Consider the following 72,089-nt stretch of genomic DNA (forward strand, 5'->3'; position numbering starts at 1 on the left):
ATCAACTTAACTCATGGGTTTCTTCTTTGCAAGAAACATGCAGCAAGGAGCTGAAGTCCATGTAGCTCAGTGTGAAGCCAGACAATGAGTGAACAAACACAGGGGTTTACATACTGCTGGCAATTAGGACAAACGAGGGACAACGAGGGCAGGTGTGGCCTGTTAGTAGACAGGGGAGAGTGAGCGGGAAGCAGTGTTTTCCGTAGAGTCAAGAGTGGGCGTGGTTGATGGAGAGCTTGGTGTGGTTGTGACACCAATAGTGGCAAATGGCAACAAACTAACCAAGATAAGAAAAAATGTAATAAATGTCCAAAAAAAAGTGTCAAAAATAATAATAGACGCTATTAATGCTAGCTACTAGCCCCGGCATAGCATACGGCTGAGCACCGTCTTGCAAAGCAAACAAAAATACAAAAATGGCATTGGCAAAGAATAGCAGGCACTTACAGCAGTACAGCAGTACAGCATCACAGCACATAGCTCCTCTCGTGTCGCTCTCCCTCCACAGACTGAGGTACCACCATATAACCCTACCTGTTACCCTAAGCTTGGACCATTTAGAAACGCCCGGCCCATACCATTTAACCAAACTATCACATAATCCCAAAAAGAAAAATAAACATTCATAATAAACCAAAATAGATCTGATCCCCCTACCCGAGTAGAATGCTTGGACCGTGCTTCCGACGGCAGGTAGAAAAAACACTCCTCCCACAGCAAGCGCGCTTTTGCTATGGAGAGGCTGGAGCTGAGAAATGGGTGAGTGTTTTGAGGTTTGTGTTTGAAACTAGGCGAGGGAAATACTGGCGAAACCTGTGTGTAAATAAAACATGGTAAAGGGTACCTACACTAAATGTTGGCGATGGTGTTTTGTTGCAAAGTATGACGGGGGGGAAATGATTAGTGAATGTGTTTAGCTATCGCGGGCTCTGTGTTTGAAAACGCCAAAAGCGCACTGCTTCCCTAATGGCGTTAGCGCAACAAACATTTCCCGACTCCTCCCCCCAAAGTTCAAACACTTCCCTGTTGTCTTTCCCCACTCCCACAGTCATTCAATCACCGTCCATAATCACAACAATGTCCATAAACATTCCGGTGAGGTTCGCGCGCGCGTGTGTGTGTGTGTGTGTGTGCGTGCTTGTGAACCGAGTCTCTGTCTCTCCTCCCCGCGCAGGCAGAAAATCAAATCTGCCGCGGAAAGTATCAAACAAACGCTACTCGATAAAGAGTTCCCAGCGTAGCGCGTGAGGAGGGGGAAGTCACCTCCTCACAAGGCCTTTGGTGCCTGTTAACTTGCAAATTAGTTTAAAATAAAATAAAAGGCAGACAACTATAATGCAGATTTTATTTTATTTAAAGTATATGTTTACCTTTAATGTCATCCAAAAGTGCACTTTATATTTGATAGATGCACAACTAACCAGAAAAATAATCCCCACATCAGAATGCCTTCAACTAGATGCACTCCATCGTGTATGTCTGTTGATATAAACACACACATGCATGGACACATTAACATGAATAGATGGCCATCTATAGACATAAGATGCCACATCAGAAGGCCTTCAACTAGATGCACTCCTGTCTGTCCTTCCCTGTAAGTCACTGAGTGCATAGTAACCCTTGCCGAGGCCAAAGCAGAAGTAACAAGTCGGGCCCCATGACCCCCCAGACCACAGGCTCAGAGTGAGACTTCTTTTCTCACGGGAAACTCACTACAGCGTGTATATAAACAGCTTACTATGAACTGCAATAATAGGGTGTGCACAAGAGTTACAGGAATTGTTATAACTAGATGCACCGCAGAGTATCTGCTAGACAACAAGTACCAAAACATGATTAGTTCATAGATTTCACATGTAAAATTCATTTTATACAACGCCACCCCCATCTTGCCTGTTCATAATTCTGAGAAATTCTTGAATTGTAATTTTAATAAATTCGGGTGGACGCTGACAGGCTCCCTGCTAGCAGCCGCCTGTGGGGGGGAGAGAGAGGTGTGGACAGTGAGTCGCCTGTATTGGCAGGGGCTGCCTTGAAAGTGCAACTGAAGCAATAAAAAATTAAATAGAAGACTTGTGTAATTGTGCTGAATGTCCATGTGCTCTCATGTCCATTGATCACAGTTGAGGCTAAATCTTGCAACATACCCTCTGTAAACATTCCACTTCAGTTGCCTGTTTGGTGTAGCCTGCTTATAACACAGTCCCTAATGGGTAATCTAAATCCATATGGACACTGTACAAAATCAGTGGAAAACTACTGGTACTTCCATATGTTAACAGTTAGTGGATAAAATGCAATCAGGTGTCCCTTTTAATGTATTGCCTATTTAATATGATTCAAACTAGAGGTCATTATATAGACATGATCAGTTATCAACAGGGATGTAGTGTAGGCTAAACACAGTAAACACAGTTTATCGACCTCTGAAATTTCAGAAATAGAGTTTGCCCACCTCTTATTAGAGTTTATCAACCTCTCAAAAGAGTTTATTCATTTTTATCATTCAAAAATCACACTGTATTATCTCATAGGCTATTATCCATGTACATGTACACTCATCAACACTCTTGGAACCATTTACTAACACTGATATTGTTATAAACATTGTACAATAATCTCCACCATCATCAAACATGTTCTGACCGCCTCTTTAAAAAATCTGATACCGCATGGTGCAGTCCACCTCATCGAGATAGCAGAAATCATAGTATACCCAGCTCTTATTTCACCACTACATTTCACCACTACATTCTACCACTACATTTCACCACTACATTTCACCACTACATTCCTGGTTATCAATGATTTTTTTTATCTATTCTTCTTCTTCTATTAAAGTCGATAGATCAGCTAGGTGCCATTTCCTGTCGTAACTTTAATGTGTAACCTACTTCATAACATCACTGATTCACTCTTCTCCTTCTTATACCAAGTGTAACTCTGTACTGGTGGGTTGGCATCACTGCTGCAGGTCAGAGTCACTGAACTGCCCTCCACTATTTCACCAGAGGGACTGACCGATGCTGAAGTAAGTATTCCCTGGATGATCTTTTGCAAATAAAACAAACATCCATGTACATCCATTGTGACCTAAAATCCTGTTCTGACATAACATCCTAGAACCTATACAATATAACAGCTGGGACAGAGATTAATTTATTATTATAATATGGTAGGTGGTAGTGTAGTGGTTAAGGAGCTGGGCTAGCATGCAGTAGCCTGAAAGTTGTTGGTTCAATTCCCGGCTTCCACCGTTATGCCCTTGAGCAAGGCACTTAACCCCAAGTTGCTACGGGGACAATGTGATCCCTTGTAATATAGCTGACATATATGTAAGTCACTTTGGTTAAGAAGTGTCTGCTTAATGTAATGTAAAATGTAATGTAATAATAATAGGCTGGTAAGCCTAAAGTTAAACATGTTACATGTGGGATACATGGTATACATTCTACTACTCTGTTGATAAATCACACAGCACTTCTTATGACTTGTAGTGAAAACTAAGAGAAGTGAAGTTTACATATGATTATTTAATTAAAGGTTAAATCAAAATAAATATGATAATACAATATTGTTGTATTTTCTACTCACACTGAACATCCAGATAAACAGCTGTAGAATTACTGTGTCCAAGTTGGTTCTCTGCCTTACAGTAGTAATGCCCCTGATGTTTAGAGCTGATATTCAACAGGGAGTAGATCTGCTGTGAGCCCACCAGAGATGGCGCTATTCCACTTTTATACCAGGTGTAGTTCTCCACTGGTGGGTTGGCTTTGCCTATGCAGGTCAGTGTCACTGCACTGCCCTCAAATATCACAAAGGAGGGACGGACAGAAATTGCGGTATTTTTTGGAGGGTCTAAAATAAATATTTTCAATTTCAGAATTCACAAAGTATTAAATGATTGATTGATCTTCAACATTATTCCATATTCATTGAATTGATTCCACATACGTTGTAGTGTTAGGGTTACCTGTTTCAATAGCCACTGCTCAGTCCAGGCAATTTCGTTTTTACTCAACTGTGAAAGTATAGTCTGCACACAAGATGCTGCTCCCAAACTATTCAAATGATTGTTTATGGGTAACACTTTATTTTAATGTGTCGCTGTTCCAGTGTACCTACCTAATTAGGTACAGTGGTACAACCTGTGTAACAACATGTACTATCAGGTACTATCATTGTACTTGCATTATGTATTTGTGGGTACCTACATATAGTTGTTACATTGTAATACTGAGTGCTTTTACAAAACTTTGTCAATTTGCCTAAATTTTCATCAGAGGCAAAGAGCTGACCTGAGACCTGCTGGATGGGGTAAATCTGGTCATGATAGATATACAAACCATTCTTAGCTCCAACCTGTGCTGCTACAACCTTGTTACTCTTTGATACAGTGGAATAAAGTGTACCAGTTAATTACTTACATGTACATATGACATGTATGTTGTGTTGAGTCTTCGATATCTTGGAACAGGTCTACTACTGTAATTCACACATAGTACATATATCAATTGTGTTGGTACACATTTATTACTATTTTGATACAGTGGAATAAACCCATTAAAATAAAGTGTACCAGTTAAGTACTTACAATTACATATTATATACATCCTGTCAATGATGTCATGCATCCTGTAATTGATGTGTTGAAACGTGTCTGCTGTTACACCACACAGTACATGTGAATTAGTAGACCTGTTCCAAGACATCGAAGACATAACATACATGTCATATGTACATGTAAGGAATTAACTGGTACACTTAATAGGTTTATTCCACTGTATCAAAGAGTAACAAGGTTGTAGCAGCACAGCTGTTACATGTACACTGAAGACAATGAGGCCTTGACTGGAGCTAAGAATGATTTGTATATAAAATCTATCATGACCAGATTTACCCCATCCAGCAGGTCTCAGGTCAGCTCTTTGCCTCTGATGAAAATTTAGGCAAATTGGCAAAGTTTTGTAAAAGCACTCAGTATTACAATGTAACAACTATATGTAGGTACCCACAAATACATAATGCAAGAACAATGATAGTACCTGATAGTACATGTTGTTACACAGGTTGTACCACTGTACCTAATTAGGTAGGTACACTGTAACAGCGACACATTAAAATAAAGTGTTACCGTTTGTTTTTATATTGTTAACAAAATAGTTTGAGAGCAACATTGAGTGCTTCTGTACTTCTCAATTGGGCTCGTGTCTGTCCAGCACCTAGGATCAAGTTATGCCAGGACACCCATGGCTTTAATACGTTATATAGTTGTATACTCACACAGTACACTAAGCTTCACTTGTGGAGATGGATGATCCTCTTGGCCTCCTATTGCACAGGAATAGTTGCCCTCATCTTCAGTAGTGATATTGTTGAGCATCAGCTCATGTTTTGATCTTTGCGTAAACAACATTTTTTCCCCATCCTTTGTCCACGTGATGTTGGAGTTTTGCCCCAAAGTGCAGTGGGTCTTGCAGGTCAGCTTAATGTCTTGCCCCTCAATCACTGGCCCAGAAGCCTGGACCAACAGGTCTGCAAAGCCTAAAGAGCATCAGTAAAGAGCTTTAGTCAGCGGTGATATTAGACCATTTTTAAAAAGTCATCGAAAATTACATCTACAAGGATGATGTTTTTTTTTTTGTGCTCAATATTTACTGAGACAGAGGTTATACTAATAATAATGCTGTGTTACATTTACCTTTTACTGTGAGGTGGACCTTATCTGATTGCCATGTCTCCTCGTTTGGGTTTGTTTCAATCCTGGCATAATAAAGACCTGTATCTCTGACTTTCACATCACTCAGTGTCATTGTGCAGTTTTTCTCCAAATCGCCCATGTACTGGACTCGACCCATATACTGTGGGTTCTCAGATATATCGGATATTTGGCCTTTATGTGTGGTGTTAATGATCCAGAGGACTTTAGTGACCGTGAGATTAGGAGGATGGGTGAAAGAGCAGGGCAAGACCACTGATGATCCACTCACAGCACAGATATGGTTAAGAGGCAAAGTGACCTCCAATTTCTGACCAGAACCTCCTGAAATGTAAAGAAGACACCATACAATAATAACGATTTCTTTCTCAAAATCAAACACTGAACTGATGGGTTGGCATGGCCTTTTGATATAAAACAGTATGTAAAACATGAAGAAACAGTGTGTAAAACATGAAAAAACAAATGATCATATAAGCATACAGTAGCATAAAACTGTACATACAGTACAGCTAAACGCAGTGCAAATAAATGTTTTATCATTGTATCTGCATATATGTGTGTGTGTGTGTGTGTGTGTGTGTTTGTATGTAGCATTGTATCTGCATGTGTGCGTGTGTGTGTGTGTGTGTGTGCGTATGTTTGTGTTTGCGTGTAGCTTGATATAATTTGCCAGACTGTAAAGGGTGGTTTCCTCTGAGGTTGTATGTCCTATTTAAACTCATAGCACGCTCATGCGTACAACAGCTGTTTTTGGAGGTAGCTGAAGAGTAAGCTGGTGTGTCCCCCATTCCCAAAGTATCTCACTGTGCCCGTGTTTAAATACCTGCTACATACTAAATACATGCCACATTGTTTCATTTCTTGTTTTATTAATGCATGAAGTCCATGTCATTTCAACATGGAGTTGATGAAACCCTTGTAATGTATTTCTTTACTTTGAACTCTAAAGGGCAAATATAATTTGGTGCAATATAACAGAAGTGGAAGTAAATGTCTAAAAAGTCAGATTTGCTCCAAAATCTGTGAGTTCCTTTTTTGGACCATGCTATAACTTTCCATCAAGTTTAATAAATATTGTGCTCTGTTGAGTTATGCTACCTTGTCGAGATGAGCTACCATAGCGCAAATCAATAGCATTTTTGATGAATATGGAGCTATTCTGGAAGCTAAAATGCTTCTACCATTAACACACTTTTAGATGTTTGACTACAGAACACTTTCAAAGCGGAGAGGGGAAATAAACAAACCTGAATGTCCGTTTGTTTGTAATATGTTTTGTTTTTGGTCTTAGCTTAGCGATTTTGATTGGCAGACGTGAAATATAAAATATTGTACATTGAGGTAGCACAAAATTACAGTAAATGCACTTCTAACAGTGGATTGTTTTATTTTTTCCACTGCCCTTGTGTGGTAGCATAACTCAATAGGTAGTCCTGTTTGACAGACTGTTTGTAAGTCTGTAGATAGATAGATAGAGCAAACAGCTCACCACAGACATTATGTGCATTATGTGTCCAGGTTTGTGGATTAGAGGAACACACAGAGGGAACCCTCTACTGGATATACCATGTAATAACATTTTCCTATATATAACCTCTATGACAACATGCAGTTTCTAGCTTTCACCACTAGATGAGAGCAGACTTTGATCAAGGAGTCAGGATTTAGATGGTCAGCTTCAACTACCAATTGGCCACCACTATAGACCTCTGAAGTACGCCTACAAAAAAGAACCAAAACGGCCATCTTTGCCCATATAAGGAGATCTGTTTGTTAATTGAAGCTAACTACCTATGGCAAGTTGCATTGCAAGTTAGCTCTGGGCTAGCAATAATCTAAGTGTGCCGCCTTCACGTATACCGGAGATTACAGTATCCACTCGAAGGCAGAGGACAAAAGTGTGTTCAGGAAAACGGCATTTCAGACTTTTTTATCCCCGCGAGAGTTTAAAAGATGCGATAATTCAAAATCCCCATGTTATTTTCCCATAGGAAAAATCGCCAGATACCGGATGTCAAAGATGGCTGCTTTTTTGTAGGTGAACTTCAGAGGTCTATTGGTTTCTTATAAACCATGTCACACCCCAACATAGCAAATTGAACATCTGACCTAGAACCGTTACAAAAACAAGAGACATCAGACACAACTCAATCAGCAAACAATTGTTTTAATGTAAGTTCCAAAATAGAGGAAATTGAGGAAATTATTTTACATTTAGAAATATTTTGCATAAACAAATATTTGTAAAAATTAACTCCTGTCATTATTATGAAATGCTTTGCGGTGTAAGCACATCTAGAATTTGTATATTTTTATACTGAGCTTATATAGTATAGTAATATAGCACAATATAGATAGATAGATAGATAGATAGATAGATAGATAGATCCCCAAGGGATAATATAATATTGGCATACATGATCTCAGTAATGGCTTGAATAACTTTGAACAGTCTTCTATTCCCCCGGAAAACTAGATGGTTTAGTTGGGCTTCCGTTTCTTGCAACACTGCTGTAGATTACAGAGAGCTCCCCCTCTGGTAAATCAGGTGAACTGCAAGAAGACATCAGTACAGTGTCAAAAGAACTCTGCACAACTTAGGCATATTGAAATCACAAAAGAGTCACTTTCTTTCCTATTTTGTTATAGATTGTTTCATAGTCCTGAGATCTGGAGATTATATTGTATGTGAGGAGAACTTGCAATGGCAGAATTACCGAAGGTACCAGGGCCCTGGCGCGGAGGGGGGCCCACCACTACGCCCCCGACTTGGGCCCCCTCCCGTCAGTACTTGGGCTCATCACTCAACATCGTGATGGAATCTCGACAGCAGTTCTCGGATGTTTATTTTTCTTTTCATGTTTTTCAATGTTTATTTTGTAAGGGATTGATAGCTATTTATACCACTCTCTTGCCCTATAACTATTAGTCATGGTGACACTATTTGTTTACGTTCAGATGTTAGAAGATATGGAAGCTCATTGCTTTCAAAACAAATATCACATTATCTCATAATTACGAGCACACACAAGATAAAAGAAAGGCAAGAACTGGAGGAGACTAAATCCAAAGTTATTAAATTGGATAGTTTTCTAATGTTGCTGCTGGTGTTGGTGCTACCGATGCTGATGTTAAGTCCTACCTAAGGAGTAGGCAAGCATGGGACAAAAACCATTGAGTAGATTGGCCATACTCTCCATAGAGAACAGCAGAGCCAGGCAGTTGGATTTCAATAAGATATCATTAAGGACTTTGCTGAACTAAGGCTAGAATTTCTAATGGGTGAGTTACAGGTTGTTTGTGTTATGGAGTAGGCAATTTGTGGCACAAATGTGGGGTGCACTTTCTGTGACCTGGTTGTGGACGACTATCAGACTGCTGCTCCACGTTGTAATAGGCTACAGTGTGGTGTAACTGGCTGGGGCATCTGCACCATTCACCGGCGACCCGGGTTCGATTCCCGCCCCGTGGTCCTTTCCGGATCCCACCCCGACTCTCTCTCACACTCACTTCCTGTCACTCTCCACTATCCTGTCGCATTTAAGGCATAAAAAAAAGAGTTTATAAAATTAAGTGTGGTCATATATTGTGTAGGCCACCGCGTATTTGCAGTGTTTTGCATGATGCTTTTCTTGATGACTATTTAATTGTTTGGCGGCTATGGTATCTGCGTTTTGGGTTCGGAATTCAGAAGTGGTAGCGATGATTAGTCAGGTAGCCACTGTCCATGCCTCTGTCCGATCATACTGTATGTTGGCTAATCTCCACCACATACACACAATTTTGTGTGTGTGTGTGTGTGTTTGTGTGGTGTTGGAGGGGAGGAACTGAGAACTACAGTAATGCAAAAGTCAAAAACATTTATCTCAGGCTAAAGCCCCTTTGGGTCATAAACACTGTAGACAGATCCCCTAGTATGCAGTATATTAGCCTACCCCAAAAAATCAGATTCTATATTTTTTAACCGAGTCTCAGTTTGTGTCTCACCCCTGTGCCACCCCAGCCATTTTGAACTGGACACTGGCACACTGGACATCATCCCCCTCAGTTTCTGGAGATTCCCTGCGTTTGAACTGGACAGTGGTGTACTGGACGTCGGACTCTCGTCCAGACTCTCTGGGGGCTTGGGGCTGAAGAGTGAAGAGATGGCCATTGTCCTGTTTTGGCAGTAGTATAATTATATAATACTAAAGTACATTAAACAATGGTATAGTATATAATACTGAAGTATGCTAAACAATGGTATATATAGTATACAATACTGAAGTATACTAAACACTAAGTAGTAATGAAGAAGCAGCTAATAATATGCACTAAGGAAAAAAAGGACAGAAATCATATGCTCTGCACTGTAAGAAAGCTCATCAGTCCAACATGACTGCCTTACCCTTTTCTTGTGCCCCCCTGATCTCTTCTTGACACTGTTGGAAACATGATGAATTATAACTGCATTAATAATATAGAATTAAAAAAAAACTAAAACTGAAATGTCTCATTTGCAGCACATGTAAGATATGATGGTTTCATTCTGACCTGATCCAGTTTACCACACAGACCAGAACCAGAACCCCAGCTGCACTCACACTTACACCTATCGTCAGACAGGTCCCAAAGCTCAGCTCTGCAGGGAGGAAGGACACAAAAGCAATTGAAGCAAACTACAGAATAGTTACAGAAAGAAGTATAAGTATACTCTTTTGATCCCGTGAGGGAAATTTGGTCTCTGCATTTATCCCAATCTGTGAATTAGTGAAACACACTCAGCACACAGTAAACACACAGTGAGGTGAAGCACACACTAATCCCGGCGCAGTGAGCTGCCTGCATCAACAGCAGCGCTTGGAGAGCAGTGAGGGGTTAGGTGCCTTGCTCAAGGGCACTTCAGCCGTGCCTACTGATCGGGGTTTGAACCGGCAACCCTCCGGTTACAAGTACGAAGCCCTAACCATAACAGACAAGATATTATAGAATATAATCCTCCGGTTTCAAGTCCGAAGTGCTAACCAGTAGGCCACGCAGATGCAGTTCCACAGGAATAGAAGCCTTCATCCTTAATACTGACATTCTGGAGCTCAAGTTCATGTCTGTTTCTCTGTTTACCAGTTAAAACTTGTCCATTCTTTCTCCATATCACTTTGGGATCGCCTGTCACATTGCAGACACTCATGCAAAGCCACTTTGCATCACCGCCCTCAATCACTGGTAGAGGAACCAGCACTGTAAGATCTTGAAGCAATAAAAAAAAATAAAAAAAAATGAATGTAATATGATAGACATATTTAAAAATGAAGGAATAGCATTTATTACGGATGGTTATATTTGTTTAGAAATATTATCATGGTATTTGGCTGATATCAACTAAATGCAAAAATGATGATGTAATCGTAGGCACATGATTGAACAGGTGTTATGCTGGAACTAAACAAACATCCTCATTTACCTGTGACTGATAAATTGACCTCGATAAAATCACCTTCCCTTGTCAGATTTTTATCATCAGTTTCAATCACATATTTTAATCAAATTGTCTTAAAATCTTAACATGGCATTTGGTAGACACCTGATAAGCAGGAACCATATGAATAATCTTATTTACCTGTGACTGTGAAATTGATCTCAAACTTGCCTTCCCTTGTCTTATTGGGATTCTCAATCTCAAAAATGAGTCGATAACTTGAGCTGTCCTCTTTCTGCACATTCTGTATTTTCATTGTGCAGTCGGTGTCATTGTTCCAGAAATACTGCACACAACCTTGGTACGCAGCATTCAATTTCAGATCAGTAGGCGTTTTTCCATCCTGGGTTGTGATCCCCCAGTAGATTTTAGAGATGGTGAGGTTACAAGGATTCTTGAAAGAGCAGGATATGACCACTGATGATCCAGTCACAGCACAGATACTCATTTGGCTGGGAAATGCTACTGACATACAACAGTTTCCTGAAGGGGGGTTACTGAAGACACCTGCAAGATTTAGTTAATTTATTTTACATAACAGTGACTCCTGGGAAATGCCTGCGTAATGTCTGAATCAAAAGTTGTAGTTTTGCATCATATACAGATGTGACACAAACACAGGGTTGATGCCATGACATTGTGTAATTTTCATAGATTTAGTAAATTATAATCAATATAATTTATTGATGATGTTACACATGCTGATCCACAGTATGGTCACTAATGCGAGAACTTTGTCTTGTACCATTATCTAATCTGATGGAATATATAAAATGGTGTACCTTGGCTGATGACCAAAAGAAGAAACAAAACCAGAGGGAGGGAACATGTCAGTTTCATCTTCACTCATTCAGTTCCTGTGGCAGATAAATTTATTTTTTTAGTCAAAATGAAACTAAAACCTTGCTAAAACAACATTGTGTAACCCATATTATATCACTTTATGATTAATGAAGAGAGAGAGAGAGAGAGGGGAGTAGAGAGAGAGAGAAAGAGAGACACACACACACAGTGTATTGATGAAGAGTAAATGTTTGTAATGTCTGCATATGTTTGTTTGTTGATTTGTCATGCCAATAAAGCATATTTGAATTACATTGCATTTGAGAGAGAGAGAGAGAGAGAGAGAGAGAGAGAGATTTGGTTCCATTTAGAACCCTCTGATGCTCCACTAGAACCCTAACCTCTGGAGCACCATCACCACCCCTATTTCACCTAACATAAAATCTAACATATCAGCCCATAGAAAAGCACCATTCTAAATGAGATGACACCTGCTCTTCCCACAAAAAGACATTAGAAATAAGAAAACAAAAAAGAATAGATTGCAGTTTTAGAGCTACTGAATAACCGCAGACTTTGCAATTAATGGATACACAAAAAGTCTGAGGTCTGGACAACTCAATGTATGAGGGACAGACACACGTGGACACACACACACACATGCACGCACGCGTGCACACACACACACACACACACACACACACACACACACACACACATTTAAATATACAGACAAAGATATTTGCTCATTTATGGAACAATTTCTCCCACAACCACAGTTTCTTCATTGTCAGTCAAAGTGACGTGTTATCTCTCACAAACTATGAGCTATTAACACATGTTAAGAGGCAGTGAAACTAAACCAACAAGCATCGATCTATTCTTCCTGTTGCTGAACACAATTACATGAGAAATCTCGGGTTACTTGAAGGTATCTACATAAAAGTGACATGACACTATCATGAACGTGTCATAAACATTATAAACAAGTCATAAACGTTTATGATATAACGCTTCTGTCACTCACTAACTCTCAAGTGTCATTCGATGTATGTCTTGACAAGCTAGGGTTAGGGTTAGTGTTAGGGTTATGACATTAGTATCATATCACTATCATATCACTCTTGTGTAGAAACCTAAAGTAAAGTGTTAACAAATCTAGAATGCATTTATTACAAATGCCTTATTGCATGCTTAACAAAATGTGCATTCTAATCAGAAATCATGGTCCATACACCAGTTCATAATCACTCAAAAATCAGGAGATGTAGGACACCTATGGGACATGGTTTCTTGGCAACAATGATTAACCAATTACTAATAAATCAGTTCACATTATGTAGCATAAGAAGATGCTTTACTGAACTTACTCTCAGTCTCGGTACATTATAATTTCCCTTGTATTGTTTTAATGCTTTGGGTTGTCATTGTAAAACAATATATATTTAGGTTGTCAAACATATATCTATAGATTGTGAAATATACTGTAAGTTGGATGTGAAATCTCAAAATAGGCCTACCTGGTTGCAGAATAATCTTGAATCAGGTGATATGTGCAAACCAGAGAATCCTCAATACAATGCTGAAGTTGAACAAGGCTCTTATAGGCGCTGTGGTTTTACTGTAAAACATAACAGCCAATGAACAACAAAAAGGTTGTGGTTGATTAATTGACACTGTTCACTGGAAATGGCGAATGACATGCTGACTTCACTGTATGGAGAAAGATAGCAAACATTTTAGCTCCAACAATACAGAGGGCTCTTTTTTCTGCCACAAGGAAAAGTTATTCCTTCAGGAAACATTTTTTCTCTTTGCTTGAATGGTGTGCAGGTTTTGGAATTGGGGCAAAAGAGAAATGCAGCCATCTGCTGGACATGTGCTATGGACCCTTTCAAGAGAGTTCTATTATCAGCATCATAGTGGACCCTTTCAAGAGAGTTCTATTATCAGCATCATAGTGGACCCTTTCAAGAGAGTTCTATTATCAGCATCATAGTTGGCCCCACAAGACTTCCTTTTGAACATTCCATATGTTATCTTAATGCAGAGGAAGTAGATTGGGGCCCAAATAGAATGTTCAAGCATTGTTTGTGTTTACCTTGTTGAAAGGGTCTATAAACCATAGCTTTAACAAGGATACAAGGATACAAGGAAGTTTATTGTCACATGCATATAGGGTAAAAAGTGCAGTAGAAGAGGGGTTTAGTAGATTAAGTGGCAAGGGCTGCATAAAAAGGTGGGGAGGATTGGGATTGGGTGGGGGGCACCAACAAGGAGCACCCAAGAGCAACAGGGGCAAGGAAAAACTCCCTTACCAAGGAAGAAACCTTGGGCAGATCCACGGCTCAAGGGGCTAACCCAACTGCCAGGGGTCTTGGTGTGTGTGTTGGGGGGATGACAGGGGAGATGGGATAGTGTGCTGTGTATGTGGGGAGAGGGCAGTGTGCAATATGTGTGTTGGAGAAGCTTCCCTCATGAGACAATGTGCTGTGTATTGGGGGCAGTGTGCTGTAAGTATGTTGGGGATGTGTGTTGGAGAAGCTTCCTGATGAAATAATGTGCTGTGTATGTAGGGGGCAGGGACTTACTATTGCAAGCAGAGTACTGTATGTAATGTATGTGAGTGATGACAGTGAAGATGTGTGTGTGGGCGGGAGGGGAGTGGAGCAGTGACTGTGTGTGTGTGTGTGTGTAGTGTGTAGGTGGGTAGGTGGGGGCAGTGTGCTGTAAGTATGTAGAGGATGTGTGTTGGAGAAGATCCTGAAGACAATGTGCTGTGTATGTGGGGGGGGGGCAGTGTGCAGCAAGTATGTAGAGGAGGCTTACTGTAGCAAGCAGTGTGCTGTATGTATGTGAAGTGATGACAGTGATGATGTAAGTGTGTGTGTGGGGGGGGTCAGGGACTTACTATTGCAAGCAGAGTACTGTATGTAATGTATGTGAGTGATGACAGTGAAGATGTGTGTGTGGGGGGAGTGGAGCAGTGACTGTGTGTGTATGTGTGTAGTGTGTGTGTGTGTGGGTAGGTGGGGGCAGTGTGCTGTAAGTATGTAGAGGATGTGTGTTGGAGAAGATCCTGAAGACAATGTGCTGTGTGTATGTGGGGGGGGGGCAGTGTGCAGCAAGTATGTAGAGGAGTGCTGTATGTATGTGAAGTGATGACAGTGATGATGTAAGTGTGTGTGTTGGGGATGGGGGTGGGGTGGGTGGGGGGTGGGGGCAGAAAGGCTAGGCAATCAAGGACATGGGTAGATGGAGGAGAAATCAAAAATAATAAATAAAAAGTGTGCAAAAAGTTGGAGAAAGTCAGATATGTGTGTGTGTGTGTGTGTGTTTTGGCGTGTGATGAAATAAGAAAATAAATAAAAGGTCTGTAGCATAGGAGAGGGATGTAAAAGTGCTAAAAGTCTTGTAGGTGTGTGTGTGTGGGGGTCATGAGTGAATGAGTGCAAAGTCAGTATAGTGTGAGTTCAGAGTTGGGAAATGTTTGAGAGTGCTGAGGAGTGAATGTGTGCAAAGTCAGTATAGTGTGAGTTCAGAGTTCGGATGGCCTGGGATAAAACTTCTCCTGAGTCTCTCAGTTCTGGCTTTGTGACTACATAGGCGTCTTCTTGATTTCAGCGGTAGGAATAATCCATTGTTAGGATGAGAAGAGTCCTTCAGAATCTTTTGGGCTCTTAGGAGTACTCTTCTGGAATAGATATCTTGTAGAGCAGGGAGTTGAGTTCTTATAGTGCGTTCAGCTGAGCTACTACTCTCTGCAGAGTACTACAATCTCTAATTGTGGAGTTCCCATACCAGGTGATGATGCTACCAGTTAGAACACTCTCAACCGCTGAAGTGTAGAAGGCCTTCATGATGGATGTAGAAACTTTGAATTTCCTTAGCTGACGAAGGAAGTAGAGTCGTTGTCTGGACTTCTTCAGAACATATTGAGTGTTAACAGTCCATGTTAAGTCTTCAGTAATGTGGACACCAAGGTATTTAAAACTTGTGACTCTCTCTACAGGTTGCCCGCTGATCATTAGTGGGGTGTAACTGTAGTTCTGCTGCTACCTTCTGTAATCCACTACCATTTCCTTGGTTTTATTGATATTCAGTGTCAAGCTGTTAGATTGACACCACTGTGCCACCTCATCAACCTGATCCAAGTAGAACTGTTCATTGTTGTTACTAATCAGGCCCAAGATCACTGTGTCATCTGCAAACTTGATGATGGAGGTATGACTACTGTTGGCTTTGCAGTCATGTGTGTAGATGTTGTACAGCAGTGGACTCAAAACACAGCCTTGGGGAGCACCAGTGCTGATGGTTAATGAGTCAGATGTCAGACCCCCACTCTAACCACTTGTGAGCGGTTGGTGAGGAAGTCAAATATCCAGTGACACAGGGTGGTGTTCAGTCCTAAGGCCTTCATCTTTGTGACCAAGGTGAGAGGTACTATCGTGTTGATGCTGAACTAAAGTCAATGAACAGCATCCTCACATAATTCCCATTCCCCTCCTCCAGGTGAGTTAAGGTGGTGTGCATGAGGTTTGAAATGGCATCCTCTGTAGACCTGTTGGCTCTGTAAGCAAATTGGAGGGTCGAAGGAGGCAGGGAGGGATGAGCAGATAATGTTTTCACAAGCTTCTCAAAACACTTCATCACTGTAGGCGTCAGGGCTACTGGTAGTCATTCAGACATGATGGACTTTTGTTTTTCGGTACTGGAACAATAACAGACTGCTTGAGGCAAGTAGGAACTGTCTCTTGAGCCAATGATGTGTTAAAGATATAAGTGAACACAGGAGCTAACTGAGCAGCGCAGGATTTCAAAACCCTGTTAGAAATTCCATCCGGTCCAGTAGCTTTTCTACAATTTACCCTCCTAAAGGCATTGCTCACATCGACCTCAGAGACACAGAAAGGTGCATCTTCATTTGCTTCACATGCTGCAGCTAGTCCAATATAGTCTGTGTTTTCATGTCAAAGCGAGCATAAAAGCATTAAGTTCATCAGGGAGGGCTTTACTCACATTCATCATAGGAGGGGACTTTCTTTCAAAGCCAGTGATGGTTCGGAGTCCTTTCCACACTCGTGCTGGATCACCCTCCAAGAAATCAGCTTCAACTCCTTTACTCAACTTAACTGTAAAATATGTGTGACACGGTCAAGGTGTAGGCCTACTTCCTAAGTTTGGCCACATGGTGGGAGTAGACTGTCAGGTTGCTTGCAGGCCTACAGTATCATTGATACTCTTGCAGGCCTACAGTATCATTGATACTCTGATCTGATACAGCTGGTAACACACAAGACACCCCCTTCCCCTGATTGGTAAGTACACATTAGAGTCAGCATTGTATCAGTCATACTATGGACCCTTTCAAGAGAGTTCCATTATCAGCATCATAGTTGGCCCCACAAGGCTTCCTTTTTAACATTCCATATGTTATCTCAATGTAGAGGAAGTAGATTGGGGCCCAAATAGAACGTTCAAGCATTGTTTGTGTTTACCTTGTTGAAAGGGTCTATAGGAATCATATCAACATATATGATACATGCAGGGGATAAACAGTGTGCTCTTAGGGCTTGTGGTGGGGCAAAGCGCAACTCAAAGGTTATTCATATCTTACACCCAGTCAGTGACATATTTTGCATTTGCATTTCTGCCTTTGTTGACCATTTCCTCCAACCTCTGGTCACCTCCCTCCCATCTTACATCAAGGACACAGTGGAGTGCATCAAAATGTTTCAGAGAATTGACATGCCTGTGGAAGAAATGTATTTAGTCACTATGGACATAGAGTCACTGTACACAAATGTACCATTCAGTGGAGGCCTACAAGCCTCAGAGCACTTTTTAAACCAGCGCTCCATTTGCACACTCCACACACACACACACACACACACACACACACAATGCATTGTGGATTTAATTGAGATTGTTCTCAAATACAATTACTTTTTGTTTGGTTCGGACTTTTATCTACAGATTTCAGGTACCAGTATGGGATCCAAGATGGCCCCAAGCTTCGCCTCCTTCTACTGTGGGTTCTTTGAGCAGGAATACATCTGGGACCAACGTAACCCCCATCTTCAACATATCACCAACTGGAAACGGTACATAGATGATGTATTCTTTATCTGGCAAGGGACTGAAAATCAGATCATAATATTCCATGAGTATATAAATTCATGCAGTTCACAACTCAAATTTACCATGGAATACAGTAAGCAACAAATGAGTTTCTTGGATATTCTTGTCTATACAGTAGGAATGGGGAACATCTGGGTACCACTTTGTACCGTAAACCAACTGATAGGAACTGCATTTTACATGGGCTCTCGTATCATCCAGTTTCCCTAAAAAAAAAGCTTACCTATTTAAATGTTCAGCCGGATCAAACGACTCTGCAGTAGAGAGGAGGATTTTCAGACACAAGCCCAGGACCTGGAGGCCCGTTTCAATGACCGACAGTGCAAGCCAGAATGGATCACCGGTGCCAGGAGGCGCTTCGAGGGTATGTCACAATCTGATTGCCTATATATGCCAAAACGCACAGCCACAGAAACACGTCCAAATTGCATTGTACAGTATTCACCCCCAGTCACGAGTTCCAGTCCATCATACAGAAGCACTGGTATATACTTACCTCTGACCCATCTCTGACCTGCTTCACACTACCTCCAAGGGTTGTGTCTAAAAGACCCCCCAATCTGAGAAACCTATTGGTAAGGGCCCACCAACCTCCCCAACCAGACCATTTTTTGCGTCAGATCCCCCAGGGCAACTACAAGTGTGGTCAGAGTGCAACTTCACCACAAAAAACATAGACATTCAATCATCCTCTCACAGGGAAACCTTTCCACATCAAGGGCGTGATTACATGCAATACTAACAATGTAATTTATATGCTCAGATGTCCCTGCGGGCTGGCCTACATCGGGAAGACCACCAGGAGCCTGAAAACAAGGATTGCAGAACACAGATCCAACATCTGTAACCACAACGACAAGAGCCCGGTGGTGATACACTTCACAACGGCCAAGCACAACGTTTCCAGCCTGAGGTATACAGGTATTGAACATGTCAAGTGCCCGAGTCGAGGGGGGGATGTCAATTCCTTATTACTGAGGAGAGAAGCATACTGGATATACACTCTGGGGACATTGTCTCCCAGAGGAATGAATGAAGATTTTGACCTGAGGCCTTTCCTGTGAACTGTACTAGCTCCTGAAGACTGTCTACCTGCTCTTCTAGAGCTCTCCTGTGACTCTTGCTGTGACTCTCTTGCTTATTAGTGACTCGTGTCACTCGTTTTGCTACAAACTCTGCGGTGCCCCTACATGCCTTGCTTCATGGACTTAAAATTGCATGTAGACAACCAGTGAAGATATATTGTGACCACATGAATGGCTTACAACAATTTTTTATGCCTATTTTTTACCCATTGTTGCTGTTATCAGACTTGAATACTGGCTATTGCCAGTTTGTACATATTGGGGATGGGGTATGCACAGTATTGTCATTATTTTTGTCTCTTGTCATGTTTTCTGTTTTTTAGTTCTTTTTTTTTCTTGGTTGTCTGTTGGGGTCCCTGAGTGTACAGTGTCACTTGTATATAGGGGGTGTCACTCTCAATGTTTTTTGTACTTAAGGTCATCAGCTTTGTAACTAATGACTATGGTCTGGGTTGTGAGCCCGATTATTGAGAACAACTGTTTACACCTGCAATGAGGGTCATGTGATCACCCGGAAATTGTATATATGGGGTGTGTTTTGTATGTGTTTTCACGTCTGAAGAAGGGTGATTACCCGAAACGTCACGGAAAAATAAAAACAAATGGGAGCAGAAAACCCTGGTTGAAGCGGACTTTTTCTCTTTTTTGTCTGGTCGTTTGTTTGTCCTGCTCCCAGGTCAGACATTTGGATGTGCGGACTTTAAAACTTACTCAGTGATATATTTTGCGCCATGCACTCCACTTTTTATTAAACCTTGCGCCCAGGGGTGTGGTAATTAGCAACATTAGGTGTGGTCTGGCGCATAATCCAAAATTGCTATCCTACAGTCTCAAAAAATCATTACGCCACTGAGCAAGAAAAACCTGGTCTATAGTGAAAGGTGCATATAAAGCACAGCCGAGGATGCACTGTCACAAGATGTAAGCAGCAACTCCTCTGCAGGATAAATATCCTTGGGATTTCTATTCAGTTATTCGATCATTATTGGGTTAAGTGTTGTTTCTTTCAGGCTATGTTTTCATGGTAACCCATTGTCAGTCAATAGTGAAAGTACTAACTGTGTAGAACTGTTTCGTCGTTTGACTATCAGACCACGGTGAAGTTAGTTTCACTTTGCCTATGAGTTCAAATAATTTCAAATAATAACGTTTATGTCTATAAACGTTATGCTTCTTACCATCCATTTCTGATCTCCAAAATAGAGCCTTTAAAGTAACAGCTACATGACTGTTCAGACTACATGTCACATTGCAAAACATTGTATCAGATTTGGACCACATATTGGTCCACACAGGGCACACATATTTGGACCACACAGGGCAGCCGTGGCCCACTGGTTAGCACTCTGGACTTGTAACCGGAGGGTTGCCGGTTCGTAGCCCCGACCAGTGGGCCGCGGCTGAGGTGCCCTTGAGCAAGGCACCTAACCCCTCACTGCTCCCCGAGCGCCGCCGTTGTAGCAGGCAGCTCACTGCGCCGGGATTAGTGTGTGCTTCACCTCACTGTGTACACTGTGTGCTGTTTGTGTTTCACTAATTCACCGATTGGGTTAAATGCAGAGACCAAATTTCCCTCACGTGATCAAAAAAGTATATATACTTATACTTATACTTATTGAAGTGGCCCAAACCAAAATGGAAAAGTTAAATGCCATTTATTCACATGTTTTGGACAAAATCAGATATATCTCACATCAAATGAAAAAAGTCTGATTGGTCTGGTAACAATTGATCTTGTTGCTGGTTGTGAGGTGCCCAGCAACAATAGCATTTAGGCTCTGTGATGTTAGGAAAATCCCCCTACTGGACATGGTATGTTACTACAGAAGCTGAACCAGAAGACTTTAGTCATATTTAGGCCAGTAGGGGGAGTAGAGGAGCAGGGTATGACCCCTGATGATCACACAGGCTGTGGCCATGAGAGAGTGTTACCCAATCATCTCTAGGACAAATTCTTGCTCTACTCTTACTAGGGATATCTAAAATAAATGCATACATGATATGATCTATATCATTTAATTACTTATTATGACCACCGAAGCGGCGGTCATATAGGTTTAGTCAGATTTATTTTTTTGTTCTTTTGCGCATGCCCAAATTTCCGTCGAGGATTCCCGGGATACTGAAAGACCGGGGTACACGAAACTTGGTGGGCATGTAGCCCCACATAGATAGCATGGAACCATCGTTTTTCGTTTTGATCTGTAGCCCCCCCGCTGGACTGGACCCCCCGAAAGGAGGGTAGGGCAGACACAGTTTTCTGTGAATATCTCGAGAACCGTAGGGTTTAGGAGGACCACCTTTTTTGTATGTTGATCTTAAGGGGCCATGTCAACCCATTCCATAACCACTCATTTCATGTGTAGCGCCACCTAGTTAAAAACAAAAAAGTAAAAATGAGGTGTTGTAATCGCAGGTATCTGTGACCTAACATGGTCAAAACTGCACGAAATTGGAAGTGTAGGATCATTATGACACCCTCTGAATGCACGCCAAGTTTTGTGGAATTCCGTTCATGGGGGGCCACACAATAAATTAATTTATGTTACTGTACACCAACTGGCCTGTAGGTGGCCTGGAAACAGTTTTCTGTGAATATCTTGAGAACCGTAGGACCTAGGATAACCAATTTTTGCGTATGTTTGCCTCCAGGGGTCATGTTAACCCATTCCATATGCACACATGTACATAAACAGATACACATGCACACACATACATTCACAGTAATCATACGTATGACACATACTCACACAGTAGACATATGTACGCATGCATGCACGTGCACACACACAAGCACATGCACGCACACACATACACACACACACACACACACACATACACACATAATTATGTGAATATATCAGAATTATGAACAGGCTAGATGGGGGTGGAGTTGTATAAAATGTATTTTAGATGGGAAATCTGAACTAATCATGTTTTGCTACTTGTTGTCTAGCAGATATCAGTGAGAATTGAGTGTGCATAATGCAATACAGTGAGACAGTTAGAATCATATATGCCTTTCAGCGTGACTTATTTTTGTGGAAAAATGTGCTGGACTGGGCGGCGGTCATATTTTGTACCGCTCTTCGGTACATCTAGTATTGACAAGTAGTGATGTGCCGACACGTGGGCTCTCAGTGTACGACTAAATTACACATTTCTCTGTATTACCATTCTGGTGGGGGGAAAACAACTACCTACAAAATAGTGAAGTGAATTAAAAAAAGTGAAGTAATAAAGTTTGTATGAGTAAACTTATAAGACCTGTTTAATTACAACACATATTTTCTAGCTGTCTTACAGTGAATTAACAACAGTGAACTGCTCAGGGGGATCGAATCCTGGGATCATGCTCACTTAGTTAAATAGCCTATAAAAGGCCTAGAAAGAGATCTGCATGTTCACAAAAGCATAATTCAAATGCATAAGGAAATGTCAGAAATGAATGAAAATGTCAGAAATGAAAAAAAAAAGTCTTCTCATCGGATACGTTGTTGTTCCCCCACAATAGCTGGTTCGTCTGGGGACCTTTAAGACTCTTGCTCCCACACTGCTGCAGATCACCGAGAGCTCCCCCTCTGGTTCGTCAAGAGAACTGCAGGACAATACATCAGAACAGTGACAAAGTACTCATCATGACAAAACTTGTATACATTTTATAAAAAAATAAAAATGTAAATCTTCTCATCATGTTTTTTAAACTATTTTGATTACTCATGATTGCATACATTTCATTTTATAATGTTAATATCTGGATTTGATATGAACAGTGGAGATAGTTTTTAGATCATTTTCCAGACTCCAGATCTTCCAGATCAGTCTAGTTTTCACAACTTTCATCCAAAATGTTAGAGTGGACATTATGCTATCCACCTGCAGCCTGCCTGTTGTGTTTGCTTTGGACACAAGCATACTGGACATCGTCCTCCACTCCTGCAGCCTGCCTGCCCTGTTTGCGCTGGACACTGGCGTGCAGGACGTCGTCTTTCTCTTCTGCAGCCTGCCTGCTGTGTTTGAACTGGACACTGGCGTACTGGATGTCGTCCTCCACTCCTGCAGCCTGCCTGCTGTGTTTGGGCAGGACACTGGCATACTGGACATCCTCCTCTGCTCCTCCTGCAGCCTCAGCCCTGGCTGGACAAGTACCCTGACCCTGCTGAGATGATTACAGAAATTACATTATTCTATAGCCCATGTAATGATATCTAGGGGAAACATAACACTTCATGAATTGCATATTTGTACCCTAGGATAAAGGATAAAGACAGGAACGGGACACCTCACCTTTATACTGATGTGTCTTTTATTCATTCTGCAGTGCCTATGAAAATAAAGAGGAATCAAATGTAAATAAATACAGTATATGCACAGTGCATGCAGTACATATGAACTCTATAAGTACTGACCTGATCCAGACCAGCACACAGATCAGAACTGCAGCTCCACAGACTGAGACTCCCACTGACAGGTACAGTACCGGCCTACGGTCTCCTGTGAGGGACAAACAGATTAGCGAATTACTGAGTAGTCTATAAACAGTAAATTCAAGTGGAAACTAAAGATTGATAACACTATGCATGGAGTGAAATAAAAGGAAACTCTCAAAAAGAAGAGACAAGGAGAGATGAGAAAAATACCCAGATCTGTAACTGTGATGGACACAGCAGTAGAGTTCTCAGCTCCATATTTGTTTCTGGCCTCACAGTAGTACTGTCCTCCATCCTCAGAGCTGATGTTAGTGATGCTGTACTGCTGTCCTGATCCTACTGGAGTGGACTCATCCACCTTAAACCAGGTGTAGCTCTCCACAGGTGGGTTGGCAACACTGCTGCAGGTCAGAGTCAGACCAGGACCAGCAACAGCTGATGTGTTCTTTGGAGGAACTGGTGAGAAAGGGGGGAAACCTGCTGAGTATTAGTATTTGTTACTTGTGCTTGTTAATTGTAGGCACTCGTACGTATACTTGTACTGTAAAGTTGTACTAGAGTCAATGTGCTTGCTGACAATGACCTTGTCATACTCACACATTACATTGAGCTTCACTGGTGTAGATGCAGTTTGTTTCTTGTTGCCTTTTAAAGCACAGGAATAGTAGCCTTCATCTTCAATACTGACACCGAGAAGCTCAAGTTCATTTCCGTATTTCTGTTTCCTAGGTGATTGTTGTTCATTTCCGTATTTCTGTTTCCTAGGTGATTGTTGTTCATTCTTTCTCCATATCACTGTGGAGCCCATCACATTGCAGGTACTTCTGCAACTCAACTTCACGTCATGACCCTCTATCCCTGGTTGTGGAATCATCATTGTAAGGTCTTGAGCCATTAAAATAGAATAAATGCAATTATATAAAACAAACTATAAAGAATATAGAAGAGATTGTAATACAGATTAATCAAATGTGCCTCAAAATCTTAACATGTTATTTTACTGACAACAAAATGCAAAAATAGTGATGTGATTGTACGCACATGATAAGCAGGTGTCCATAATCATATATGAATAACCTTATTTACCTGTGACTGACAAATTGACCTCAAAAGGACTTTCCCTTGTCTGATGTTTATCATCAGTCTCAATAATGAGTTGATAACTTGAGCTGTCCTTCTTCTTCAGGTTTTGTATTTTCATTGTGCAGTCGGTGTCATTTTTCCAAAAATACTGCACACGACCTCGGTACGCAGCATTCAAACTGAGATCAATAGGTGTCTTTCCTTTCCGAGTTGTGATCCTCCAGTAAACTTTAGCGACAGTGAAGTTACAAAGATTCTTGAACGAGCAAGGTATGACCACTGATGATCCTCTCACAGCACATATATCGCTGTGAAGCGCTACTGACCAACACTTTTCTACATTATTACTCAAGACACCTGCAAAATATATGTAATTTATTTTACATAACAGTGAGTAATTTAATTTATTTTACATAACAGTGAGAAATCAAAAAGGTTCATGGACACACTTATGGATTAACAAAATGATTGATGAATGACTCGATTTGATATCATCATTACTCTCGGATGTGACAAACATGCAGAACTGCTGTATGAACTGACCAGAACTCTCTTGTCTGACACTCTAATCTGATGGAATATAAAATGGCGTAGCCTACCTTGGCTGGTGAGCAATACAAGAAACAAAGCCAGAGGAAGTGCAAGGGTCAGTTTCATCTTCACTCATGCTCTTTCTCTATCAAACAGCTACATGTTAAACAATACTCAATCACTAGAGCTAATCATTATAAAACACTAAATCGTCACAAAAACAATTTGTTATTGAAGAAGTTAATACTTTACATAACTGTAAGAGAGAGAGACTCATTCAAGTAAAGTGAAGTTGCTCTTTGTCTCTCTCTCTCTTTCCCCCTCTCTCTCTCTCTCTCTCTCTCTCTCTGTCTCTTGTTATTCATGAAGGCGTTCTGAAACAACTAGCTACTGCATACTTGCCCAGGTCCAAGCACTATGCTAACATCACACACATACACATACACTCTATTGATACACACACACACACCTTGTTAAACGAGTTAAATGAATAAATGGCATAACCTCAAAACAACTTTGGCATTGCCTATTCAAAATAGGCTACAGCCTACGTTCTTAGGTTAAAGGGATACACAACCATTAGGGGAAATACGATCATTTTCCACCTCTCGGAATGATCAAGGAACATTGTGAACGTACCATGGGCGCAGCAGCACTGTGATATCACACAGCACCTGAAAATAGTCCCCATAGGCTATAACTCATAATGTTAATTGATTATTACACTGGAATGAGAGTATACTTCCATGTCAAATCAGCCAAGAAAATCGCCACGTTCCATTTTCTTTGAGAAGAGACAAGTTTTAAATAGGAAATTACCAGAAATCTTAGTCACTTTTAATCATGATGCTAACTGGCGAATATGATGCTAATGGTCTAATCAGATTCAATGATATATGCTAGGCTAGAGCTAAAAGTGGTATCGCCAGACTCAGAGAATGGCTGGATAAACTGGAGAAAAGTAAAAGTCAGTGGTGTAGTCTATTTAGCTGTATTGGGTACACTGTGATGTAGTCTAGTTAGCTGTAGTGGGTATACTGTGATGTCATCTAGTTAGCTGTAGTGGGTATACTGTGATCAACCCCACATTTTAATACCTTTCCTTGCCCATTTTAAGTGGGCATACTGAGATGGTGATGCTTTTGAAGTGGGTATACTGCATAGCCTTGCGTATCACGTAGACTACACGACTGCTAAAACTCAATTGTTAAACAGGTTATTGGATGAATAATCTATATGTCATGAATCATACCATATCAATAATTTATTGTCCTACCTTATAAAGTTGCAGATGAATCATATCATATCAATAATTTGTTGTCCTACTGTACCTTATAAAGTTGCAGATGAATCTTAATCCTGTCAGATGTGTGCAACACGTTATTCTCATGGCAATGCTGAAGCGGAACTCTGCTTTTATAGACGCTGTGTTTTTTTCTTTGAAACATCCAATGAGCGCAGACAGCAAGAGTACAGTAGTTGAGTACTTCACATTGTTCAGTGAGTATCTCTCTGATGGGCTTAATGACCTCAAAATAGCAGATTCTGGATGTAAATCAGAATTGTATTAATGTGTCTTAACTGTTTGAATTGTGTTTTTTACTGTAATCATTCTGAAATGATGTAGCTTACCTGGACTGTGAGATGGTATGGTTGGGAGAATACAATAACTGCAAGATTTACCAATCATACAACTTTATAAGGTAGGGCAACAAAATATTTATTTGATATGATTCATAACAGATTATTAATCAAACAGCCCAAATTACAATTTAATTATATTTTGCATTAATTGTGTTTTCCCCAACCAAACTATTTCCCAGTTCAAGTAGGAATGATAACCAAACACATTCAAACAGTTAAGCCACAATAATCCAATTAAATACTGTATATATTTTTGTCACCGCAAAAAGTTATTCCCTCAGCAACAGAGTTTGTGTTTTTGTTTGTATGTTTGTGTGTGAATCAACCAGTGGTACTCTTTGCCCAACTGTGAGCACACAAGGTTCCATTATGGTCAGCGTGACCTAAATCTCACGCGTGTGGTGTGCTAACCTCTGTGGCAAACATGCCTGCACTCAGAAACTCCCTTGCCACAGCAGTACATGTAATGCTACTGTAGCTGCTAGTTGGTTTATTTTTGTACTTCCTGTCTCTGTGTGAAAGCTGTTACAAATGGACGGTTACAAATGGCGGGCCCTGTAAGACAGTGATATTGGCCTAAGAGTAAACTGAGTGAAGTCACATTCAAAATAACATTTTGTTGAACTCATAGAGAGACAGTACGTTATGTCAAACCATTCAAACAGCATGAAGGAAAGAATAATACAATAAGTGACTGAAGAGACATGTGGAAGGAGAGATAGTGGGGGGCAATAATGTGGTATTTGTCCTCCTGAGGTGCCCAACAACAATAGGCTGTGAAAAATGACAAAGATGCTGACACACAGGGCAACATATCAGTGAAACACAGCCACTCAGCACCACATGGGTTCTTAGTGAATAATTAAATTGAACATCGCTCTGTATTACCATTCTGGTCTGTATTACCATAGAAATTGATGTTCAAACCATATCAGTACATTTAACAGAGGTACTCTCATAGGTCTTTCTCAGGTTGTTACCGTCTTGTGTGCGTGCGCGTGCGTGTGTGTGTGTGTGTGTGTGTGTGTGTGTGTGTGTGTGCTTTCTTTCAATCCAAATAGCCAATTTGGCTTCTAAACCCACAAAGCCCTGACCCCTCATATGAAGGTGTGGTGTGTATCTGCACAACATGACTGACTACACTTCATTCTTAACTTTAACAATTTATTTCAATAAAATTACATTTTACTTTATTCATATGCAACACAACCGAAATAGCACTACATGCAACAGTGATACATAATTTGATGCAGATTTAGTGGAGGCATAGGGGGAAATAATAGTCAATGTATGTTTTGTAATGGCTGTAGAATAGCCCCTTAAGATAGGAAGAAGAGAAAAGAAGAGATGAGAAGAGAAGAAAAGAGAAGAGAATTCAAACCCAGAAAAGGAAGCAGTGTAGAGTGTTTTAGGCCCCATTACAGTTAGTGGTGCCCCCTACTGGACATGTATACAGCTCAGTCATTGTTGCATTGATTCAGCATCTTGTTGCATCTATTCAGCAAAAGCAAATTTCAGATGCATGAGAAGGTCTTCTCATCTCAGGCTTTGCTGTCCCCCACACTAGCTGGGACACCTTTAGACTCTTGCTTCCACACTGCTGTAGATCAGAGCTCCCCCTCAGGTTGGTCAGGAGAACTGCAGGACAATATCAGGACAGTGACAGAGTACTTACATTAGCATGGCAGAAACATGTTTATAGTTAAAATGTAGTTCTCCCTCTATGTTTTGAACAATGTATTTTCTATTTTTTGGTGTATTGTTTACTGACTGCTTGATAGTGTATATCATTTTGGTCACTTTGTTTATGATTTGAGAGCAGTGGTTTTGAGCACAGGTAAAACTGTTTTGACGTAAAAGTTGTACATAGAGCTTGAAGATGAGGTTTTGTGTTTATAATGTTTTAAGAAAATGGACCAAGGTTTCAGAAATTGTGTTTTAGCAATTGAGAAAAACTGTCATTTACAGGACAAAATGGAAGGAAAAATGGGAAACAAAATAGGTTTTAGACCAGAGTTTAAGACCAATCAAGTTGTCTCCCAAAATGGCACCCATTTTAATGGAGGATTTTAATGTAATTTGGAACAGTAGACAAAAAGTTACTTATATACTAAAAGAATGACATCTGATGACATTTGTTTTTTTTTATGTTTCTGGCATTTGTAGGTCAAAAACTCACCACTGTGTTGTTCCGGCTTTTTTAAACTGCACACTGGCATACTGGACATTATCTTCTCCTCCTTCTGCAGTCTGCCTGTTGCGTTTGAACTGGACACTGGCATACTGGATGTCGTCCTCCACTCCTGCAGTCTGCCTGTTGTGTTTGGGCAGGACACGGGCATACTGGACGTTGTCCTCCACTCCTCCTGCAGCCTCAGCACTGGAGGGACAAGTACCCTGATCCTGCTGAGATGATTACAGAAATTCTACATTATTCTACAGCCTATGTAATGACATATGTAGGGGAAACAGCAATTCATGAAATGCATATTTTTACGCTATGGAGAAAGACATGGACAGTAGACACCTCACCTTTATCTTCATGTGTCTTTTATTCATCCTGTGGTGCCTATGAAAATGAAGAGAAATTAATCAAATGTAAATAAATAAATACCTACAGTACATACATATAAACACTATCAGTACTGACCTAATCCAGACCAGCACACAGATCAGACCTGCAGCTCCACAGACTGAGACTCCTGCTATCACATACAGTACATGACTTTTTGCAGGAACTGGTGAGAAAGAGGGGAAACCTGTTGAGTATTATTTATGCATTTTAATTTCAAGCACTCTACTTGTACTGTATACTTGTGCTCACTGATGACCTCTATGGGATGGTGGTGGTGGTGGTGGGGAGGGGGCATTGGGTTTCATGAACTATCAAAGCTAATGGTGGGGTTAAAGATGGGGCCGTAAATACAGTATGTCCGGGTGCAGGTCTGGCTTACAAGCACACATTAAAGAAAGCTATTCTAAAGCCATTAGAAAACATCAAATAAGCCATGGAGACAGTATTTTTCGTTGATCAACCACTACAGAGCTTGGCCTGGAATATAGCCTCAAATCGCAAACAGTGGAGTAGCTATGGGCAGTAATACTGTTCAAAAAAGCACCAAACCTCGTCAGTAGCTTGCTTAGGGTCTCTACACATAAAACGAAACACCTAGTTAGAAGACTGTTAAGAACACTTACCAACTGTCTATATTTTTGAAGAATACAATGTGGTGCCACATATTTTGAAATGTTATTTGAAATAATCAAATATGTCTTAAAGTTGAGTTCATAAAGTAACTTTCTTTGCTTTCATTTGATTCCCAATCAAGATACTGTACACTGGTACAAATGGCTTTACATTGTTAATATGCAATGTTTAGAAATGTAAAATCATAGAATTTTAATCATGTGATAAAATATGTGATTATTCACAACTAACTATAGAAATTCAGCGATTAATAGTTTGACAGCCCTAATATATATATATATATATATATATATATTATAAAACGTAAAAATGAAAATAACATGACAACAGCCTAAACATACATAAAGAGTGAATGAAGGAAATGAGATGTTGAGTTGAGAATGTTTACTAGTCTTTTAATGGTTCACCTTTTGGTAATATTTGGTATTGCAATATTTTAGTGTTACAAGACGTGATAATTTTTACATGATTTTGTTAAAAAGGGACCACTATGCTCATTTAGGCTAACTACCCTGTAGGCAGAATTGCTTTGTGGAATACCTCACTAACTTGATGAATATAAATTCAGGTACATTATAACATTTAGGCCTCAATAATAATGCAAATGTTGCAATAAAATAAAAGGTCTAGGCTAACTTTTATAAGTGTGTATGTGTTTTTAAATAGCCTGTCAACAGACCTTAGTCTATTTAGGCCTGAATCATTCACGAATATTGAATTGCTGTCTTGCATTAGCTTTGGTGCTAAATGACTGGGTGTGCAAAATTCATCACCTTAAAAAAGATTTTGTCATATTGTGACCCCCCTCCCAAATGCTGACCTGAAGTTGGTGCCAGTGCTTGTGCCATATACAGTACTTGTAATATAGGAACACAGTTCATACTCACACATTACATTGAGCTTCACTGGTGTAGTTGCAGTTTCCTTGTAGCCTTTTAAAGCACATGAATAGAGGCCTTCATTCTCAATACTGACATTCTGTATCTGGATTCTGTATTTCTGTTTGCCAGGTAAATCTTGTCCATTCTTTCTCCATATCACTTTATGCTTGTCCATCTCACTGCAGGAACTCATGCAACTCAAATTCACCGCATGACCCTCTATCACTGGTTGAGGAGGTGTCACTGTAAGGTCTTGAATCATTAGAAAAATAGGATAAAATCACAATGAAGATATTTCAATACAGATTGTGGTGGAGTGTTGTCACAGTTGAGTATGAACTACCAACCAGCCTGGCTCTTTGATGTTGTGGTCAAGCTGCAGGTTTAGTACCCCAAGACCGAGGTGTGAGGTTGGGTGGGGTCACTGCTCTCTCCCTTAGCTATAAAGGGTGTCATAAGCGGAATGGTTTGCAGTAAGGCCATCGGTGGCGTGCCCAATGTGTGAGTTGTATGAGGGACACCACGGATAGGTTGATCCCCGTGTATGGGACGAGATGTGTGAAGTACTAGAGTGTGGGGCACCCTGGGATGGGAGAAGTACAGCTGGTGGCTGCATGAGGGACGTCAGTGTATGTGAAGTGGGGAGGGCAGTGTGACGGAGTCCCTACAGTTGAATATGCACTCTGACAGTCATAACAACAAGCAATACAATCCAGCGCCATCAACTCATCAATAATCTACAGCACCTGAATGTCACCCCACCCCTCATCCACTGGATAAACAACTTTCTCAGCAACAGGCCACAGACAGTGAAAATAGGGACAATAACATCATGGACCATCATCACCAACACCAACCCCCCAAGGTTGCATACTCAGTCCCTTCCACTACATGCTTACCACCAGGCCCATCACAGATTTTGCACAGTGCTGCTCTGATAACTACCTCCAACTCAACATTGACAAGACAAAAAAACTGGTCATTTTTGCATCAAAATCACCACCTGGACTCACTCACATCACCATCCATGGCCAACCAGTTGAACAGGTCAGCATTTTCAAATATCTGCTTATCTCTCACCATTGACAATAAGCTTAACTTCAATGAACATGTCACCATTACACAGAAACGTGCACAACAGAGACTGTATGCAATAAGCAAACTAAGATCACTGTATGTTGTCCCCCATCTCCTTCTGTTACTCTACAAAAGCATCATCCAACCCCTTCTACTCTACTGCTCACCCTGTTTCTTCACCATACTAAATGTCAGCAGCAAGAACAAACTCATTAAAATCTCACACTTAGCATCCAAAATAATACAGCTTCCCACCCCCAGCCTCACTGATGCAAATGACAGCCACCACACGCCTTGCACACACCATTGTAAGCAGCCCTGACCATCCCCTGAACCGGTTCTTCACCCTACTCCCATTTGGCCGCAGATACAGAGCCCTGGACTGGAAAAAAGTGCACTTTAAGAAAAGTTTTGTACCCTCAGCTATCATGCACTAAACAAACTCCTGTGACAATCATCTAGGGGTGGGGTGGGGTATGGTGTGTGTTATGTTATATGCTATGTGATATGCTATATGTATTAGGCTGTATATATCCTGCATGTACATCAACATCAGATGCTGCTGTCTTTGTTTGGAATGCAATGATGTGTTTGAAAAAGAATACCCCTATAGGACAATAAAGACTCTATACTATACTGGCTCTTTGATGTAGCTGTCAAACTGCAGTTTTAATACCCTAGATTTACCTGTGACTGTCAAATTGACCTCAAACTGGCCTTTCCTTGTGTGATTGGCATTCTTAATCTCAAAAATGGGTTGATAACTTGAGCTGTCCTCCTTCTTCACATTCTGTATTTCCATTGTGCAGTTGGTGTCATTTTTCCAGAAATATTGAACACGACCTTTGTATGCAGCATTCAATCTGAGATCAGTAGGTGTTTTTCCTTCCTGGGTTGTGATCACCCAGTAGATTTTAGAGATGGTGAGGTTACAAGGATTCTTGAAAGAGCAGGATATGACCACTGATGATCCTCTCACAGCACAGATATCCGTCTGGCTTAAAAGTGCTGCTGACAAACAACATCCTCCCATATTACTGAGGACACCTGCAATATATATATATTTAGTTTATTTTACAGTGACTTAGAGCCTGGATAATATCTGAATCAGAAATTGCAGTTTTTCTTCATATACATATGAATGTGACAGAGACACAAGGGTGATACCATCACTTTATGTTAATCATATTCATGAAGTTATTAAATTATTCTGATCATCACATTTCTCTCAGATATAATGCTGACCTATGGACACAAATAGCACAACTCTCTTAAAATGTCCATTAGTCTACCACTATCTCTAAATGATGGAATTTAAAATGGCGTACCTTGGCTGATGGTCAATATGAGAAACACAACCACAGGAAGTGAACTTGTCGCTTTCATCTTCACTCATGCTCTTCCTGAAGCAAATTAGAAACATATATTAGAAAAGGCTCAATGTTAAACTAAATAATCTCTAAACAATTTGTTATAGTAGCACTCAGGGGCATTGTGCCTATTCAATTATAGTGGGCAGGTGCCCGCCCAAAATCACAAGATTCTTTTTTCTACAGTGGTGCTTCATTTCAACGCATTGTTATTAGCTAATCAGATAGCAGTTACTGTGTCATCCACTCATCTCTCTCTCTCTCTCTGGTCTCCCCATTCAGCTGTTTAATAGCTGGTGCTGGTACTGAACCGCTATTGGTTGATCTATGTTCAATAGGCGATCCTTATGAACTGTCTGTTAACAATGCAAGTAGCCTAGCAGCCATCCAATGTAAATACTATGAAAATAGGCCAGACTACTAGCAGTGTCTCATTGAGGAATTAGCTTAGCATAGCCTACATTCAGCTACCAGTAAACAGAAAATAAAAAACCTCACATTTGCCTGAAGGGTTTTAGCCTACACTGCAAAATGTTTTAGGCTGTATGCTGTTTTTTAATGAATAACGAACAATGTAGGCTAAAGTGACTATATGATCTTATCATTTCATGTGCCAGAATGAAAGAGGCAGTGAAGGACAAGACAAGGCAGGTTTTGATCTTGAAAAGAGTTTTTAAAATGAGGTGACACAATCCTGGTTGTCTTTTTTTGTTGAATAGACAAGTGGATGTCACTTTGGTTGTGAATCATATAAACGTAGGCCTACACATAAAGAATCAAGAGAGAGCAATGTAAGTTAAAGCTGAAGACTATTGATACACTACCTCTTTCTCTCACACACACACACACAAACACACACACACACACACACACACACACACACACACACACACACACACTAAGAGCAAGACACACAGAGCACAAAAAATATACAGACAAAGTGTATGCATGCATTTTGCAACACATTCATGACACAATGTCACCCACAACCACAGCTTGTGAGTGTCTGCAAAACGAGGTGCTATCTCGCACAAACTACAGTAAGAGCAATTCACACATACTAAGAGGCAGTGAAACTAAACCCAGCGCACATCAGTCTATTCTCCCCATTACTGAATACATCTACAAAATAAAACACATTCGAGAGTATAAATATGCAAATGCCTCGATGCATAATAATTACAGTAAATGTCCACTGTGGCCAAGGAGCTTGGTTCATGACATACCATGACTTTGTTTCATGATCACTCAAACATCAGTAGGTGCAGGTCACCCATGACTTCTTGGCCACAATGATGAACAAAACAATATTTTACAAAGTTACTGATTACCAGTGATGGGAACAACGGCATTAAAAATAAACAGCATCAACACATGCTCTCACAACAACAATACCGTTATAGGCTATAGATCAAGTAATACGTCGCCTTAAGCAAGCAAAAGGATGCCTTTAAAACATTGTTTTGCTGGGTGTAGCGACAGGTCAGCAGTAGCCTACAGAGACTGACTGGTTATGAGAAAATTGAAATAAGGGATATTTTACAGACATTTTACATGACATATATGACAAAATAAAAATGTAACACAATACTTACTTGCCCTGATAACCAGATACTTTTATAACACTGTTCCACAGTGACTAACTCGGTTACTTTATCGTAGAAGTAACATTCGTAGAAGTAACATCGTAGAAGATACACAAAGCATTGCTGATATATGCTTTACTGAACTTCCTCTCAGTCTTGAGAAACAGTAAAATCCCTTGTGCTGTTTAAATGCTTTGGGTGGTCAGACTGTAACACAGTCATTGACCATAGTGGTGCCCTAAAATAACATATATGTCTATAGGTTGTGATACATGTATCTATAAATTGTAAAAAATAAGTTTGTTGTGAAATCTTACCATACGAGGTTGTAGATTAATCTTGATCCTGGTGATATGTGCAGTCTAGGTTATTTTCAACGCAATGTTGAAGTGGAACAAGGCTCTTGCAGGCGCTGTGGTTTAACTGTAAAAATAACAGCCAATGAACAGCAAGAGGGCAGTGGTTAACTAGCTGATACCCTTCAGCGAAAAGCTCTCAATGACACGGCCCATACTGTCTCACTGTAGATAATTTAAGAATGATAAACACACACACACACACTTGTAAACATTTTCGCTCCAGCAATTTAATGAATTCAAATGTTTTTCTGTCACAAGACAAAGTTGTTCCCTCTGTGCCTGTTTGGATGTTTACACGTTGCACTGCTGTGAGAACACAATGGCATGCTAAGGTCAGAGAGTGACCTTATTGAGTGATCACCTCTATCTAGACCCGCAGAAATTGTTCCCGATTGCCACACTGCTAAAACACAAGCATGCTCCTTCTACTGTATGTGACGTAGAAAAACTGGTTAAAGACTGCCAATGTGTTTTTAATAATTTTATGGTGCTCAGGTTTTAGAATCCGAAGAGAAGTGAAAAGGAAACTGCTGGTCATCTAATGTAAATGTATTTGACTGGGACAAGGTCAAGCTGTAGTTTTTATGTTTGACCACATGATGGCAGCAGACTGTCAAGTTGCTTGCAGACCATAAATTGCCCTCAAAGCCATTTCATGGATCCATACAAGCCACTGGTTTCAGTGTAAACAAGAGCATCTCATAATGACATAGAGTGCAGCTTGTGAGTGTACTTCACTGAAAGCAGTTCAAATCCATACGAGTTACATACATGTCACCACTTCATCAGGGCTCAGTGATCAAGTTTCAAGTCAAGTTCAATGTTATGAAAATCCCCCTACTGGACATGGTATGCTACTACAGAAGCAGAACCAGAAGACTTTAGTCATATTTAGGCCAGCAGGGGGAGTAGAGGAGCAGGGCTTGATCACTGATGATCACACAGGCTTTGGCCATAAGAGACCCAATCATCTCTAGGACAAATTTTTGCTCTACTCTTACTAGGGATATCTAAAATAAATGCATACATGATATGATCTATATCATTTAATTACTTATTACACTACAGGCAGTACAACACCTGAATGAAATTGAAAGAGTAATATTCCACTTGTTCATGCCACATACTGTATATAATTGTGATCTCATCAAAGTATCCAGAGTCGATGAGTACAAGCTTCATCATTACAAATGTTAGTTCTTGTAGCCAATAATGTATAATGCACAAAAGCAGGATTTCAGCCAGACACAAAATGAAGTGTGTGTATGACTTCAGCTACATGCATTCCAATACATATTTCTGTCCTTGACAAATGTAAAACCACACGCAGACTGAACACAAGTAATGGGTCAAGCAGTTTTAAGCTTTTTGTTTGCTGGTGTCTGACCACAGACCAAAAGAAAAAAGAGAGTGAACTACAGTATTTTCTCATGTGATGCTGACCACCACTCTAAAGGTTGAAATATTTGTCATATTTTTTCTTTGGCTGCAGATATAGAGTATGAACACTTTCTCTCTGAGTTACAAAACAAACACATCTGATCTGAACTCATTTATCTTTTAATAAGAAAAAGTGCATCAGTGAGTGCTGTTTTTATACAGTCAAGTGTCATTTCTAGACAGGTGGTAAAAGCTAGAATTAGCAAGGCTAGTTGTAAGTAGTGCTACGAGAGGAGATAGTCTCTGAAGAGCTGGGTCTTCAGGAATGTTTTGAAGATGGAGAGGGATGTATGTTAGATGTATGTTATGGATTGTATGCTAGAACAATGGCCGGGTGGAAGAGCCTGTGCTTTGGGTGCTGTAGCTGTTCAGTCAAGGGTGCAGCAATCTCATCACACACAGAGTTTGTGTAGCAACATCTGCTCCAGCTGACCGTCAGAGTGAAAGGTGTAGGGCTAATGTTTAGTCAAGGGCTAGCATTCCATCAATCAGATTGGTCATTGAGGCCGACTGCCACTGGACGTGTCAAATCGGCCACAACGAACGCCGATGGCTCCGCCGGCTCCGACTGTCCAACAAAGTCCGACGGCCGATAATCGGCTTGGTGTGTCCTGACCTCTACAGTAAAGACATGTAGAAGGAGAGAAGCACATCAGACAGAGGACAGGAGGAATATGGGGGTCCAGTGGTGTTATGAATGTCTGCTGGGCATGATGTGCTACTACAATTCAATGTCACTCAGTCCCTTGGTTAGTCACTGATCAAAGTCCTTTTGGGCATGTCCCTCCAATCGGCGGCCATATTGCCATGCACTTTGGGCACTTATTTGGCATCTATTTCAGGCAGAACTGTGCATATGCGCAAGGCACTACAGATGATTGGCACAATGTGTTCACATGTCGACTTTTGGCAGCGGAAGGGGTGGGATATGTGCCAGACAACTGCCATATTGTTGTCACAAACTAACCCCATACATTTTATTGTGACATTCTTTGAGTGCTGTGCCATTAGAAACTCTCTATGTCTTCATAGTAATCCATCACCCTCAGTTCTACCTCTGACTCTGACATGGATAAAATAATAACATACATTCTTACACCACATTACATTACAATCTTTACTAACTGAAATGTAAAGAAGATGGGAATCAGTAACAGTTGCATTTATGTTATTTGCAAAATGCTGGAGAACATTTTTTTTAACCCGTTTAATCCCAAATTTTTCCCTGACTTGAATATATCAAAATCATGTGTCTTGAGTAACCCTTTGAAGTAATCAATTACTATTTTTTCAAATTTTGAGTGAAAAGGAGTCTTTTATGCTTGGTCACAATTGTGACCGTTGGGAATGTATGTAATCTATGTAAAAATTGGCACACTTAGAATATAATAGAGAATTTCAGAGGCCATGTTGAGAAATGCCATGTGATACAAATGTAAAAGTAAAGAACAGACCTGGGACAATGTCCCCATATCATCTCTGAATGGAATTTAGTGGAAATTAGATGATTGTACAATGAGATGTGTGAAAATCCCTAAAATCGGACTATGTTGTTTCCCAACGGTCACAATTGTGACCGTCATCATGTTCACTCATGCTATGAGAACGCTGAACAAAGTTCACATATTTCAATTGCATCCCTCCATACTAGACACCTTAAAGATGATGTGTACCAAAAATCTTTGTCCTATGTTTACATAAACATACTTTTCTAAGCTTTAGTTTGGGAGCTTTTGGGTGGACATTTTCTGGTCAGGGTGCAACCAAAACATAAGCAGCTCTGGCCATGTGACAAATTACACTACACATTTAACGCTGCACATATTTAACTGAGACCCTTTCAGGTTTCTATTTTTGGGAGAAATGTATTGATATTTCATCCAGTAACAGTTTTAAAGGCACAAGAGCAAGATTTTTTTGTACGGTCACAATTGTGACCGTTGGGATAAAACGGGTTAAATAGAGGACAATGAGGGTATACTACAGAAGCAGAACCAGAAGACTTTAGTCATATTTTGACCAGCAGGGGGGGTAGAGGAGCAGGGTATGACCACTGATGATCCTCTCACAGCACACAGGCTGTGGCCATGAGACACTGTTTACCCAGTCATATCTAGGACAAACTCCTGCATTACTCTTGCTAGGGACATCTAAAACAAATGTATAAATGATATGAGATATGACTGAATTACTTATTACACTACAGAACTACACCAGACAGAAAGTGTAACTGTCATCTTCCATTTTTCATGCCACATAATGGTCTGGAAAAAAATAAAAGACCACTGCATGTTTTCTGATGTCATCCTATGATTTCTAAGTGATATTTGGTCATATTCAATTTTTTTTTTTCAGAGCTGTATATAATTGTAATCTCATCAATTGTAATTGTAATTGTAATCTCATCTATCTATCTATCTATCTATCTATCTAAATGTTAAGTGTCAAACCAGGCTAATAAACAAACAATGCAATGGTGAGTAAGTCAAAGGGTAAAGGCACATCACTAAGTTGTAGTCCGTTAATAAGAAGAAAGGATGCATTTTTTTTTTTTTTTTAAACATAAGGCAAATATTGTCTTCAATTTTCACAGTTTAGACATTGATAAACTTGATCATGCTGAAGTGGAACAAGGCAATAACTAATAAGCAAGGGTGCAGTGGTTAAGTAGTTGATACCGCTCAGCGAAAAGGTCTCTGGCATGCTCAATGACACGGCCCATACTGTCTCACTGTACAGAATTGAAGAATCATAAACACACACACGTGTAAACATTTTAGCTCCAGCAATTCAATGAATTCATGTGTTTTCCCTCTGTGCCTGTTTGGATGTTTACACGTTGCACTGCAATATTTCTTCATGAAAAATAAGACAAATATTGTCTGCAATTTTCACAGTTTCACAGACATTGATAAACTGGATCATGTTGAGTGTTTTTAGGGTTCAGACTGTGGTTAACTGAATCACTATGGGTGAGTCTCAGACTCTCATAAACTGAACTCATTTGGATGGTGGTAGATTTCTCAACTTGGACATTGTCAGCAAAATCACCGGCATCCTAGGCAGAACTCCAATCAATATACAATACTGTTCATGCATTTTAGCATCGTCATTACAGACTTTAGTGGTTTCTTACCTGTTTGTGTTTTCTTTTTGCCACTGCTGTCCTGCATTGGGGCGGCCGTGGACTACTGGTTAGCACTTTGGACTTGTTTCCGGACGGTTGCCGGCTCAAACCCCGACCAGTAGGCACGGCTGAAGTGCCCTTGAGCAAGGCACCTAACCCCTCACTGCTCCCCGAGTGCCGCTGTTGTTGCAGGCAGCTCACTGCGCCGGGTTTAGTGTGTGCTTCGCTTCATTGTGTGTTTCACTAATTCACGGATTGGGATAAATTCAGAGACCAAATTTCCCTCACGGGATCAAAAGGGTATATACTTCAAATACATTTCTTGTTCCAACAAAAATTGCTTTAATGGAAACAGTAGCATGCTTTATTCCCCATTATAAGTGTTCTATTCTCTGTATCACATTCACTCACCTCAGGCAGAAAACAAGACAGAAAAAAAAGGTCAGTCAGATCAGGACTGAAAACAGCTGTGGTGTTTTTCGGAGAAACTGAAGAGAAAGTGAGATACCTAATACATTTTATGAATTGTTGGGGGCCAAGCAGCGAAGATGCAAATAATACATTAATTTATGTGCACACATGTACACAAAATGACCACACCCTCTGCACACACTCAATTACAAACACAAAAAAACAAAGTAGGAAATGACCACCATTTGACAAGCGTGACTTATTTTTGTGGAAAAAATGTGCTGGACTGGGCGGCGGTCATATAGTCTAAACTCATAAAGACACTGAGAGTGAGAGAAGGGCATCAGACAGAGGACATGAGGACTATGGGGCCCAGTGGTGTTATACATGTCCCCCTACTGGACTCCATATGCTACTACAGCTCAATGTTACTCAGCACCATCAACTCAAATGTCTATAGTGATGCATCACCATCAGCTCTATCTATGTCTGTGAATACAATTGACCACTGAATACATCTCCTCCAATGCAGTGTTGGATTCATAAACTTGGATAAAAAATTAAATACATTCTTACACCACATTACAAAAGAGGAAGACCAAATATGGTAAACAGCAACAGTTGCATTTATTGTACTTGCAGACATCCTGCAGAAATTCATGAAAATAGAGGAAAATGACTACATCTGCCAAAATATGTACAGTGTATATTAAACACAAAACAATTATTTAAAAAACATGTGTATTCGGTAAAACAAAAACAATCAACATGTGTTTTTTTCCCCTTTTGGGCTGAATTAGCTAGTCTACCATCAGCCATTGAACAGAATGGGGGGCTGAATTAGCTAGTCTACCATCAGCCATTGAACAGAATGGGGGGCTGAATTAGCTAGTCTACCATCAGCCATTGAACAGAATGGGGGGCTGAATTAGCTAGTCTACATTACATTACATTACATTACATTACATTACATTTGGCTGACGCTTTTTAACCAAAGCGACTAACAACATGGTAAACAGTAAGTTTTTAGAACAATTCTCACAATTTTAGGACAGTTTAAAAAAAACCAAAAAAAAACATTAGAGTACAGTAAGAATAAGTGCGTCGGTGAGTGCTGTTTTTAACAGTTACTTGTCAGTTTAAAACGGCTGGTGAGTGCTAGGATCAGTAAGACTTGTTGTAAGTGTTGCTATGAGAGTAGGTGTTCTCTAAAGAGCTGGGTCTAAAGAGCTGGGTCTATGAGAGTAGGTGTTCTCTAAAGAGCTGGGTCTTCAGGAGTTTTTTGAAAGTGGAAAAGGATGTCCCTGCCCTTGTAGGAACTGGCAGTGTGTTCCACCAACGAGGAACAACAGATGAGAAAAGTTTGGATTGGCTTGAGCGTGCGGTGGTAGAGCTAGGCGTGGATTCGATCAGAGGGCCGCAGAGCGGTCTGGAGGTAGTGTAAGTCTGTATGAGGGCATTCAAGTAGGTGGGAGCCGAACCGGAGACTACTTTGTAGGCAAGCGTTAGAGACTTGAATTTGATGCGGGCCGCCATAGGTAGCCAGTGTAGCTGGATGAGCAGCGGGTAACATGTGCCCTTTTGGGTTGGTTGTAGACCAGGCGCCCGCCCAGCGTTCTGGATCATCTGAAGTGGTTTCACTCGCGCAGGCTGGGAGACCTGTCAGGAGGGCATTGCAGTAGTCGAGTCATTGAGATGACTATTGCCTGAACCAGAAGTTGGGTAGCATCTTGAGTCAAGTAAGTCCTGATTTTCCGTATGTTGTAGAGTGCAAAACGGCATGCCCGGGCGACTGAGGCAACATGATCCGAGAAGTTTAGTTGGTTGTCAAGAACAACTCCTAGATTTCTTGCAGTCCTGGTCGGTGAAACAGACAGGGAGTCAAATTTGATGTTGATGTCGTGGTGTATGGTAGGTTTAGCTGGGATGACCAGGAGTTCAGTCTTTGAGAGGTTCAGCTGGAGGTGGTGTGCCTTCATCCATGTAGCTATGTCTGAAAGGCAATCCGAGATCCGTGCTGAAACCAGTCTACCATCCGCCATTGAACAGAATGGGGGGCTGAATTAGCTAGTCTACCATCAGCCATTGAACAGAATGGGGGGCTGAATTAGCTAGTCTACCATCCGCCATTGAACAGAATGGGGGGCTGAATTAGCTAGTCTACCATCCGCCATTGAACAGAATGGGGGGCTGAATTAGCTAGTCTACCATCAGCCATTGAACAGAATGGGGGTGGAACATCCTCCCTCTCTTGCAATCTCTCTATGACACTGACAGATGACAGTACAACTTAGGCATGTTGCATTTACAAAAGAAATAGAAAATTTCATCATTCTCTCATATCATGACTTTCTATCTATAGGCTGTAAATTTGACGTGAAATGTCACCATACAAGGTTATAGATTAATCATGATCCTGGTCAAAAAATCAGTAATGCCTCGCCTTGTCTGAATGGTGTGAATACATTTGAACTCTTTACAACTCATTGAATGCAGTGTTGGTTTCATAAACATGAATTAAAAAAGGGACTTGTTGGTATGTCTATATGAAAAGAAGAAAACAACAGCTACAGTTAAATCTGATCTTATTTACAAAATGCTGGAAGACAATTTTGAAAATTGAGAATATACTGTATATAAAGTCTTAAACTAACTAGATGATTGATATATGTTAGTTAGTTAGTTAAAGGAATGTAAAGGAATATGCCATTTTCATAGTGGGGGGCTGTGCGTTCAGTGGTTAGGCCTTCAATGATGACTATTTTTTGACAAAAATAATAATAGGGGGGCGTTACGTTAACGTTATTTTTTTTTTACATTTCAGCGTTAAAATGCAATTTCCCAGCATTTCATGGTGGGGGGAATAGTTTTCTCTCTCCTACGCGAGTCTGTAGCACTAGAATCTTCGTTACACAAACAATTAATGCTCCGATTGCTTATTGGTTAACAGATCACCCTCAGCAGCAAAGTAGGCTGCTAGGCTATTTATTTACCACCCATATTCACAAGTACATTATAAACTGCTGCCTGCTGCTGCCAATAAAGACGTGCAATTTAGTCAATGTCATATTGAAAGTGAACACCAAGTGTACTCAAGTATGGGTTTGTGCAGACTACTTTGAAATATTTAGGCTATCGGTTGCCTAATTTATGTTCATGACTCGCACGCACATATCGCACTGCCACCGGTCTACAATGATGTGTCCAAACCATTTAGTAGTTTAATCTGACATCAGCAAACTTGCTTCAGACTGTGGCTCTCCTATTTAGTTGAAGCTCTAACGTTAACGTTACAGTGCAACTGTTCTAGGTACCACGCTGCTCTGATTACTCACGTGAAACTACAGTAGGCTATCCTACAGTGTTTGCCAAACGTAGGCTATTTCGCGGTAGGCCTACACTATGAGAAAATATCTCAACGGAAAATTATAAAAAAAAATGTCACAGCACACCACCATGCTATTAAACATAAAAGTCACCAGATGTACTGTATTGCCGTATATATATGTGTATTGGCCTAATGCTGCTACTGCTTGTTGGCTATTTTAGAATGTCTGATAGCCTGGTCTGATGGTCTGATTTCACCAATAATTTTCACAAAACTCAGAGAGATAAAAAGTCAGACTAAACTAGCAGGGCAGGGAACCAAAGACAAATGACAGTTTTCACATAGATGCCGATCCAGACATCTTCACCAAAGCCACCAACTCCTCAAGCTAGCATACAGTAGAGTAACCAAGCAGACACTGCAGTCTGCAAGCAGCACAAAAACAGTTTTTATATAGAAAAGGGCCAGATAACAAGCATCTATAGTACTACTGTACTACAAGTCTATGTTATCAAATAAACATGAAACAAAACTTACCAATTCCTGAATAGGTTACCAGCTACGTGCAGAGCTAGCTGACGTTATGTGCATCTTGCTAACATGTAGTCCAGCTGACACTGCAACGTTACATTATTATTTTGCTTAATGAAGGCGTATCAATATATATTTTTTAAACAAAAACGGTCAATTTACTGTTCATAACTATAACCATAGTCATGTCAGTGTGACATGTAATTTTCCAGTGAATGTTTGTCTGTCTGACTGACAGAAGTTGCTCACGAAGTTCATCACGTAACAGACAGCGTCAAAATTTGTGATGAACGGTTCCGGGTATTCTTTTGGAACATTGCAGGCCCAGCTACAGTCAGACCTGCCTACCTCGCCATAACAGGTCGATTTGATTGGCTAATCAGTCAGATGTAGCCATCAATCAAGCCGAATCCAAACATATGATTTCTAATGGTTGCTTAGGTACCGAAAACGCAGTGATTCCTTGTGAAGGCCTGATGCGGGACTTAACAAGAGAAGACGTGCGATTGGATTAAAATGTATCGCACCCCCTCACTATTTGTTCACACAATCTGCCAATCAAATCACATATCGGACAGCGGTGGGATATCAGTAGTCGAGAACGATCGGGGAAGGAGAAGCAGAAGCAAATAATAAATGCTAAAGTACAATGTTATTAAAGACACTATTATTTTTCATTCGTTTGAAAATAGTTAGGCCTTCAGAGAAGGCTTTGAAGGCCCTGACGGTCCGCCACTGCATTATCATATACATCAAAAGCAGTCAACAAGTGCTGAACATTGAGCCAAACTAAACTCTTTGGAAACGAAAATGTAACTTTTCTATATTCTATTCAATTATACAGACGAAAATGAATCTATTTGTGGTGAGATTCACTTATAGAGTGCCAAAACATTACACATGTCTCATGGCGCTTTAAAGAATGTTAGACATTGTTAGACATTTGTAAATGTCCAAACATATTGTCAAGGTGACTCCTCCAGGTGAAGTTCTAAAGATGGTTGGGGATGATACTGGACTTTTGACACTGAAGTTTTAGTTGATACTGATTTCAGGCGTGAATGAGAAAAATGTAATTAAGAGGTATTTGCATTTAGGGTTTGGTAGTCTGCATCAGGTTGGGGGGGGAAGTAAGGCTCTGGTAAACTGCATCAGATTGGGTGGTGTTGGGATTCAGGCTCTGGGACACTGAACTCATTTGGATGGCGGTAGATTTCCCAACTTGGACATTGTTGACATAATCATCAGTATCCTAAAGATGGCATAAACACAGTCAGTATCTTCCCCTTTCTGACATGCATGACCTCAGGTCAATGAGACCTGCAGGCCATAAACAGCAAATGAAACTTCAAAACTGGTAATAGCCAATATAACTTAAGTTGATACAAAGGTCTACAACATCATATGATAATGTGTTACAATGGATTTATAACAAGTTATAATGCAGCGGTCAGTAAACATGAAACAGACACAACCAGAGGGTTCACATTATTTTGTGTGGTATTTGAAGAACATTGTGAGACTACATTGTCTGTGTCCCATTCACTCACCTCAGCCAGACAACCAGACAGAAGAAGCCCACAGCTCCACAGATAGAGATCATCACAGTAATTACATAATAAATACCTACAGTAAATACACTAAACACTATCAGCACTGACCTGATCCAGACCAGCACACAGATCAGACCTGCAGCTCCACAGACTGAGACTCCTGCTATCACATACAGTACATGACTTTTTGCAGGAACTGGTGAGAAAGAGGGGAAACCTGTTGAGTATTATTTATGCATTTTAATAGCAAGCACTCTACTTGTACTGTATACTTGTGCTCACTGATGACATCTATGGGATGGTGGTGGTGGTGGTGGGGAGGGGGCATTGGGTTTCATGAACTATCAAAGCTAATGGTGGGGTTAAAGATGGGGCCGTAAATACAGTATGTCCGGGTGCAGGTCTGGCTTACAAGCACGCATTAAAGAACCGTGTCTTTCAAAATGCTGTTGCTGTTGTGTATGTGTTTTTAAATTGCCTGTCAACAGACCTTAGTCTATTTACCCCCCTCACACACACACACACACACACACACAGCGCCAGTGCTTGTACTAAGTATAAGTAAGTATAAGTATATATGCTCTTTTGATCCCGTGAGGGAAATTTGGTCTCTGCATTTATCCCAATCCGTGAATTAGTAAAACACACACAGCACACACACAGTGAGGTGAAGCACACACTAATCCCGGCGCAGTGAGCTGCCTGCATCAACAGCGGTGTGGTCAAAATTAATCCAAGACAACTGGTGTGAGACTGCAGCTTTATTCACGAGGCTGGGAGCATGTTACCCACATGAAATGTCAAAGTAACAAGCCCACACATCTGTGGGTGAAGCCAACTCTTATACCTTACCCCACACCCATGGAAAATCACAAGTTGTCACCCTCCATTAATCACTTAACCATCTGGTGTTTTGACAAAGATAAGAAATGTTTATGACCCCCCATCCTGAGGGTTACCCACAATTTGCTGACACAAGGGTTAATTTAACTAAACATTCTAACATAGGAGTTTCCGAAAACACAAGGGTCAGAGTAAGGAGATGACAATTAGATTTCACTACATGTATGTAAGGTATACTAAACATTCAATGAGAGACATATAAAATTTATCCCACAGCGGCGCTCGGGGAGCAGTGAGGAGTTAGATGCTTTGCTCAAGGGCACTTCAGCCATGCCTACTGGTCGGGGCTCGAACCGGCAACCCTCCGGTTACAGGTCCGAAGTGCTAACCAGTAGGCGACGGCTGCCCACCAACACCTTGTCCATGAAGGGGAAAAAAGCAAGGGCCACAGTTAGCAGTCATACTAACGTATGGAAAGTCACAACAGCACAGAAAGCTATAATTTACAGTTGGAAGTAGCACTGCTTGTACTGTGGAAAGGACTACATGGGCAATATTGAAAAAGATATTGGTCAGGTCATGACTATGCTAGTGGAAGTATTTTACTGTTACTGTATGTAACTGCTAAGCACATTTGCCTAGTAATTGCAATCAGATTCTTGATTCTTATATACAAAGAAGGGGTATTAAACTCATTGGCTGTAGATAGGGACTCCCCATGTCAAAAACAACCAAGTCTATGTTGTGCAACATAAACAAAAGAAATCACTATATTTACAGTAATTGAATTGAACATGGCATGTTGATTAGCATGTCTCCACCGTCTATAACCTTGTATGTCAGGGGATGAAACTGACCTTAACCTTTGACCCCATGGCCCTGAGTCCCTAAGTTCATCTAACTTGTATAGACAATAAATGTACTGTTGGATCTCAGTTAATGAAGATCCAACAGTCTGCTTTGGAGATATGAACCAAATACTGCATGTGAGTTATTTGTGTGACCCCTTGTAACCTTGACCTTTGACCTCAAGACCTAAATTGTCTTGTCAGTTCTTTGACAACTTACCAAGTAGACCAAGTTTGATGAATATCTTTCAATTGGCTTAAGAGATATCAGCTAATATCAAGATGTACTAACATACGTTTTTGGCCCAAAAATCATTATGCCATGCTCCATTCAAAGCCCTATATATTTTTGCTGTAGGCACCACTAATTCTTAATCTACAGAAAATTATGATTCAAATGATACCAAATATGCTTTTGCTGTATTTACTTCCACCTTTGACCCTTTTCTAGGCTAATTCACTCAGACTAGAAGAGTATGTGATGATGTGGGGCTATTTTAATTCCAAAGGCCAAGGGAACTTCATCAGGATGCATAGTATCCTGGATCCATGAAATAGCTGGCCTTTAAAAATAAAAATATGCCTGCCTCTATGGGAATTTAACATAGGGGTGCCAATACGTATGACCCGTGTATTTTAAGGAAGAATATTTATTTATTTATGATACATTACTCATTCACAAAGAAATTTGGTGCCCTTAAAAGTTGGATTTTTCCTCATATTTTTTTAACTTAAGATCAATTTCCAAAAGATAATTTTATATTCTTCTTTTTAGTCAACTTCAGCATGGGTGACAAGCAGGCTTGGAATTTCACCATTTTAGGGGCAAGGCCACTTCGCTTTCATGTTGAAATTGGCTGCAAATTCAAAACCGGATTTGCGGCTGGAACGGCTAACTGTGCAGGGGACTCCACCGAGATGAATGGGAAGCTAGAATTTACGATTCAATTTCATCATTATTTACTTGTCTCGCGAACCGTTCACCTCAGCAATAGGGACTAACATTGTTTAAAAGCTGAGAAAAATGTGATGTGATATCTTGAAGTCTGTATGATGAGTAGGCTACTTCGCGAGTAGTTCAACAGAGAAGAATGGGTGAATTTGAACGCACTTTCTTTCTTGCGTGAGAAATTAAGATTGAGAAATGAATTGCCGCTGTGAATGCTAAACCTCTGATTTTCAAAGGGGCATCACGGCCAACGCAAGGGGCAACGACGGCCATCGTGAAGTTCCTACCCTGGTGACAACACTTTTGACCATCATTGTATTTAAGAATCGGCAAAACGTGAAAGTCACGTGTGTGTGAGTGTGCAAAATTGCACAACTTTTTACCAGACGGTTCTATGGGCTGCCATAGACTTCAATGGCAGAGGAAAGGTGAATAATAATAATAAGAAGAAGAATACTAAGAAACACAATGGGGCTTCCCAGCTTCACTGCTTGGCCCCCAATAAGAAAACTAAGTCAAGTCAAGTCAACTTTATTTATATATCGCATTTCATACACAAAGGTCATTTAATGTGCTTTACAGTACATAAACAAAAGCAAACAGGAATAGCTGATAAAAGCATAGAAGGACAATAGTCAAAGAATAGTTTAAAAAGTAAAGAATACTAGATGTACAAAATATGACCGCCGCCCAGTCCAGCACATTTTTTCCACAAAAATAAATCACACTGAAAGGCATATATGATTCTAACTGTCTCACTAAATTGCATTATCCACACACAATTCTCACTGGTATCTGCTAGACAACAAGTACCAAAACATGATAAGTTCATAGATTTCACATGTAAAATTCATTTTATACAATGCCACCCCCATCTTGCCTGTTCATAATTCTGAGAAATTCTTGAATTGTGTTCATGTGTGCGTGTACATGTTTATGTTTGTGTGTGTGCCTGCGTATGTGCCTGTGTTTGTGCATGTGCATGCATGCGTACATATGTCTACTGTGTGAGTATGTGTCATACGTATGATTACTGTGAATGTACTGTATGTGTGTGCGTGTGTATCTGTTTATGCACATGTGTACATATGGAATGGGTTAACATGACCCCTGGAGGCAAATACTGAAAAAATTGGTCAACCTAGGCCCTACGGTTCTCAAGATATTCACAGAAAACTTGGTGTACGGTCACTAAATGTACACATAAAATATTTTATTGTAAGGCCCCCCATGAACGAAAGTTCACGAAACTTGGCATGCATTCGGAGGGTGTCATAATGATCCTACACTTTCAATTTCGTGCAGTTTTGACCATGTCAGCCAGAGATATTGTGATGAAAACACCTAATGTTTTGCTTTTTCATTTTTAACTAGGTGGCGCTATACATGAAATAAGTGGTAATGGGATGGGTTGACATGGCCCCTTAAGACCAACATACAAAAAAAGGTGGTCCTCCTAGGCCCTACGGTTCTCGAGATATTCACAGAAAACTGTCTCCGGCCACCTACAGGCCAGTTGGTGTATAGTAACATAAATTAATTTATTGTGTGAACGTGAAACGATAATACGATTAATAATAATAAAAGAAGAAGAAAAAGAAGAAGAAGAGAACATAAAACACACAAGGTGATGTTTATAATGTTTATGTTTATGTTTATAAAAAATCTGGGAAAGTCTTTCAGCTAAATGTTGAGGTTCTGGACAGTGTTTACAAGAGTTTCATAGTCAAACTAAACTCTGACATCAAGTAACAAACACAACAAAGTAACTAACAAACACAATGGGTACCTATGCAGCTTTGCTGCTTGACCCCCAAATATAACTGCAAGCAGCAATGAGGGGGCTAGAAGACAGTTCAGTAGTCCAGATTTACCATGTAACTCACTTCCTGTATTGCAGCGCCCCCTATAGAGGCGGAAAGTGGCGCGATAGGGATTGTTTAACTCAGGATAATCAAAGGATTTAGATGCAACATCTATTGTGAAAATAAGACAAACAAGTCAAGGATCCCGCGCATGAATGCATGTCCATCATTGAACTGGTGGTGGCAGCATTAGAGCATCCAATGAATATGCAGAAAAATGTATAATTAAAAAAAAATGTATTGATTTTTTAAAATCAATTGATCAATTGATAAAAACTGTTAAATGAACATCAAGAGCACATTTTCTATCTAGGCCAAGAATGAAAACAGGACAGTCACAATGGGGCTTCGCTGCCCCCAAATAGTTGAAAGGTGCCACAAAAGACTGTAATAACAAAGAAAACGTAACAGTCTGAGAGGCTACAGGTGTTAGATAATTGTGCACTCTGTATTCTGGTGCTGCTCCTCCTCTTCCTCCTCCTCTTCCATCTGGCGCCGGCGCTGCTGCTCCTCTTCCTCTTCCATCTGGCGCTGCTGCTCCTCTTCCTCTTCCATCTGGCGCTGCTGCTCCTCTTCCTCTTCCATCTGGCGCTGCTGCTCCTCTTCCATCTGCGGTCGCTTACCCACGTCTGATGTCGTTATGTTTATCACCTGCAGCGCCGCATGCCGCTGCCGTGTTGACCTGCTACAAATACAATAACATATACTAGGTGACCTTTTTAATAGTATAAGTATAGCCAATTTTGCTGGGAAGTGTCAGCTGGTCTGTGACACAAGCAGGTAGATGTCAGGTTATCAAACAAGCAGTTTAATTTAGTAGTGGTTCGAGACCAGTTAGTTTTATTTATTTGGTGGCATATTCATGGTCCAGCGCATGCAGCCTACTAGACAACCTGACACTTCCAACGCCAACACATCGTGTGATAAACCTTTATTAAACAACAAACTGGAGCATCACAAACATTTATATTTGAGTTAAACAGACGAATCTGCGACCAGGTATCGGAGGCTAAATCATCAGCTGAACACATCTGCAAAAGAAGGGGGCGGTTACGTTAACTTCAGAGGCAAAGTAAACAGTCCAGCCAGTTAACATGAAAGCCAGTTACATGGGAACAAACTTCCACTAATTGTGTTTGTTTTTTAGACTTGTTTTTGTAAGTAGGACCAACTTAAGTCAGTCAATTTCGAGTCAGTGTTAGTTGTGCCAACTTAAGTCCTCCTTACTTACAATACTTAGCACTTAGATTAGTTGGTAATTAGCATTTGATGATTTAACTTGCATATTTGAGTTCTTCACTGTCAAGTTGAAATTACTCCAAAAAACAGTGAAATAGGTTGACTTTCTTTTTCAAGCAAAATCGGACGATTTCATTTTACGTTGTGTTAACTCATGAAACTTACTACTGAATTTTACAAGTTTGTATGATGAAACTAGAAAATGTAATTTCGAGGAAATTACCAGTGCATGAAAATATAAACATACTGTATATTAACATAAAATGCAAAACAAACTTTTATTTTGAAACAGTTGGCAGGAGTCATAGTTGATAACAACTGACAGTTGAAATGGCTGAACAGTTAAATAGTTGAGTAGTTTAAGTATTTAAAAGTGAATTATTGTAGTGAGGACATTTATTTTGAAACAGTTGTGGGCAGAGGAAATAGTTAAACAGGATCTGTAGTCACAAGTGAGCCAGATTGTTTAATGGATGTTGATGGGATAGTTTAATGGGTGGATGAGTGAATGGTTTGAAGAGGATGAATGGATGAATTTTCATGCACTGGAAAAAAAAGTTGAGATAACTTTTTGTTTCTCATTTACCATGTATTTCTGATTATTTGAGTTAGGCTATATTCAGAGGTGTCTGTCTCACATTTTTGTTCCAACCATTCACTTAATTAGCTGATTCTAATTAGCAGAACATTTAAGCCAGGTGGATCAGCTACTTAGTGAAATCACCTGTATTGTTTCTACTTTCTACTTTGACACCTCTGATCTGTGAGTAAAATAAAATGGAGCTCGCAAGATCTGAGGGGTATTTCACAAAAGCATAATTAAGATATCCAAAATAAGTGATAAAACGAGGTTTGACATAGTGTTGTCTGGTCATCCTAGCTGAACTAGTTTCACTAATGCCAATCCAGGATGAGTAGGAGCGACTATGTCAAGCCAGGTCTAAGAAATTGAGTTTGTGTGAACATTCTCGTTTCTCCCCAAAGAACTCACGGTTGGAATAAAAAATATGTGAAAAATAGCGTCATTCACACAAAGTGAACAAACGCTTTTAATATAGACTAACAATGCAGTAAAGTTTTCATTTTTAGAAAGGGGAATCATGGCTATTTTTGTAAAACAGCTGGAGTAGGTGTGGTAGACCAATTTACGTATGCACCTACGTTTAAGTGCTTCCTTGTCTCGGCAGGCAACGCCATTAAGAAATCGCTTGTCACTGCAAAGATGCACATAGTATGGGAAAAGTCTGAAGTATCAACTCAATGCAAAGCAACCTGACTGTGACTTTACACATACACCCCCAAAACAACTGAATAACTAGATGTAACGCAGAGCGGTACAATATATGACCGCCGCCCAGTCCAGCACATTTTTTCCACAAAAATAAGTCACGCTTGTCAAATTGGGTTCATTTCCTACTTTGTTCCTGCTTAGCTTCAGTAATTCAGCAAAGTCAGGGTATCTGCTGGTCTGGTTGCTGGCTAAAAACAAAAAGGTGAAAGGCATACACATAAATTAATTTATTGAATGAAAGTCCACTAAACTTGGCATGCATTCAGAGGATGTCATAATGATCCTACTTTCAATTTCGTGCAGTTTTGACCATGTCAGCCAGAGATATTGTGATTACAACATCTAATTTTTTGCTTTTTAATTTTTAACTAAGTGGCGCTATACATGAATTGACTGGTAATGGGATGGGTTGACATGGCCCCCTCAATATACAAAAAAAAGGTGGTCTTCCTAAACCCTACGGTTCTCGAGATATTCACAGAAAACTGTGTCCGCCCTACCCTCCTTTCGGGGGTTCCAGTCCAGCGGGGGGGCTACAGATCAAAATGAAAAACGATGGTTCCATGCTATGCATGTGGGGCAAATCACACTCACATGGGGCATTCATGTACCCTGGTCTTTCAGTGTCTCGGGAATCCTTGACGGAAAATTGGCCATGTGAAAAATAAAAAAATATATATATATTTGACTAAACCTATATGACCGCCGCTTCGCTGTGTGGCGGTCATACTAATGAAATGGATGAGCAGTAGCACTGAAACAAGATGGATCAATATTGAGAAAGAGCTGACAAATGGGGTAATTGGAACTCTGCCTTTTCTAGGAAAAGAGACTCAAAAACAATACATACAGTCATTCTGCATTGGAAATACCATAAGGAATTGGAAACAAATGAGCAAACGTTTAAAATTTCAGACTGAAAGTATAAAACTTAGACAAATGACACAAGATCCAGACTTCATAGCGCAAAAAACATAACATTTTCAGAATCATGGGCCAAAAAAGGACTAACATTATTTGCACAGCTTTTTGAAAAAAATACAGTGGACACATTTGAAGCTCTATCAGCAAGATATAGCTTACAGCAAAAACATTTCTTTAAATACGTACAAGTTAGAAGTTATATTAAACAAAATGCAGAAAAGGAAACCAGAAATTATGTATTAACTTTTTTATTAGAAACCAGAAAAAAAAGTAGTGATGGACTCGCAGGTGCTTATAAGATATTGCAAAAAATGTAGAATATAAAGCAAAAGAAAAATGGGGAAAAGACTCTTTAAAAGAAAACTTTAAAACAACACAGTCAAAACACTGGAAATAGTTTGCATGGAAAATAAGCCAGAGGTACTTCACTACACCTGACCAATGTGGAAAACACAGTTTAGGAACAGCTTGTTGGAGAGGATGTGGTGAAGGTAAGGCAAATCACACTCACATTTTTTTCTCATGTCTGGTAATAAGGTCCTTTTGGGAAGAGGTAGGAAGAGCCGTTTCACACATTTTGGATTTAAAAGAACCCCTGGCACTAGAAAACCTTTTAGGCATTGGCATAAAATCCAAGATTAAAGCAAAGTACCGTAAACTCTTTAATATCCTGAGACTAATGGCACTTAAGCAACTCACAAGGCTATGGAAACAACCAAAAAAACCTGTAAATACTTACATGGTATAATACTTTCATGGTACAATACAATAGAAAAAGTTCAGAAATTCAGTTCAGAAATTCCGTTCAGAAATACTGAATAAAACTTATCCAGAACACATACTTAACAAAATAAATAACTACTTTGAAAATGCATGTGTATAACAGACCTGCCTCTACAATGACACTCACTCTACTATGACACTCATACAGGCTCACACTCATGCACGCATGCATACACTTACAGTATATACAGGGTTGGGTCAGATTACTTTGAAATGTAATCCATTACTGACTACAAATTACATGGCAATTTTTGTAATCAGTAACGTAATCAGTTGGATTACCAAAAACATGTAACGTAATCTGATTACTTTAGGATTACTTCAATAAATATGCCCATTAAGTAAAAGACACCACCTCAGAATTGATGAAAGAATTCTCATTCTATTTTTCTTCTCCAAACATGCACAACTCAGCTTAACCTTTATAAGGGCACACCTGGACAAATAGTTTAGCTTTCGTTGGATTTTTTTGACCCAGGGACATGGCCTGAGATTGGCATAAAAAAGGGAAGCGTTAAACCCAAATGACTCCATGTCCGTTTCAATTGTGGGGGTGAGAAAATTATTATTTTGGGATGTTGTTCAACCAGGAGGACCTGGTGACTTTCTCAAAGTAAACGGTAACACTAAAACAAGAGGCTACATTAAGATTAGGAGGAAAAGATCAGGCAGTGCGCCGAGAGACCTGCCCCAATAGTAGCCTATGTTAGTAAGTAAGTATATCTTTTGATCCCGTGAGGGACATTTGGTCTCTGCATCTATCCCAATCCGTGAATTAGTGAAGTCGAAATGGCAAGCCCAAAAGCCGAAGCCTTAACCAGTATGCCATGGTTGCCCCAAAAGTCAGCATTTGAACATTAAACCACACAATGATCCAAAACATACAGCCAAACAAGGCAAGAAATGGTTAACAGAGAACAATATCAACATTTTAGAGCGGACCTCAATCGATCAAAAAAGTGAGCACAAGGCCAAAGTGATGGCAAATAATCGTTCCTGCCTCAAACCCCAGATTGCTGCTAAAAAGGTGCAGTCTTCAATCATTGTGGAGACATGAAGAGGCTTGGTGGGTATTATGAACCATTTTGAGAGCTGTGGTGGTAAATAAAGATGTTTCCAGTGATTGTTTAAAAAGGGTATGAATCATTTTGAACAAGCAATTTTTCATAAAAATGTTAAAAAAGATAAAAACACTTTTTTTTATTCCATGTTTTTACCACATTGTCTTGCAACCTTTTGGCATGTGCAAGTGCCATTTTAAGTAAGAACAAACATATTGGTCAAGAGAAAAATCCATATTTGCCAGGGGTATGAATAATTTTGTTCTTAACTATATCTTTAAAAAGTCTAAAAAGTGAACATCCGAATGAACTGCTTGTCAAATTAAAAGATAGCTAGGCTATCATAAAAAAGTTGCATTGTTTGCATGATAAAATGTAATCAGGTAATCCAACAATGTAACTGTAATCTGATTACACAATTTTTTTATTGTAATCTGGGCTGATTATAGTTACTTGATTTTTGTAATCTGATTACGTAATCCAGATTACATGTAATCCGTTACTACCCAACTCTGCTTATATACATACACACATGACCACAGGTAAGCCAATTTATTATGTCTTTATTTATCTATGTTTTGTATTCATGTATTTGTCTCTGTCATTTGTTGTGGATCCTTTGATTTTGTTGTCATGTTCCTTCTGTTTTGTTTTTTTGTCAATGTAATGTCTGTCAATGATTGTCAATGTAATGTTCTTTGTGTTTTGTATCTGTTGGTGATTGTATATTTTTGAAGGGCAAAATGTAAAAAATTTAAATAGTAGTGCAGTAGAAAAAGACCTGCCATAATGATTGGATTGTAAATGAAAGCACTAAATTTAAATAAAGTAATAAAAAAAAAACTGGTCTTCAAAATCACCTATTCACATGCCGCACATACACCAAAAGAATGACACGATTAGCCACGTCAGTGGATTCATCAAGATTGTCTTTAATTTTGCAGCTTCTTTTTCACCAATGAGCGCAGTGCACATATCTATAACCTCTTCTACGAGAGTATGGGCCTTTTTACGAAAGGCGATTCTGTAGGCAACCAGATAGGATGCACGCAGTGCCTGCTCCTACACGGTACAGGCACGTTCAATGTCTTCTGGGACACCTCAAGATTTTGACTCTTACCTTGGGAAAAGCCAGAGGTTTATCCTTATGGCAAGCATGTTTTGTTTGCAAATATCTCTGTAATTTTGAAGGCTTCATGCTTTCATTAGCCAGTACTTCATTGCACAGCACACACAACGGCTTATGCTCACCATGCTTCACAGTGTAAGTAAATCCATATTTGAGAAAATCTGGGTCGTACAGTGGGCAGTGCTTCGACTTGGCCAGCTTCACTCGCGGTCCGCGCGTGGGATCACGCGGTATCACGCGACTTTAATTTGTATTTTCCCAGTGTGACGCTGCAACAACCCAAACAACCGGTAGATGGCTCAAGTGAGTAGGGTGTCTCGTAAAAAGAAATGGAGCCTGGAAAACCCTACACAGACTTCACTACAAACTTTAGCAGACTGGTTTAGAAATTATTTAATAGCCAGAAATATGCCTGCCCTGCCCTAATAAAGAAATATTTGGTTAACTGCAAGTGAATCCCGCTTGCAGCCGTAGAGACGCAGGACAAATTAAACATTCTGGTTTTCTCCGAGTGCAACGATGATAGACAGACATCATTTGGACAAAATATAGAGCATATTAACCTCCGTTGCTCAGCCAAATGCCTTCCTGTTACGTCCTGTTATCACGGAGTTACAGGCGATAAACGATTTTTGATTGTCACAAGTTTACTTCATTAGCGGTTTATTTTTTTGATTATTAAAGAGTGTTTTTCATTTAAAGGTTTGACTTCGTGCTTATTCAGTAGAGCATTTAGTGCTCTTCCCAATCCCAGACGTTCACATTGCATGTTTGTTTGTAATGGATGCAACCTTGAGATACGCTTGTGGCGCCCGATACCGTGGATGCTCCGTCTCTCGGCACCCACTGAAAACATCGAGCACCCGTGTGACAGCTTACAGTCCCGGCTAAATTTACATTCATTTAAAATCAAACATCGCAGTTTATGTTAAATTCAGCATCTCTCATAATGTGATTGGATATGTTGCTGTCAATTCCCTACTTCATATAACCACCAATGAGAGCGTCTCTCGTATGAAAATTCCTGACACTTCCCACCTGAAGAATTAACGCAAGGCTTTGTCGGGTTTTCAGCCACGGATGTTTAAAATGTATATAGCCCTGAATATAATTTTAAAAGTAGTCTGACAAAGCTTATTGTTTTGTGACACAGCTAAACACTGGTACCTCATAGAACGTCTATAACAGACAGCTTTATGCGCAGCGGAGAGAGCGCGCGCGTGCACACTGTGCTTTATTATTGTTGCCTTCTGATGGTATCTTTAATTCACTGAACTGCATTAGGTGACACAAATGGTATTGCCTTTATCTTAAAACTCCTTGTCTGAGCGACTACCAGGCCTATGGTTTTTAAAAGTCAGATGTTCCCTGACAAAGACATTCGAAAATTAAGAATGTTTATTGACTTGAAAAATACACAAATTTTTGCAAACTTCATTCATTCAACCCTTGAAGACATTGCGGTCTGGTGCGCTATGTAGATCGTTTCTCGTACCATTTAATTTCTCAGAATTTAGGTCTACTAGGCCTACAATAACGTCATCACCAAATACATCTTTTATTTTTAGTTGATCAACCACAAAAAGTAGCATAGGCCTACTGTGCACAGTGCACTGGCGACTGTAGCAGCCCGCGTAACCAGTTGTTGTAGATGAGAGGCAACCCCTTGTTTCAGATAGCCTGGACAACATGTTACCTGCGTGTTGCCTACATTATTAATTAATGGTAGCCTACAATAGTTAATTGATTCGCGTAACATATTAGTTGGCTCAAAGAGTAGGAAATCAGGATGGAGAGAGTCACGCGTGTGTTGCTTTTGCGGGATCGAATCCAGTTTAATGCTAGTTTTCAAAACATATATTTTTTACATGTCTTTTGTGAGTGGCTGTAATGTAGCCGAGCGCTCATGGCGTATGAAATGGCGACTTCAAACCGCCCTAAAACAACTTGTTTGTGAATGTCTGACAACTGCTGCAGCGCATGCACGCGCAAGGAAACCAGTAGGTGGAGAAACCAGAAGGCACACAACACCGGAACGATTTTAAGGCTATTTCGCATAGGCTACTCAATGGTGCTATTTCACACGCATTATAGCGACCCCCACTCACCGGGGTTAGTGGAAGGTGTTAATAGACGATTAGCGTAGCCTACAGTGGACTAGGGCTGTCAAAATTGCTCAAAAATGACGTTCGAATATCCCCTCTAAAATAAACACATGTCTTGGCCTCACAGATGCGCTCGTGCCTTAAATGGCAATACAAATCTTCACGATAGGCCTATTAACTGACCGCCCGATTCACGTTGGCTGGGGGGCAGGGGGGGCCATCAGACATTTGTTCCCAAGGGTCTATGAATTGTTAACCCGGCCCTGCCCCCAACGAACGCAACTTTCCACCTCTGAGATAGCTTAAAAGAAGTCTAGAGGACTCCTAACTCACTAGACCTACTTACTGTAGGCTGCGCAAACCACAAGCCTGCATTCGAGGCAGGCCTTCTGTTGAAGAATTTTATATAAATCCTGCGCTAACAGTAATCCTCCTACCCCCGCTACCACAGCTGTGGATAGTGTGGCATGCTCACGCTTTATGTCTCCTTCTTGCAAACTAGGCCTATAGCCCAACCATTTACGTCTTCAAAAAATAACAACTTGCCAGATATGCCTTCATAAATTTAGGCTTCATTCAGCATTTTGTTCTTCCACTGGAAATGACTCTTCTACATTTGCTGCCTGCTGCATCCTTTCTGTTTGTATTGTTTAGAAAATGTTTGACGTCTTGAGTTAATGCATTATTGTTTGCTGGTAACCAGCCACAAATAGCCTACAGATTCTTGCGTGCGTTCTCTCCAAAATGTGCCCGTTCTATAGGCTATCCAAGTGCATAATTCTGCGGCATAAAGCAGATGTATTTGTGTATTGTACAGAAAAATAAAAATAACCTGTCAAGCAGTCAATTGACTACATTGCAGTCAATAAGTAGTGCAAATTATGAAACCAAAACGTGGGTCATAGTTGTCTAAGCCTCTGCTGTGAGGCCAAACCCATGAACAAAGACGCATTGATATCTGCAATAGTTTTTTTTTTTTTGGCGAAACAAGCTCACAGCCGAACAAGTCATACTGAAGGGAGAGGCAACTGGCATGTGATCTCCCCACGGGCCAATGGATGTACAAGTTTTCTCCTGTGCCTATGATATTTAATCCAGTGTTTTGTCAAGTTGCAAAATGCTATTCGTTTTAACAAATTTTTATGATAGTACCCTATACAAAAAGTACTTCATACTATCTTAATTGCTTTATTCTCAATACTTGATCAATTGCTTTTGCATCTGTCTATTGAAAGTGAGAATGTGGCATGTGATATACTGTGTAGGCTTCATAAAATAAAATAAACAGATTGCTAATGGCCTACAAGCTGATCTGGGGCGTTTCCATACAACTTCACGGAGGTTAGCTTTTTACTAACAGGATGCATCAACTAACCAACATGTAAGTTTCGACTGTTTCCCCAAAACTGTCGTACTTACACATAGTACTGTAAGTTTGGACCATGATAGTTTCCAAACTTCAGTAGTCTGGACTAAGGTGGTTAATGGCGTTTAGTAGCTTGCGTGAGCGGGCACCTGCACATACTTCTGTGGCGCATTGCGTTAAGGCGGCAGATGACAGCCGCCGTTGCACAGCAGTTACCAGTCCCCTGTCCAAGAGTTCGAATTTGGGTTAAGACGTTGACAACAATATTGACATTGTTGTTTACCTAAGTTTATCTTTTGTGCAGATCATATTATCAAAATCAGAATCAGCCTTCTTGGCTTGGTTTGCGTAAACTAACAAGGACCCCCCCCTCCATGAAAATCAAAGGCTACATATTCTCAGCTGACTCGTCAAAAAGTGCGCACCACCTTATTATTATCTGCAGGTGTGTGACTTTTACTTACGTGCACATGGCTGCAAATTGACTTTTAATTCATGTATTTTCTGCCTTGGGCATTTTAAAATATGGATGTATGGTGGTTAGAAGTGTAAATATCCATTAGAAACCTAAATATATTTATAATTATTAATTTGCAAACAAATAACTGGCGTCAGTACGACGGAGTATTAGGGCCACACATGAAGAGAAAAAATATTTTTGCCATGGCGAGATTAAACTCGACATGTTGACTTTAAAGTTGCCATGTCGACATTAAACTCGACATTTCGAGAATAAAGTTGAAATTTAATGTTGACTTTAATCTCGACGTGTCGACTTTAAAGTCGACATGCTGACATTAAACTCGCAATAGGCCCTACTGTTTAAACATAGCCTACACAGTTTAAGATATGTAGCCTACACTAATAGGCCTACACAATATATTACATGAAAAATGGGCTTCAAATAGGTGTTATTTCAGATAGATTGCAGATATTTAGATAGATTGCATCTTGTCTGTTAACTATCATTGCCGTCATCGTGAAGTGCTGTCTCGGGTTTATGGAAATACTATGCCGTTTAGGCTAAATAGCTAGAAAAATGTATGTATCCAATGATATAATGTTTCTATGCAAAATGTTATTTCACTCTGTTTTACGTGGTTAAGGCTACTGCACATCCAAATAACTGCCCTTCATGACCCACGGGCGTCACTCTCCATAGGATAACATGGCAAAACTAATTTTTCTAAAACTGCTTTTCCATGTCTCACCTGCAATACATAGCCTATAGGAGGCTAGAAACACAGGTATAGCCTAAGCATATATACTATTTTAATCCCGTAAGAGAATATGTGTCCATGCACTTTATTTATGCACTTTGTGTGCATATGTGTGCAAGTAGGCTACTAGCCTACATGGGGAGGTCGGGAGGACAGTTTCATTCGTCCCTCCATAGACATTCAGCAATGGGCTGTTTTGCATCCATTACAAACAAGCAACGTGAAAGCCTAGGATTGGGGAGAGCGCCTAGTATGCCTCTAGTGCATAAGCATGAAGTTGAACATTTAGATGCAACAACTAAATGTTTAGAACAACACTTTAATAATAGGCCTACAATAAATAAATAAACCGCTATGACGTTTAGGCTACTTTTGACCATCGCATTTATCGCCTGTAACTCCGTGATAAGGTCCTAACAGCAAAGTATTTGGCTGAGCAACGTAGGTTAATATAACAAGCAACGTGAAAGCCTAGGATTGGGGAGAGCGCCTAGTATGCCTCTAGTGCATAAGCATGAAGTTGAACATTTAGATGCAACAACTAAATGTTTAGAACAACACTTTAATAATAGGCCTACAATAAATAAATAAACCGCTATGACGTTTAGGCTACTTTTGACCATCGCATTTATCGCCTGTAACTCCGTGATAAGGTCCTAACAGCAAAGTATTTGGCTGAGCAACGTAGGTTAATATGTTCTATGTTTTGTCCACATGATATAGGCCTATGTCTAATCATTGTTGCACTCGAGCACTCTGAATCAGTGTTGCACTTGTTGCATTGTTTCATTCGTCCTCCCTTTCAATCGTCCCGAGCGGTCGTCCTCTCTCCAAACTAACTTTATTCTCAAAATGTTGAGTTTAATGTCAACACGTTGAGATTAAAGTCGACATGATATTTCAACTTTATTCTCGAAATGTTGAGTTTAATGTCGACATGGCGACATTAAAGTCGATACGTCGAGATTAAAGTCGATATTACATTTCAACTTTATTCTCGAAATGTCGAGTTTAATGTTGACATGGCGACTTTAAAGTCGACATGTCTAGTTTAATCTAGTCATGGCAAAAATATTTTTTTCCTTCATGTGTGGCCCTAATACTCCGTCGTACGTCAGTGACGTCTTTGACATGAAGATCCCTGGAACTATGCTTCTAGCATTTTACCACAGGTCGAGAGGTGTAGTTGTAACTACACAACTTTACGATAGTGGTTTCGAACGTTCGTTGCTACTATGGTTTTGGGAAACACTAACGTAGTGGAACGATGCATTGGACTATGTAAGTTCCAAATATGAATGTAATTCTGCGGCATAAAGCAGATGTATTTGTTTATTGTACAGAAAAATAAAAATGACATGTCAAGCAGTCAATTGACTACATTGCAGTCAAGAAGTAGGGCAAATTAATTTTCTGAAACCAAAGCGTGGGTCATAGTTGTCTAAGCCTCTATTAGTAGCCTGTTAAAAGCGTCGCCAGATAGTATTAAATCGGCAACAACATTGTTTTCTGCAGAAGCCTACCCAAGGCTACAGATTAATTCTGAACAGTTATTTCTCTACTGACTCAATTATCACACCACTGTTTTGATTTGCGTAGTTGCGTTAACCCCAACACTGACAATAATGTAGACAGCAAATTTCGATTTTGATTTTCGTTACCACCGTGTAGTCAAGCCTTAAGCCATACCCAAGTAGCCTAAATCGAGGTAATGTTTAATTATGCATGATTTATTTTGTTATTGAATTCGTAGGCTGGGATTACTCTGGGCAACAATTATATCCTGATCCTGCTTTTTCAGAAGGGACCGCAGGCAGAGCGATGTACAGTGGCAGAGCGACGCACAGTGGCTGAAAGTGGTACTAAAGCTTCACGCAGCTTCACGCCGCGTATTGCGCGAATGAAGTGGTCATTTGAAAGCGATGCCCACTGTATGTCCGTTTGTATATTTTACGGGGATGTTCTGAAGAACAATATTCTGAGCTTGTCCCTGGTGTACAGGGAGATTTAGCGGTATTTTTAAGAAATCTATCCATCATAGCATATTACACAAGCAGGCTAGCCTAGATCTTTGCAAGAGACCAGTGTAGCTTGCCGCCAAACTAAGTGACGCTGGATATGTTGAATCATGTACGCATGTGCAGAATCAGATTCAGATAGCATAATCGTATAAAGGGGGCTTGGAAGTTTGTAGACTTCAAAAAAAAAAAAAAATCGGAAATCAGTCCACGACCCTTTCAGAACGTCAGGCGACCCAAAGGTTGAGAAACGCTGATCTTAGCAACATGAATGGGAGACCACACCAAAGTATATTTTATATATGTATTATTTACAAGAAGTCAATCTGTGTAAGGCAAAGCAAAACTGTTGTGTAAGTCAGCATGTGGACAGTCCAAAAAAGGTAAATGAAGCAGGACTGCAGCCAGCGCTACCAAGAGTGCAAAAGTGAAGAAGCAAGAGAGAAGAGAAAGCAGAGAGAGAGAGAGAGAAAACTGGAGAGCACTGATTTTATCCACCATCCAATTAGCACACTTGAGCAGAACTCACAAGCTCCACAGTTTCCCTCTTGATCACTTGCAGGAGGAACAGACACAGGCCACAAACAATATAAGGCTAGCCATGGAGAGAGAGCTGAACCCAGCAAGATAGAGCTGGGGTGTCACAACAAGTACATCTGTATCTTATTTTTGCTTTGTGCAACATTATTTAGAATCAGGCTGTATGGTCTGAATTAGTGAGGCTAACCCATATTTTAGGTACTCGTGAGATATATCTGAGCTTTACAGTGAATACAGTATACTTTTTTCTTTTGCTCAGCTTATTAAGTACAATGAAAATAAAAAGGCTAACTTTGACAATGATCACATCACTTTTCACAAAGAACACATTGTTTTGATACCATCACACTCTAACCACCAACAGACCTGCCAAATTTGTACAATATCAACAGTGAACAAATGTGTGTGACTGGTGTTACTTCAGCATCACAAGTTCACGTGATCTGGCACAGGGAAACTGGGGAGTCAGGCCAAACATAAAACCCAGGATAGAGGGGCTCAACGAATGTGGAGTGGACCGTGTGCAGGTGGGTGTGTGTATTAGATGAGATGCTATAGAAGGACAGAATGCCGGCCGGCCAGTCTAGGTACACTCCTACTCTGTTGGAGCAGGAGGAGGGGGCAGGTATGTCAGTGTTTTCATTATTATGCTTAACAGTGTATTTTCCATTGGAGCACTCCAGATTCCAGGACTTATTATTATATCCGAGCATGCTAGCATTATCCCCTTCTTTCCTCTGCATGCTTTTATAGGCCACAGCTACATCAGCTCCATTCCCACTCCATTCAGCCTCCCAGTAGCAACGTCCAGACAGACCCTCTCTGCACAGCACCTGAGGCCAGCAGTCAAATCTCTCTGTGTTGTCAGGATAGTCTAGCTTCTCAGTCACATACACCACCTTTCTGTTCTCCTCAGAGAGACAGAGATCTCTGTGTGCTGTGTTTGGGTCCAGTGAGAGATCACAGGCATCTGCACACAAAAGGACATGAGGAGAGGATAGAGAACATGATCAGTGCTTCTTTTTGCTACACCATAGATACAACATACAGATCAATTGTAAATAAAGTAACTCATACATGGACTATATGTATAGGGAGCATTCAAATGTTTTGCTAAAGCATAGCCTAAAGGAACATGACAACTGGTTTTGGTAATTAGCTTATTTGCCAACTACACCAAAGTTAAATAAAATGATATGGTAACACATTACTTGACAGTATCTACATAAGAGTGACATGACGCTGTCATGACACATGACCTCTAACCCTAATCCTTACTAGTTATGACAAAAAACGAATGGCCCTTAATAACATAAGCATGTCAAATGTCATAAACATGTATTACTTGCTGTATTACAGCTGTTTCAATCATCCTGACCTGGCAGTAAACCTCATGTATTCTAAGTAAATGCACACATATCTGTGTTTGTACTACAACCCCAAATGAGAAAGAGTTGTGTGTTTTGCCATGTTAACCTATGGAGGAGACAAATGAAATAAAACACACATTCAACTTTTGCTTTAAATAACTACTGAACAGTGTTGTTGTTCAGAGCTGAAAATGCAACAGTGTTAGACAGGACAGATGTAGGTTGCTAGTGGCAAAATATTAGCTTTCAGTGTGGTACAATTTAAAATGTTTCATTCATCCCTAGTAACAAAATAAAAGCATAATGTGGTTGTCTTTACTAAAGGGGCACAGATTGTATTTAAAGGGGTACTGACATGTTACAATAATCTACCTCAGATTGACAGCTGCCTAATTCAGATGTGCAGGAGAGGACAATGTGATTGGTCACAATGAGCATAATGTTTGTGAATAATGCAGTGCAATTTTGGATGCTTGGGCATTGCAAGTTCAAAATCAAACCATGGGCATTAGTAACAGTAGTACATGACTGTAGCAAATGTTACAATTGTATTGAAGGTGTGTGAACTTTATTTGGAGGTGTGTTAATAGTATTAACAGTTAAGGTATATAAAACTATAGGAAGTGTGTAAACTTTGTTCATGTGCCTTTAGCCTCCACTATGTCGCTGCTAGGATGGTATGGGCAAGATCAAAAATGATTGTATGGCCCACAAGAACAAGAAAAAAGAAGAAAAAAACCTGAAGACTTACATTTCTGTACACCTGGTCTTAATCTCATTTCAGCACAGTGGTCCATTCTGAGAAAATAAATATACATGGACAGAGAGAGAAAGAGAAAGAAGGAGAAAGAGAAAGAGAGAGAGAGACAAAGAGAGAGAGAGAGAGAGATGCATGTTCATTGACAAATTTAATTCACCAAGTCAAACTAATAGGGCTTTCATCCTAAGTCCTATTCTCACAGGATTAGTTTGACATGAGGATGTTTTAGAGAATCCCCACAAATCAAATCAATATGTCTTAAAGGATTGATAATCATAGGACATACATTATGAAGTGATTATGGAGAAATACTTTTGATTAAATGTTCCTCCATCAAGCTTTCTTTACTCAAGAAATCTTTAAATTCAACAACATTATATTGAAACACTTGAAGAAGGCTGGAATCTTCATGTAGCAAAGTTACTTATTATAGTGGATGGAATCATGTGCATAAACAGATACACACATGTGCATAAACAGATACACACGCACACACATACATTCACAGTAATCCTACGTATGACATATACTCACACAGTAGACATATATACGCATGCATGCACATGCACACACACAGGCACATAAACAGGCAAACACACAAGTACATGCACGCACACACACACACACACCCACACACATAACATAAACATGTACATGCACACATGCACACAATTCAAGAATTTCTCAGAATTATGAACAGGCAAGATGGAGGCGGATGGTGCCGCCTCACTCTGCTACTGGAGGATCAGGCTCACTGCAACTGTTATGGATGTTATAGCCTACTGAATAGATGGCAGGAAAGCACAGCACATGTGAATTTCTAAATGAAGAGTGAATAAATGCACTTGCTTAATTGACAACAAGTTGTCGATGGTTATTTATGCAAGCTTGTGTAGCCTAAACCAGACATACCTAGGCCTAGCCAAATTTATCCTGGTTGTAGATAAAGCAGGATATTAATTTCCCAACATTTTGCCAGATTAGGCTAATAGTGGTTTATTGAGGTTTAATATCAATTGAAATAGCATTGAAATCACATTGATCTTTAGTTTGGTTGTAATTTCTACATTGTTTCAACATTCATTTTAGTGGAAATACTGCTGAAATACTGTTGATCTGTAGTAAGAATTTCAATATTAATGAAGGGTGCAAAAGTAATGTAGCCTAGAATCAATGTTGCAGTGTGACGTTGATTCAATGATTTTAACGTTGAAAAAGTTATTTTGATTTAACACAGATTCAATGAATAATTGTTATCTGGGTGCAGAAGGAGCAATCATCAACACCAACTGAAAGCCCCGTTTTGCAGGTAGCCTATTGCATTGCATACAATTAGGCTTTCTCTGAACTACATTTTCCAAAGGCCAGCTTTTGTGCTTGTGTCACAACTTCAGAACGGCTTGACGCACATGCTTCAAATTTGGTGTGAACATTTGTATGGACTCAACTCAAGTTCAAACCCACCTTGAGTGTGATATCAAGAATGCCTGACACACAAGGTTTTTTGGTAAGAAGGTTTGTATGAACTCAAAGATTAAGTGATTCAATGTTTTTTTCAGCAATCTCCCCACCAACATTAAGCCAGCAGCTTTCCATCCACTATTGTAATTCCTCTGGCATTACATTTCTAGTTATACTTGCCATTACAAGATTTGATATTACTATTTTATTTCCTTTGTAAAATTCTCCATAAAGCTAGAATAATTATTAGTTTTTTATTAATTCATTTTTATACAAGTCTGGTAAAAGTCTCATTTTCAATATTAAACAATATTTTTGCTTTGTTCACCACATTGTGATAGCTTGCTAGTCTGATAGTAGCCAAGCTGAATAGCCTAGCTCATGCTATAAGTGAGATAACAATGCTAACAGTGAGCGGAACAATTTCTGACTTCGTTTTGCTACCTGGAGCTCTTTTGTGAACCTGTGAGACACTAATGATTCTGTTGTTATCAGTCTTCAGTAGCTTGTTTCATGCTACTTGGAGCTCTTTTGCGAACCTGTGATTCTGTTGTTATTAGAAATAAATGGCTGGGAGTCATAGAGACGTAACAGCTTTGCATTATCATTACACAACAGAGAGAAGGTACATAACTACTAAATTCAGATGGAAGTTATGCAACTACAGGTGTGGGTTCTCTGTACATACTTGAGTGTCTTCAGTTCACAGTCAGGATCCTCCAGTCTAGCAGATAACAGCTTCTGTCCTGATTCACCAAGATGATTGTAGCTCAGATCCAGCTCTTTTAGACTGGAGTGGTTTGATGTCAGAGCTGAAGCCAGATAACTGCAGCCTTCCTTTGATATTAGACAACCAGACAACCTAATGGACAGAGAGAGAGTATCAGTCGTGATTTACATAGTAATGATGTTTGTAACTACTGACAATGCCACAAGTGAAACCAGGTTACATCCTGGTGGAAGAATGTTTTTTTGCTGGCTAGCACAGTCTTTTTCTTTTCCAGAGAGCAGTCAAGCACTCTTGAACTTTTACAGTTCAAGTTTTAAAAGATAAATCTTGGCCAAAAGAGATGATAGTCAGACTAAACAAGCATACTGTAATTTGACAAATATGACACGAGTGGGAGTGGTTTTGGCAAATTATCTTGCCACAGATTTTCTTATCCATACAGGTGTTTATCAACTACTTTAAATTCCATTTATGTGAATGTTAATATTCCACTGTGTGCCTTCTCAAATAGGACTTTTATTTATTAAGTACCCTAATTTAACACCTTAATATCTCCAGTTAACCAACCTTAATATCTCCAGTTTAGAATCAGGACTAACCAATCCTTTAGAGAGATGATGGATTGCAGGATCTTCAAGGTCATTGTGACTTAAGTCAACCTCTATCAGGGAGTATCCTGGCTGTAGAAGAATTTCACAGGATTTCCCACTGATGTTACAGTTGGCAAGTCTGCAAAAGAAAATAATAGAAAAGCAAATTACATTGACAAAGTAAAATGAATACCTAATATACTACTATTTCAAATGTATCAGTATTAGAAAACTAGATGCACTGTCCTGTTTAGATGTAAATTTGTTAAGCTATATAAACTATACTATACAAATATAGTAGCGATGCAGCATGTCAGATTTCATGAATGTGGACCTTTACAAGACAAGATATTTGATCAGGTATGTATTGAGAGAGTAAAATGTGTGTTTTAATTACAATATCTATTTTCTAATTAATTTTGTTTATTCTCCATCAGGTTAAGAGGGGTACACTCTTTTTATTCTCCATCAGGTTAAGAGGGGTACACTCTTTTTATTGCAACTAATAATCAGACAAACAGAAAAACTAAAATGTAAATTAAAAAAGAATGCTATGATTTTCAAATTTACAAGAATGCTATGATTTACAATGCTATTTATTTTTGGGGTGTTATAATGAAGTCTATTAACCTCAGGATCTGCAGTTTACAGTGGGGACTAGTGAGTCCTGCAGAAAGAAGCTGAACTCCAGAATCTCCAATGGCATTATGACTTAGATCGAGTTGCATCAAAGAGTTAGGAGACTGCAGGGATCTTGTCACCGTTTCACAGGAGATGCCACTCAGTTTACACCCATCAAGACTGGAAGAAAGAAATCACACATTTCAATAGTAACAATGTGTAGGTGGTGGGGTGCAGTGCCCATGCCACATTCAAAGCACAACTAGAATATATTTTATTAAACACTCCAGATGTAGACAGATGGGTGGTGTGCTTTGCATCATTCTACCCACACACATTTTATCACATTTTATCAGTGAAAGTGAAAAGTAAATACTAAATGAACTAAATAAGCAATTCCCGATGTGATTTAGCCAATGCTGATCATGTTGATCAAGACAATACCTAAAGTATTCACTGCACTGCATGGTATATTTTGTTGAGTATTACAGCAAATCAATGCATGAGATCATGTTTATTTCTAAGTAACTGTATTTCCATGTACATACTGTGCTGTTCTGAAGCAACTCAGGACTGGGAGCAGTCTCCTGCGTCCCTCATCTGATGTGTTGTATCTCTTCAGGTCAAAGTCATCCAGCACCTCTTCAGACATCAAAAGCATTTGGGCCAGTGCTGAACAGTGAGTAGGGGATAATGTGTGTCTAATGCCCTCTGGTGATTTCAGATTGTACTCTTTAATTTCGTCATGAATGGAATGATCATTCATTTCAAATAAGCACTGCAAAAGACTGATGCATCTTTCAGGGGAGAGATCCTCTTTGTTGATCTCCTTAATGTACTGAGACATTTCCTTGATGCTGCCTGAACTGTTGTGTGTGCAGTCCAGGAAATCTTGCAAAAGTATCTGGTTGCTTTCCAGACAGATGCCCAAAAGGAAGCGTAGGAAAAGATCCAGGTGTCCATTTCTACTTTCCAACACTTTTGATATTGCGAGCTTCAGTAACCCTTCTAAGCAGATGAGTGAGCCGAGACTTCTTATCAGACAGCTGTATGAAACAAAGGCATGGAGTGCCGCCAGAAACTCCTGGATGCTCAAATGCACAAAACAAAAGACCTTCCTCTGGTGAAACATAGATTCTTCTTTGAAGATCTCAGTGCACATGCCAGAGTACTGTATGGCCTTATCAACATCAATGCCACAGTTTCTCAGGTCTTCCTCATAAAACATCAGATTGCCATTTTCCAGATTATTGTAAGCCAGTTCTGCCAGCTTCAGTATGATGTCACTCTGTGATTGCTTCTCTTCATTTGTCTCAGTTCCACTTTCATACTTTTGATTCATCCTGGTGGTCTGGATGAGCAAGAAGTGTATAAACATCTCAGTCAGAGTTTTGGGGATTTCCTGGGTGCTGTCCCGTTCCAGCATCTGTTGCAGCACAGTAGCTGCAATCCAACAGAAGACTGGGATGTGACACATGATGTGGAGACTCCTGGATGCCTTAATGTGTGCAATGATTCTATTAGCCTGATTCACATCACTGATTCTCTTCCTAAAGTACTCCTCTTTCTGTGGATCATTAAACCCTCGTACTTCTGTAAACTGGTCGATGAAACAAGCAGGAATTTGACTGCCCGCTGCAGGTCGTGAGGTTATCCAGATGAGTGCAGAGGGAAGCAGAGTTCCCTGAATGAGGCTTGATATTAGAACATCCAGTGGTGACGCTTGTTTTACATCAGATACCAGTAGATCTTCATGGAAATTTAGTGAAATTCGACTCTCATCCAAACCGTCAAAGATGAACACAATCTGACCGTTGGTGTATTCTTCACTGTTCAGCTTCTTCAGCTCAGGGTGGAAGTCAGTCAGTAGGTTTTGAAGACTATACACATCATCCCTGACTAAATTGAGCTCACGGAAAGACAGTGGGATTATAAAGTTTATATTGTGATTGGCTTCTCCATCTACCCAGTCAAGAATGAACTTCTGCACTGAGACTGTTTTTCCAATGCCAGCAACACCTTTGGTCATCACAGTTCTGATGTGCCTCTCCTGTCCAGGTAAGGGCTTGAAGATGTCATTGCAGTTGATTGGTGTGTCTTCTGTGGTTTGTGTTCTGGATGCTGACTCTACCTGCCAAACCTCATGTTCCTTATTCTCCCTTTCCCTCTCTCCCTCTGTGATGTAGAGCTCTATGTAGATCTCTTTGAGAAGTCTCTGGTCATCGGGCTTATTAATACATTCAGATATACCTTCAAACTTCCTCTTCAAAATGGCTTTATGATTCTGTTCAACGTCTCTTTGGACCCCATCGTCTGTTTTTCATCATTAGCAATAAACAAAGAAGTCTATTAGTATGTTTGAAAATACATCTTAATATTGCCTTTTATTTGTACAACCTTCAACAATCATGGACACTCCAGATACAAACATTTATTTGATAAATTGAAGTGCAATACTGTATGTCTAAGTACAAGGTTTTGTTGGATTGTGACAATGATTTTATTTATTTGTATAGATTATTTTGCTGGTATAAACTTCTAAGATATCAAACTTCTATTGTTCATGTTGATAATTTTGAATCTGAAATGGGGAGATAATGGTGGTATTTTTATTATTATTTTGGC

At 40.0% G+C, this 72,089-nt stretch overlaps 4 protein-coding genes across 17 annotated transcripts in view; all 4 read right to left on the minus strand.

Annotated features, from left to right (window-relative positions):
* Positions 1–8,004: 8,004 nt before the first annotated feature.
* LOC125297960 lies at positions 8,005–17,020 on the minus strand. Of its 6 annotated transcripts, none has more exons than XM_048248550.1 (9): positions 16,986–17,020; positions 13,487–13,587; positions 11,966–12,040; positions 11,325–11,690; positions 10,733–10,954; positions 10,262–10,349; positions 10,116–10,149; positions 9,716–9,885; positions 8,005–8,281 (listed from the first exon to the last, which is right to left on the minus strand). In XM_048248550.1, exons 3-9 carry the CDS (start codon positions 12,021–12,023, stop codon positions 8,185–8,187), a joined length of 1,035 nt encoding a protein of 344 aa, XP_048104507.1. In that variant the 5' UTR covers positions 12,024–12,040; positions 13,487–13,587; positions 16,986–17,020; the 3' UTR covers positions 8,005–8,184. The 6 variants fall into 6 exon arrangements, 5 of the variants coding, with proteins under 5 accessions (XP_048104507.1, XP_048104506.1, XP_048104510.1 ...); XM_048248549.1 differs by lacking the exon at positions 16,986–17,020 and adding an exon at positions 13,703–13,844; XR_007194132.1 differs by lacking the exon at positions 16,986–17,020 and adding an exon at positions 9,082–9,259 and having other exon boundaries at positions 8,252–8,281; positions 13,487–13,844.
* Positions 17,021–22,554: 5,534 nt separating this feature from the next.
* LOC125298232 (junctional adhesion molecule A-like) lies at positions 22,555–24,496 on the minus strand. Its single transcript, XM_048248938.1, has 6 exons — positions 24,220–24,496; positions 23,833–24,078; positions 23,602–23,686; positions 23,480–23,516; positions 23,069–23,351; positions 22,555–22,790 (listed from the first exon to the last, which is right to left on the minus strand). The coding sequence occupies exons 1-6, from the start codon at positions 24,494–24,496 to the stop codon at positions 22,756–22,758; spliced, it is 963 nt and encodes a 320-aa protein (XP_048104895.1). The 3' UTR covers positions 22,555–22,755.
* Positions 24,497–28,095: 3,599 nt separating this feature from the next.
* LOC125297935 lies at positions 28,096–44,432 on the minus strand. 5 transcript variants are annotated; one of them, XM_048248512.1, is made up of 10 exons: positions 39,938–40,081; positions 35,320–35,425; positions 35,012–35,240; positions 33,375–33,449; positions 32,734–33,093; positions 30,976–31,221; positions 29,531–29,618; positions 29,413–29,449; positions 29,060–29,286; positions 28,096–28,518 (listed from the first exon to the last, which is right to left on the minus strand). In XM_048248512.1, the coding sequence occupies exons 4-10, from the start codon at positions 33,430–33,432 to the stop codon at positions 28,488–28,490; spliced, it is 1,047 nt and encodes a 348-aa protein (XP_048104469.1). In that variant the 5' UTR covers positions 33,433–33,449; positions 35,012–35,240; positions 35,320–35,425; positions 39,938–40,081; the 3' UTR covers positions 28,096–28,487. The 5 variants fall into 5 exon arrangements, with proteins under 5 accessions (XP_048104469.1, XP_048104467.1, XP_048104470.1 ...); XM_048248510.1 differs by lacking the exons at positions 35,012–35,240; positions 39,938–40,081 and adding an exon at positions 44,205–44,432; XM_048248513.1 differs by lacking the exon at positions 35,012–35,240 and having other exon boundaries at positions 29,060–29,283.
* A 19,250-nt stretch (positions 44,433–63,682) lies between these two features.
* LOC125298396 (NACHT, LRR and PYD domains-containing protein 12-like) overlaps positions 63,683–72,089 on the minus strand; it is a 24,345-nt gene continuing 15,938 nt past the window's right edge. For all 5 annotated transcript variants that reach the window (XM_048249100.1, XM_048249101.1, XM_048249104.1 and 2 more), the window contains 6 exons: positions 70,013–71,777; positions 69,474–69,644; positions 68,821–68,982; positions 68,212–68,385; positions 66,054–66,100; positions 63,683–64,902 (listed from right to left, as the gene is read on the minus strand). In XM_048249100.1, the coding sequence (XP_048105057.1) occupies positions 64,367–64,902; positions 66,054–66,100; positions 68,212–68,385; positions 68,821–68,982; positions 69,474–69,644; positions 70,013–71,777 (2,855 nt within the window). In that variant the 3' untranslated portion in view covers positions 63,683–64,366. The remainder of the gene's footprint in view (positions 64,903–66,053; positions 66,101–68,211; positions 68,386–68,820; positions 68,983–69,473; positions 69,645–70,012; positions 71,778–72,089) is intronic.

This window comes from Alosa alosa, chromosome 7, assembly GCF_017589495.1.
Source record: "Alosa alosa isolate M-15738 ecotype Scorff River chromosome 7, AALO_Geno_1.1, whole genome shotgun sequence".
Taxonomy (NCBI): domain Eukaryota; kingdom Metazoa; phylum Chordata; class Actinopteri; order Clupeiformes; family Clupeidae; genus Alosa; species Alosa alosa.

What these genes read in the sequence shown, in the direction of transcription:
- LOC125297960 (XM_048248550.1), bottom strand. Translation starts at nt 12,023, where the DNA reads ATGAAACTGACATGTTCCCTCCCTCTGGTTTTGTTTCTTCTTTTGGTC. An exon ending in GATCAATTTCACAGTCACAG is followed by an intron (nt 10,955 to 11,324) that starts GTAAATAAGATT and finishes TATTGCTTCAAG; the next exon opens with ATCTTACAGTGCTGGTTCCT. An exon ending in TGTGTGGTAAACTGGATCAG is followed by an intron (nt 10,150 to 10,261) that starts GTCAGAATGAAA and finishes TGTTTCCAACAG; the next exon opens with TGTCAAGAAGAGATCAGGGG.
- LOC125297935 (XM_048248510.1), bottom strand. Translation starts at nt 33,432, where the DNA reads ATGAAAGCGACAAGTTCACTTCCTGTGGTTGTGTTTCTCATATTGACC. An exon ending in CATATTGACCATCAGCCAAG is followed by an intron (nt 33,094 to 33,374) that starts GTACGCCATTTT and finishes TATATATTGCAG; the next exon opens with GTGTCCTCAGTAATATGGGA. An exon ending in GGTCAATTTGACAGTCACAG is followed by an intron (nt 31,222 to 32,733) that starts GTAAATCTAGGG and finishes TAATGATTCAAG; the next exon opens with ACCTTACAGTGACACCTCCT.
- LOC125298232 (XM_048248938.1), bottom strand. Translation starts at nt 24,496, where the DNA reads ATGATTCCACAACCAGGGATAGAGGGTCATGACGTGAAGTTGAGTTGC. An exon ending in AGTGAAGCTCAATGTAATGT is followed by an intron (nt 24,079 to 24,219) that starts GTGAGTATGACA and finishes CTTTCTCACCAG; the next exon opens with TTCCTCCAAAGAACACATCA. An exon ending in TGTGTGCTGGTCTGGATCAG is followed by an intron (nt 23,517 to 23,601) that starts GTCAGTACTTAT and finishes TTATTTTCATAG; the next exon opens with GCACTGCAGAATGAATAAAA.